This window comes from Buteo buteo, unplaced genomic scaffold (genome assembly GCF_964188355.1).
Source record: "Buteo buteo unplaced genomic scaffold, bButBut1.hap1.1 HAP1_SCAFFOLD_58, whole genome shotgun sequence".
Lineage (NCBI taxonomy): Eukaryota > Metazoa > Chordata > Aves > Accipitriformes > Accipitridae > Buteo > Buteo buteo.
In genome coordinates, this window is record NW_027439224.1 from 274,569 (window position 1) to 335,516 (window position 60,948).

Below are 60,948 nucleotides of genomic sequence, written 5' to 3' on the forward strand. Positions count from 1 at the left end.
AACCTACAAATTGTATGAGGTAAAAAAATTCATTTGGAAAGGCATTCTTCTTGGTTTACACTTCATCTGATGAAAAATGTACTCCACTGCAATGTCCCCTTCACTATCAAAAACGTGTCAGTGCCCATTTAGGTAACAGAATGTTACAAAACACATTAAAAAAAAGAACAAAGCCTTTCAGCAGAGATAGCAACGTAATGGAATGTACTTGCCCTACGCAGATGGAGTAGTGCTCACAGAAAAAAAGTACTATTTGCGAATAAAACAGGATAAGAGAAGGAGAAAAGTACACAAGCAAAGGGGTCTGGAACCAAGTAAGTTGCAGAGAACCAGCTTCTTGGGCTTTATACACTTGTGGTAGACCTACCTCTTCCTGCCACATCTTATTAAAGAGAATATATTTATTTTGCTTTTCCGTTCAGCATTTGTTGTTGATTTTCTTTTCTTGTTACAGACAAACCATTGTATATTTTGCTAATGAAATATATTTCAAGTTGTATAGTTGAATCCCAGCCTATTAATCAACAATGTAGAAAGCTATCTTTTGACTGCCAAATAGAGCACAAACTGCTTGAAGTGTTTTATTTTAATGCTCTATAAGTAGCGGCTAATACTTCAGCTATATAAAATGAGCTATTGATATTTCAGTGCATTCCTATTTGGAGTGCAGAAAGCTTCGGATTTTTTCATTTGTATGTAATTAGGCTCTAAATTTTAATTATTTGCCTACAAAGAAGGTAGAGAGTAGAGATACAAACATAAACTTTCTCCTGTATCCTTGTCATTTAATTACCATCATTTCACAGTCTAAAATACAAAGCTTTTCTCAACCACCTAATGAATGAGGTTCTTGTGTAATTGAATGCAGGGATATGACTGAAGAGCAGTAACTTCTGTGTCATTTAAAAATATTAGTGGAAAACAAAGTATGTGAGCTTTACGGAATAGGCAACACTAGTGAGCAGTATATTTAGAATATCTTTCCTCTCAGGACCAGGAAAAACAAAAAAAATGTTTTTACTCAGTAGATATGACATATGCTTATATCTGTAACACTTACTTGTTCACCCTACTGAATAAAGCTGTAAAAGTGCTTTTCTAGGTTTTCAAAGTTTTTGAAGTGCTTAATTCCAGCACCGGTAGAAGAGAGTAAAAAAGATTCCATCCTTCTTTGTGCACTATGATTTTGATTGATCACTTGCCAGTAAATTAACACTATACAAACCAGTGGACAGTAAAGGAATTGCATACATGGCGTTGAATGTACACTTTGAAAATGGTATTTTTCTTCTCCCCAACATTCTGAATGCTAATATATAGAAAATAAAATCTTAGCCTAAAGCTCCAGCCTCAGGCTGTGTCTTCAGAGACAATGATTACAATCTCTCTGTAAACTGAAAAATTTCAAATACAATTTTGAAGAAGAACAGAGAGACAGGAGAAGCTCAGTTTAAAGCTTCAAAGAATTTCTTGTTCAGTTAACTTACTTTTAACATATTTATTACTTTGGGGAGGAATTCATCTGCTGGATTTCAAATTTTCAAGCAGGATTTCCTACCTTTCTACATGATTTCCATTTTTTTCTCTCTACTAAGGGATTAAAACAAACCACTGCGGGGGTTTTTCCAATGGATTTTAGACTTAACTTTATTGCAAACAAATGTTACCAGTTATCCTCTCTATCCAGCTGGTTGGTTTTCTTCTTCTAGATTCCTAATATGCAGTCTCACAAACAAAAAAACCAAGATCCTTACTTGCTCCGCCCTAACTCTTACTATATGCTGCTGGTGCATCTGAATGAAAATATTTCACTGTATGAAAAACATATTTTTGACAAGCCAACAGCAATTTTTAAAAAAATTATAAATTCTCAGAATAGTAATTTATCCCACAGTTTGGATTTAAAAAATTGAAAAAGATCTCATCTGATGAGGTATTCATTTTAAGCTCACAACTCATGTATCAAATCAGTTTTCATAAATCTGAAAAAAAAATAAAAATCATCTCTTTGCTGAAAAAAAAATGATAGACTTCAGCTAAAAGAGTTTTTCAGAAAGTCATGTGTGTCTGTAAAGAGATGCTTACAATAAAAGTGCCTCTTAGCTACAGTGGTCTTGTGTACTTAAGCACATCTACTTTGATTTGCAGCCAATATCCTGATATCAAACCAATTGTCCTTCTATGTTTTTCTTCTACTAAACTGTTGTTTGTTTTTTTTGATGACTGTAAGTAGTAGTGCACGTGACAGAGCTGATAAGGAATCCAAATTTCTGCCAGCCTGTGTCTACATCCTGTTTAAATAACCCCCTGTTAACTCCTATGGAAGCTGACGCAGCTGCAAGGAAGATACTATATAGTTCATTATGCCTTAAAAGACCTCGTCTGACTTGATCAGCTCATCCTAGTAGTACTTCTGGTAGTACTTCTGAAAAATAGCTTTATGGATAAGGACTTCAAAGTCAAGTTCTCAGGAACGTTTTTATTTCAGGAACCTTAATGAAGCATCACAGCTACAGCAGTTGCATGTTTCTGTTCTATCATTTCATTTTCCCATACTTGATGACTGACCACTTGAACAACCACAGTGCATTTAAAATTCATAAATGTATGTTAACATAATACTAGGGATGAAGTTCTTTTGCATGACATTGAGGGCAGAAGACAGGAGCAGAAAAGGGCTTCACAGTTACAAGAAGAACAAGATTTGGATTAGAAGCAACTCAAGCAGCCTGTTAACTCTTGAAGCACAATTTTTGTGAATTTCCCTTGTCATCACTTCAGAAACACTCTCTAAATTATGAGCACGTGCATGGTTTTGCATTCCCACTTTCTATTACCCATTGATATCAGAAGCTGAATTAAGTCTGACACTTTAACACTAATGGAAGGGATTACCCCATTGCATTTTGTCTTATCTTAATTTTCTTCTGTTTAACTTCAGAGTTAGCTATTCATTTTGCTTTGGTATTATTGTTTCTGGTTTTTGTTGTCTTGTTTACCACTTCCTTTAACTTTGAATTCCCCCTAGGGGTTGATTAGCAATGTGCAATTTAATGGGGAAAATGACTACTTCCTTGCCTTGCAAGATTTAGAAATGGCAATTATAAAAAGTTCCCATTCCAGCTTTTGCTCTGAAACCAAGTCTTTGAAACAAAACTCATACTGCCTATCTTCAGCAATATTGTTTTGTGAGCTCTTCAGCAAGCCATTTCTTATAAAATTCACAGTAAGGACGACATTTTTTGCTTTGTGTCCATACAGGGACACAAATTTGCTTTTCAACTCTCAAAAATTCCACATCTTTACAGATTTTAGACTAATTTCAGGCTGCCTGACTGCCACAGTTTGTGTGCTGCCTGATTTGTTACGTTTGCTGCCAAATCCCCTGTTCAACTACGCTTATACGTCCCAGTAGCATTCTTCATGAGGACACATTGCAGGAGACGAGAAACTTTATTCCTTGCATTACCTCAATTACACATGTCCATCCTTAGGTTCTTTACAATCATATAGTATCTGCAGATATACTGATGATCTGCGTACTGGTATATGCAATGTACATTGTTTCTTTTTATAGCATTAATGATACTCAGCTTATCAGATGGAGAACATTTTCCTACTATGATGACATTTTTTAGTGCATCATAATACTTGTGTGTATCTTTCCACTCTCTTCTAAATATCTCTATGTTTTTTGTTTGAATTTCCTGGTATTTTCACATTTCCTTGAGCTTGTTTGCAGTCATGGTTTGAGACTCTCGAGTTTTAAAAAAACATGAGATCTTGTAATATCTTTCAGGCTCTTGAACAGGAGCCGGATCTCAGGGAGCAGGAATGGATGGACTCTCCAAGGAGATGTGGAAGGTTCATCTGCAATAGTTTGGGAACTCCAATAGGACCCAAAGGGATACTGTAAGGATAGTAAGGATTCTAACATTGTATGTTCACTCTCGAGATCTCCATATGACCTAAATGGACCTAAATTTCAAAACAACTTCTACTATATGAAAATGTTAATACGAGAATGCTCTCAGGGAAGGATCTCCAGTCAGTGAATGTACTGTTGAGATAAAGAACACCATCTGGACTAAAGAGCAACCTGTGAGAGATACTAGGCCACTAGATAGTCTCAACTAACTAAACGGACAAGAGTAATGTCCTGTATGTATCACACAGCTACCACACTCAAAAAGCCCCACAGATAGACTGTATCACTTCCAGATAAATCCCTGATGCTTTTGAGATTGACACTGGTCTAGAGAAGGAAAAGAGTAAATAAAATGGGCTAGGGACTAATCTCTGGTTCGCAGGTTGGCAACACAGCAGTTTCTACTCACTTGCCAGAATTTTTTTTGTCCTCAAAATAGTACAGTAACATCTAAAGTGCCTATTGGGAACAGATCCTAGCATATGCTGTTGACTCAAGCCACTCCTGAGAACTGTCTGGGAGATTACTAGGTTGGAGCAGATCAAAACTATGCCAGAGTATGCTAGCAATAAAAACGCATGGATGACTTCTCAGCAGTGCTCGAGCCCTTGCCATTCACTGTTTCACTCACTTGTAAATACACAAGCTAGGTGACCAAGACTAATGCACTGAAGTTGTCTTACTGAAAACAGCAGCACCAAAACTGTCACTGCTTTTCTAACATACAGCATGATTTCTGTATGCCTGCTATGATGCATGTGCTTATACAAGACTCAGCAGGACTCAGTTGCAGTATCGAAGTCAGACTGAGGAGTCTTTAGAAAAGTATTTCTTGGCACAAATTTCACCTCTTTTTGTATAAGCACTAGCTGGGGTCCCAATTTTCACATGTCAAGACAAGTGCTACTTTTCATATGAAGATTTAAGTCATACAGCCTTATGCAGATCTGGCAAGAAACTATAAATGTAAAGACACAAGAACTGATGAAGCTGAGGTTGACAGGGAACATCCTAGCTAGAATATTATCCAGGGAACTGCTGAAGCTGCCGATCTCTGTCATCTTTTCAAAGTCACATGTAGCACAAAAGAGGGCCTTCTTCAGAAATTAATGGCTCCATAGATAAAACAATGGATTAGATCAGTTTCTCAGGAACTCTTTAAGTTCTCTGTCCTCTGCTCTGATAGGTGTTGATTCAAGATCTCTCTGTACTCAGAAGCTCTACAGTTGGATATCCTGGCAGGAGCAGTGGGGGACAGCAGCCAGGCAGACCAACACCTACTCCTTGTTCTCTCCGTTAAGTCAATAAACCTGAAGGAGCATAAAAGTGACTCCTCTGAGAGCAAAACCAGAATGGGATGAAGGGGCCTGAGATTTTTAGAACTGGTCTCCCATATATCAGAACGATGTAGCAGGAAACACTTTCTTTTGATCCCAATTCACAGTTCCTTCATAGCCAGAAGAAATTTCATTACAGGAATTTTCAAACCACTAAACTGGCAAAAAGGCATACAAGCCTTTTTATTCCTTCTTCTCCTTTTATACTTGTTCCATAAAACCATTTCCCACTCTCCAGCTCACGATCTCTCTAAGCAGGAAAGTCCTATCTGCCACACACTTGTCATAACCTAGGTAGGATATGACAAAGTTTCAAATACATCAGTATTTATAAAATTAGAAATGTCAAACTGCAGAAAAGAAAAATAAAAAGGAAAAAAAGGGTGGTGGGGTAAAAATCAGTTTCTACCTTGACTGTTAGGCTCTTAAGCTGCCAGTATTTAACATTAATGTTTCTACTTCAGGCTCATGATTGCTACAGTTCTGCCATTTGTGGATATCAGTGTGAGATTATCTGCCTTTCACCAGCTCAGGCAATCCACTTCTTGATGGATATGATTTTATTTTACCTTTTAATGTTTAAAATGGTGAGAATCCAGCCCTCCAAGCTATCATTACGCTTCTCTTGATTTAAATACAAGAAGTTAGCTCCACTGGTACATTCATCCACAGGAACGTTAGCACTTCCAACTTCATAGACAACCATAAATTATTTCTGTCAACAGCAAATTACTAAACATAGTACAACACTCTATGAAAGACAAAAAGAATGCACACAATCAGCATTTCCCTTTATGACTATGAAAAGCTCTAACAGCAGATAAGCCTGAACTAAACATCAATCAAATCTGGACCCCAAACAGGGTACGGCTTATGATATGTCACACATCTGGACTCGACTATCGAAAGCAATCATGCACTTAGGAAATTTGAGGCTGTTATGCAGAGGTTTAACTAGAGTCTTGGCAACTCAATTTGGGACATGAAAGGTATTTGCACTACAGTACCAGGTGCAGTAAAGGAAACTGGTCTTGCAGTTCGATTCCAACACCGCGTCCGCAAACAAAACAAGGCAGCTACGTGTGAGGAACATGGATGGAAATCTCACCTGCCATCCTGAAGTTACGCTGTGGCATTTCGTCACTTCTTGTCACTTTCCTCGGGCTTGGTAAAGCCTTTGCAGAGTCTGAAGCAAAGGCCCATAGCTTCTTCCCGTTTGTAACAGTGGATGCCTGGGTTTTGGCAGGTTGGTTTGCTGTGGGGCACCACTTGTACCCTCGATTTGCCTTCACACATGCGTCCTTGTACTAAAAAAGGAAAATTGCCAGTCATGACGTTATACTATCCACAGGGCAATAGAGTGCACTGCTTGTAAGAGCATTTAATACAGCAAATAATCCTTAAATATCTTGATTTTTTTGACAGTTTAGTCACGTGCTTAGAGTCTGACCGCCAACACAATCTAACAAGAAGAACTATTAAGATAAGTAGAGATGCATTTTAAAAAGTGGGGGTTCTCTTTCCTCTCCTGAGGGTTTATCACCCAGAGCAGGCTGAAGTTCTGATCCTGCAAACTGCTCCCCAGTGCTTGAATGCTCACTCTGGGAAACAAATTCTTTGGCAGGTCCAATCTTTGTTTACTTTCTAGTTTGAATGAAATGAAAGCAGACGTTTAGCAATAAATGCAGCATGATGCTCCTTACCTCATACTCCTTTTCCTCTAATAGATCTGTACCTTAGACTAGTTGAGGATATTCTTTCCCAAAGCAGGCACTGAAAACCACTTAACCGTTTAACTGTGAAACACGTTACCACATCAGGTGTGTGCCGTTGGTGGAGCGGAGACTCCCCGGCCACCCAGCGCTGTTTTGCCTGCTTGTTACTTGCTACAATAAACCTTGATTGGATTATCCCCGGGCTGGCGTACAAATTTTCATCGTAACTTATAACAATTTGGTGCCGTGACTCGGATAAGGTTAACTTCGTTTGGAATCTAAACTCTGGGGAGGCGCACCATCCTTGGATGGCCCCGGAGTGGACGATATCCTTTCCAAGACCCTTACCTCCGAACTCTAAATTTGGCAAGCAGGCAAAAGAACACTGCAGTACCCCATAATTTTCGTGCACGAGGATCCGGACGAAGACTCCAGGTTAAGTGAGTATTGAAAGCGTTTCCCGTTCAGTCGGGGTGGGTTTCCCAAAGTGTGCATAAACGAGACGCTCCCGAGAGGAGCGAAGTGAGTGCGGACCCTCTTGTAGTGCGGTTCTCATTTCCCACGAGGGCATGAGCCACGAACGAGGGGCACGTGTGTGTGTGTGAGAGAGAGGCACTTCGGAAGATGGGGCAGAAGAAAAGCAAGCCTTCTGACTCCATGGTGGGTTCCCCGGGGTGTAGGTCGCCTGGGAAGAGGGATGACTCCATAGGGAATCCTAAGGTCAGTCTCCCTATGATACCGCCAGATAGTCCTTTAGGGTAATGATTGCCCATTGGGATGACTGGCTGCCCAGACAGGGCAAAAGCAGAGAGAAAATGATATATTAATGCATACAGGGGTGGGGTGGTAAACAAATCAGAGGAGATCAGGTATTTCGGCCTGTTTTGGGGACGTTTGACAATTGGATATGTCAAGCCTTAAACATATATGTAAATTCTAAGGAACCCTTGAGTTTAGAAGAGAGTGAATATGCTCATTTATGGATAAAATTAGATACCCAAATCCATGTATTTGCTCTAAGTGAAAAGAACCATAAAAAAAAAAAAAAAAAGAACTAAAAACCCCGAAGAACTTCCCACACCTCCTCCCCCTTATGTTCCCCCTACAGTCGCACCTGACCCAACCCCCCCCTTCCTCCTCTTCCCCGACAGCCCCAGCCCCAAACTTAGACCCTCCGAGTTCCCCTGAGGAGAACAGGGGAATAACGAGGAGTCAGACCAGAAAGAAAAGCAGTTAGAAGAAAGATTATACCCCTTGAGAGAAATAGCTATAGGGGGTCCACAGCCTGGCATGGGATTTGTGTCAGTACCTTTGAATTCCGGAGATGTAAGGGAATTCAAGAAGGAGATGGGGAACCTTTTAGAAGGCCCCTTGGGAGTATCCGAAAGGTTGGACCAGTTTTTGGGTCCTAATATATATATACCTGGGAAGAGTTACAGGCAATTTTAAGTATACTATTCACAACAGAGGAAAGGGAAATGATTCGAAGAGCAGGAATGAGAGTTTGGGATCAGCAGCACCAACACGGTCCAGGCGCAGATATTAAATGGCCACTACAGCGGCCAAACTGGGATAACCAAAATGCAGAACATAGAACTCATATGGCAGATCTGCGCATTATAATTGTTCAAGGCATTAAGGAATCTGTTCCTCGAGGACAGAATATTAATAAAGCATTTAGTGAACACCAGAAGAAAGATGAGACCCCCACTAAATGCTTAAAGAAGATTAGGGGGGTCAGGGGATCTATTTGCTGGGGACCCCTAAGAAAACAGAGCCCTTGATAAAATTAAAATTACGTCCCCAGCATCAAGAAGTAGAGTTCCTTGTGGACTCTGGGGCAGAGAGATCTAGTGTCCAGTTAGTGCCCCGAAGATGCACACTGTCCTCGGAGAAATTACAAGTAATAGGAGCAAAAAGGGAACCGTTTCAGGTACCACTAATAAAGGGAGTAAAAATAGAAGCTCCATCTCGACTTGGAATAGGATCCTTTTTGTTGGTACCTGAAGCAGAATCTAATTTACTGGGAAGAGATTTAATGATTGAATTGGAAATTAATTTGGAAATAAAAACCAAAGAAATAGCAGTAAAATTGTGTGTCTTGACAACGGAGGATGAAGCTAAAATTAACCCCGAAGTGTGGTACACTCCAGAGTCAGTAGGACGATTAAACATTGCTCCATTTGAAGTCACTATTAAGAACACGGAAATTCCAATTAGAGTCAAACAATATCCCATGGCACAAGAAGGTAGACATGGATTACAGCCTGTAATCGAAAGGTTGTTACAGCAGGGATTATTAGAACCTTGCATGTCACCACACAATACCCCCATTCTGCCCATAGAGAAGTCAGATGGCTCCTATCGCTTAGTTCAAGATTTAAGGGAAGTAAACAAAAGAACTGTTACCAGGTTTCCAGTCGTAGCTAATCCGTATACGTTGTTGAGCCAACTCTCCCTGGAATTGAAGTGGTACAGTGTTATAGACTTGAAAGATGCCTTCTGGGCTTGCCCCTTGAAGGAGGAATGTAGAAATTATTTTGCCTTTGAATGGGAAGATCCAGAAACCCACCGGAAACAACAATTAAGGTGGACTGTACTTCCACAAGGATTTACAGAATCACCAAATTTGTTTGGGCAAGCTCTGGAACAAGTACTAGAAACTTTTGAATCAACCTCAGAGGTAACTTTAGTGCAGTATGTAGATGATCTGTTGTTAGCTGGGGAAGATCAAGAGACTGTTAGAAATGAGAGCATTAGATTATTGAACTTTTTAAGCCTGAAGGGGTTCAAGGTTTCAAAGTCTAAATTACAGTTTACTGAAGAGGAAGTAAAATACTTAGGACACTGGCTGAGTAAGGGAACTAAGAAATTAGATCCTGAACGAGTGAATGGTATCTTATCCCTCCAGGCACCAACAAGCAAGAGACAGATAAGGCAGTTGTTAGGACTTTTAGGGTACTGTAGACAAGGGATTGAAAATTACAGCAACAAAGTGAAGTTTTTGTATCAGAAATTAGTAGGAGTAAGATTAATAAAACGGACTCAGAAGGATGAACAGAGTCTAGAAAGCCTCAAAGCTGACCTTGTAAATGCTCCGGTATTAAGTTTACCCGATACTAAACGACCGTTTTATTTGTTTGTGAATGCAGAAGGAGGAACAGCCTTTGGGGTATTAACCCAAGAATGGGCTGGAAGAAAGAAACCTGTAGGTTATTTTTCCAAATTATTAGATCCAGTTAGTAGGGGATGGCCTACTTGCCTACAAGCTATAGTAGAAGAAACATTTGACTAAATTAATCATTGAAACTAAAATGAACCGGATAAAATGTTTACCATTAGCACTATTAAATGTAAGGACACAACCCAGAGCAAACACTGGGATTTCTCCTTTTGAAATGTTATAGGGGATGCCCTATGACCTAGAAATGCCGATTGAACACCCAAAGATAGAAGAAAAATTCTTACAGGAGTATATCATTAAACTCATGAAGAGACGGCAAGAACTAATAAAGAAGGGACTGATAGTGCAGAGGCCACCATTAGATATTGCAATACACAAAATTATGCCTGGAGATAACGTATTGATCAAAACTTGGAAAGAATCATCTCTAACTCCCTGTTGGGAGGGACCGTTTCTTGTTCTGCTTACTACAGATCCTGCAGTCCGGACTGCCAAAAGAGCATGGACTCGTGCAAGCAGAATCAAAAGACCAATGCAGAATTCTCACTGGGAGGCGACCAGAGACCCTGACAGCTTGAAAATTAAGTTCCGAAGAAAAGCGGATGAGTGAGACTATCTTTTGTAAAGATCCTCACTGTATATGTTATCCCTTTGTATGTTACAGGTGTAAACTCTGTAGAGAAAAGTGGTGCACACATTGCTCCTATGGGTATTCCCCTCTAGTGGTATTTGCCACGAATGTTATTATTACAAACGGGAATTAACTGAGCAAGCATTACGTGTGGGAGTATCAACCGGGAAAATTACAAAGGACTCCAAAGAGTGGTGGGATATTTTTGCTAAAGGCATAAACCCTGAGAGGTGTTGTCTTTACGCCAACGAGCCGTGTTCAACGACGGCTGAAATACTGCCAATATCTTGCAGACGAACAGTGGTCAGAGTGGGGTGGGGAGCTTAGAAAGTGAAGGATAAAAACTGGGACGCATATAAGTCAAAGCGAATCAAATATAAAGGAGGTTCCCCTGAAGAATACGACTGCTGCCGAGAAGATGGTACACCTCACTGCTCTAAGCAACAGAGTAGGCAGAGAAGAAGGCAGAGACGTACTGCTGTTCGGATTAAAGTTGATGAACCACCTCCAGAGAAGGCTCACGGAGCCTCTTGACTTATTACTCCCAAACAAAACGTCCTCAGAGCTTCCCCGAAGTCTCCCATCTCTCACCAGGGGTAAAGACAAAAACCAAAATGATTATCAACAAACTCGGAATACCTGTCGCAAGGGTAAGGGTACACCACTTTTCTTGAACTTAAGATTAAGCATTTGGATGATAAGACTGTTACTAATGCTGATAGGGATAACCCAAGGTAAAGGGAACCCCCACCAACCTTATAAATGGACGCTCTATAGGTGAGGTGGGAGGATCAAATGATATTACAGCAAGTAATTGCTACCGGGGCCCCAAGTTTTAATCAATCGTTATGTCAACTCGTACCCAGAGACCCATGTCTACATAACTTAGGCTTTTAGTTTTGTCCTAGTTCTCATAATGTTAATATTAACCTTTGCACCTTGTATATTGAATAGAATTACTGGATTGATAAAAAATCGATTAGAAGCTGTACACCTAATGTTGATAAGAAGACACTATAAGCACCTAGAAGAAGACGAAATTGTTAAAGAAACTCCCCTTCTCTCCCTAGCTCGAGAAGCTCTTGCCCAGTTTGAGGAACAAAATAAGAAAAACAAAAAGGGGGAATTGTAATAAACTTTGCATAACCAATTTGTTCATCAAACCTGTTGATTGTTAAAATATATTGATCTCTACAACTTAGTAACTAAGCTGCTTTTAACTGTAATAACCACAGTAACAAGTGCAGAAACTAGATATTGAGCTAAGTAAGCAGGATGAGCCAGTCTTGATTACCTTATCATATAGCTCCTCAAGAGCAGTTTTCTGAGAAAATAAGGAACTGGTCCCAGAAACCGGCCAAGGCCGATTCCGTGGCTTGGATAGATAAACTTGAGGGAGTGTCCCCTTGGAACTAATCGTAATACCTCTCGGAACTAATTGTAATACCTCTTGGAATTAATTTTAATGCAAAGCGGGAATAGGTCATGCATATGTATAGGCGTACCTGCAACTCCCATACATATGTAACACTTAACTGTTTAACTGTCAAACACGTGACCACATCAGGTGTGTGCCGTTGGTGGAGCGGAGACTCCCCGGCCACCCAGCGCTGTTTTGCCTGCTTGTTGCTTGCTACAATAAACCTGGATTGGTTTATCCCCGGGCTGGCATACAAATTTTCGTCGTAACTTATAACAAAGACGCAGCGTGCCTTGTGGCAGGATCACCATTGCAAGTGTATCGCTTGCATTCATCTCCATCTTAATCTGCCGGCTGGCACTTGCTCCCTCCAGGCTGTAGCCGGGATAAAAGCGATGCAGTTTACAAGAAGCACAGCACCGTGTGAGCCCGCTGTGTATTTATAAAAACGGCTACAAATACTAAAGCTCTGCAGGGACCGCTGACCCACACAGAGGCTGTGTTTTCTGAAGAGGGAGTCTGTGTGAAACCCACAAACCCAGGACTGCGACCCCCCTCACCCTGCCCCTTCTCTCCTTCCCTCAGCCGGGCCCGGCTCCCACACCCCCACGCCCGCCCAAGGGCCTCGCTCGCCTCACGGGCAGCCCCAGCCCTCACCTCAGCCGGGCCGCAGCTGGAGCAGAGACTGCAGAGACCAACATGGCCGCCCGGCAGCCCCGTGCCCCAGGACTACAGCTCCCAGCATGCCCCGGGAACCACCAGGGCCCCCGGCAGCCCCGTGCCCCAGGACTACAGCTCCCAGCATGCCCCGGGGCGCTCCTTCCTGCTGCCTGACCCTGCAGGGACACCGGCCCCGGCCCGGCCCCGGCCCCCGCAGGCCTCATGGCCGCCTGCCTGGGGGAGGACGAGGGCGAGGGCGAGGACGAGGACGAGGATGAGGATGAGGACAAGGAGGAGGGGAAGGACAAAGGGGCAGGACGATGAAGCCCCGTGGGGCAGGAACCTGTGAGTCAGGTTCCCTTCTGCACTCAGCATGAAAGGCCTTGTGAGATATTGTCCTGACACAAAGAACCCCAAACATTCATGAAATGCAAATCAGACCCATACCCCCAATCCCACATGTAATGAGGTAAGAGAGATTTTACAATAGCCAATATATTTTCAGCCTGTATCTCAAGATAAGATGATAGCTTTTTCACAGACTTTGAGCAATACAAAAACCAGGACTAAAACACCCTACCAAACACCACAAGATCCAAGATAAAAATCACAATTTTTGCTGGGTAACATCAGCACCACCTTTTTTCTTTCCTTCTTGAAAGACTTCCATTCTTCTACCGATTTTAGTATTTTCCCGTGAAACAAAAGTGTTCTAGATGCTTGTCTTATAAAAAGGCTTTAGTGAATAACTCTAGTTTTAAAGACTACAACCAAATGATCTTTTTCTTCTTTCCTGCTGAGATTCCTGACTTTTGTCAGCCTCTGGATTTCATCTCTACTGCAGGAGAACAATAAAAAACGTCTTGCTTATGAGTTTTTAAAATGTGAAATGCAAGTACAAGATGAATAGAATTTTGAACACACACTATTACACTATGAGCGATTACCCACAAAAAGTAGGGAACACATACAAATGCTTAGGCGTTTAAGATGATTGCTACCCCTGTCTCACAAAGCCGTTTTTTTCCTGCTGCTTTATTCCACATTCCCTTGGTTGTAAGTTAGTTCGGTGCATCCTTCTTTTCACTGTAGCTGTTTTCTTCCTTCAGAAATGAAGGGGAAAAACCTATGTATGTTCTTTCTGTTTATCCATCGGTAACATACCTATAGCTCCTCTGCTAATTTTTTTTAAACTTTTTTTGCCTTGAATTCACTTAAAGTGTATATTCCATATAAACCCCATTTTCCCTTTATAAACTATAAATAACTGCTATATCAAATCTTGTTGACTGGGTATATGGATTTCTGATATTTTGGTTTATGAAACAAAAGCAGCCACCTGAAAACTTCACAGTGTTTCATGTCTAATTGCCTGAGTTATTTAACTGTCACCTCACTTCACTTGCTTCAGGAATGATACGTGAGGATGTACTTACTGATTAAAATGACAATTAAGGTAGGTTACCATCACATATCTGTACGAAACTTTGAACATGCTGTGTTTCTCAGCTTTTACAAATGCTGCTATATTTACATGCAACATAGCTGAAATTTGACCATGAAAAATGTATCCCTCACACATAACAATACAAAGTGTTGAGTGAGGCACATTAAAACAAAGATGTGTTCACCTAATTCTAACGTCTTTATAGTTTAAAAATCACCTACTAAAAAGCTATGAATGTTTTGCCTGTGAATACAAGAATTAGCTGCTTTTTTTTCCTCCAAAGAAAGCAACAGGCCTGCCTGCCAGTTTCCGGGCAATTGCAGTTGGTATTTGAACAAGCTTTCTCCTTCTGAATACAAAAGAACAATTAACTTGAAATCTAGAAGTGAGACTAGAGTAAGGGGGTATATACCCACTACAATCTATTGCAAAGCCATCTGCAAGGTTCCACATGAGATGATTGTTTTGTACAGAACAAAAAATAAATAAACAAAAAAGCACACGCAGCATTCACTTCACCTCCAGACTTCTAAGTGAAAAGATGTATGTAACCTGGGATGCAGTGAACTATCTAAGGGAAATCGGGCCTGATAATCAACCTCTTTCATGTTTGTCTTACAAAAGCAAGGCTTATCTTTCTATTTGTTTGACAGACCCCAATTAGAATGAGTCCCGATTTTAACATGAGTTCTGCAGAACAAAACTCCAGGTAGTTGGGTGTTTGTATTGCAATTCTCACTCCAGATCAGCCCTCTTCTATTTATTGAGGAGCAGGTGCTGAGAGAGAAAGCAAACTGTCTTGCCTTGTTTGGAACAACAACACCATCCTTAGCAATGATGTACCTTCATGAGTAAATTGACTCATGTGGGTAACTTCTAACTTGGCTGCATAATTATGCAAGCAACTTCATGGGATTAGTGGCATAAGTAAGTGCTCACTAGAGTAACAAAAAGGGCTTCATACATTAACATTGTTTTTCTTTCCCTTCAATGTAAGGCTCCTGTAACTTGTAATGCAACACAACAGCAAGCAAACATCAAGAAAAAAAACCAAAACAAACAGAAAACCCCAAATATGGGCTAACTTAACAGAGCATGCAGGCAGTAAAACTTCTTACTCAGAATCATCCTGGCAAGACGGCCATTCTGTAGGATGAGCTAGCATGAACTGTCCAAAGAGTAACCGCAGTGTGCACTGTTGCTATCCTAGCAGGAACTCTGCTGCACACAGTGAATTTTTCCTGCTGGAAAATGTCAGTTGTATCCCAAAACATGGTGTTTTCGTTTTGGTTTTTTCCTTCATGGATGTGTAAGTACTTTACCAAAAAAACCTGTACTCAGTAGTTTATCGTATTTAGTTCACATCCCACATTTCTCATGTCGTTAGAGCTTATGGGACTGTTATTTACTCACAAAAGCCTACTGAAGTGATGTTAACCTGTACACTGTAGTGCATTGCTTCTACTTCTGAAGACAAAGTCCAAATAAAAGGCAGGAATGCCCTTCATTGCAGAGGAAAAAATACAGCTGCCACAGTGATTCCTTCTGTTGCTCCTGATGCTGTATATATTAACATCAACATCTGCTGACATTGGCAAAGAGCAACATGGAACTAGACTTACCATCAAGAAATCATGTTTTTGTGTGATAAATAGGCAGCAGCAGCTGTTTTTACAGCTGGGAGATTTCATCTAACTGCGGGACCAGACACAGTCACTTCTTGGACATTCCAGATTGTCTTGAACAGTGCTAGAATGAACAGAGAACAGAAAGAAATGCTGAAATTGCAACTTTTCTTATGGTAAGTTGCAGTAGTATTGGCATTCTTCTGAGTCTTCTTCCACGTGCTGCCCAATTCTTTTTTTGTGTGCTGTACTATGAGAATGTCTTCAAGGCACCTTGATAAAGGACATGCTCAGGACTACACTTCTCTCAGATTCTGTGCTTGACTGCTTCCTCTGTGTTCCCGACCAGTTAAGTTCTCAAGGTTATACCCCAGCTTCATCCCACTGGCCCAGAATAGGAGAACCACAAATTACAGTAACTTTTCTGGGTATGACGGGAACAGGCAGCCCCACGCTCACCGTGCAGCTCATCTCCACACATTTTCTTGACACGCTTTTCTGACTGCAGCACCATGAGCGCTTGGAAAGCCTCTCCTGCTTGTTTTGCCTGCCAACAAACCACTTCAAAGACTTCAGCCCTCTGTTGTCTGCTCACATGCTACCCCACGGGATGGCCACGTGCTTGTACCTGTAATGCACTCACAGAAGAGGATCGAGAGGGCTGTGAAAGTGGTACCAGCTGCAGGTGAAATGACTTATGTAAGGGATTTTTCTATTTGGAGAAGATCATAAAACAATAATATTTTGGGCTACCAATAAAAAGACAGTTTTGTGATAAAATAGGAAGTTTTAGGCTCCCTTCCTCCCTCCAAACAGTGAGCAGCAGCCTCTAGACAGGAGCATGGAATAGTCCTGACCAGAGTCAGCATTGCATCACATGGACCTGGTCTAAAATAGCTCTAACAAAATCCCAGCCTCAGAGGAGAAAGCAGCAGCAGCAGCAAAGATAAATCCTGTGATTATAACCAGAGTGAGGTTGTAAAGTCAGTATCTCTCTTCAGGAAAGTGACCATTAAGACTATGGCTTCAGTTTCTGTCCTGGGGCCTTTTCAAGCTGGTTAGGTCATTGTTTTAGAAGTTTGAGGTTTATTCAGGAAGAGATCAATTCACGAATGGATCATATATTTTAGCTGATCAAGAGAATAAGTGGCACATGGCTATGTCTGTTAGTGTGTGAGCCCATGTCCGTAGAAGCCCCGTCGACAGCTTCACCAAGATTACCTTCTCACAAGGCCATTCTTCAATGACCTTCAGACGGTTCAAAATACACAGCCTATCTTAATGCCACTATCCAGGAGAGGATGTTTGTCCTAGTTGTTGTCCTAGCTAGTGTTGCATGGTCTGAGAGCTGTCTTTCTCAGGGACGAATCGTCTAGGGTGAAAGTGGTTTTCGTCTTAATGAGGGCAGAGCAAAAGTGTGATGCTGCACAGACTCTCCCTCTCGTGGGGAGGGAGGTCCATATTGGTGTCTGGGTCCAGACCATGACATTCCCTTTCTCTTGCAGTGTGAAGTGTTGAGGCACACAGAGCAATGCAGAAAGCACAAAACACCAAGTTACCGTTACCAAGTTGGAAACTGTATCTGCACCCTATCAGCATGGTCATCTTCTTTCTCACTGTCCCATGCCAAGAGAGAGCCTCCCCAATTTGACCACTGCTTTGGCTAGAGAAAACCCACACAATTCTAATCCTCATCGCAGTGGCACAGGGAGATGTGCATGAAGGGCGGGAATGGGAAGGGTGCTACATAGACAAGCAAGGGGAATCCAGGGATAGCCACACACTTGTGACTAAGACACAGTGGCTTAGGGAAATGCACAGTTCTGGGGCATGAAGGTCCTAGCAAGAAAGACTGCAGAAGTCCCAAGCCCTTCCCCTCCGCTCTGTCGAGCCCTGGGCTCCCCAGTGCCAGGCAGAGACGGCCACATTGGAAAGAACTCTCCCCCCAGTGCCCCTCCCACTTTCCGTTGGGCTTAGAATGTTGGTCGTTGGGCTTAGAATGTTGGTCGTTGGGCTTAGAATGTTGGTCGTTGGGCTCAGAATGTTGGTCGCTGGGCTCGGAATGTTGGTCAGTTGGAGCCCACGGCCGCCAGAGACAGCAGCACGGAGCTGTGCTGGCACGCAGGAGCGCTGGGAGGAGGCAGGATCTGACCGAGCGGCACCGAACCGGCACCGGCACCTCGCCTCCCATCCCCGCTGTCGCCGACTGGCCCGCGTCCTCGGTCCACGGCGAGGGTCCTCCTCTCCCGGGCAGGATGGGCCAGGCCAACTGCTGCTGCGGCTCCAGGTGAGCTCTCCCTGTGCCTCGGGGGCACGGCCGGGACCCGCGGTGGCAGCGGCCTTTCTCATGCCCGCCGCTCTCTGCTCTGCAGGGAGGCTCTCGCCGACGCCGAGGCGGTGCTGAGCGCGGACGTGCGGCTGACCCGGGGCCGCAAGAGGAGCGAGAGACGCCTTCTCCTCCTCCAGGAGGAACTGGTGATCGCCAAGTTGCAGTAAGACCCTCAGAGCCCAGCTGCCTTTCCCCCAGCCCTGGCCCTGGCCCCAGCCCCGGGACACCCCGGCCCCAGCCCCAGGCCCCGGCCCCTTGGTGCTGGATGCGCCCATCGATGTCTGTCCCAAGGGCAGGTGGGGGACAGGGCTCGGCCCGGGGGGACCCCGAGGAAGACACCCCCAGCTCACCGCCTGCCTCTCCTCTCTGCTCTCTGCAGACGCGGCACCAGCCTGCGCCCACAGCTCCGCCTGGCCCTGGACCAGCTGTGGGTGCTGAGCGGCAGAAAGGAGGCAGCAGGGGAGGAAAAAGAGGAGGAGGAAGGCGGCGACGAGGACATCCTCATCCTCGTCTGGCCCACCGGCTCATGCGTTGTCGCCTTTGGGTGAGTCGTGGTGCCACATCCCGTGGCTGGGTGGGAGAGGTTCCCAACCGTGCCCAGAAGAGAAGGGCAAAAGTCCTGCTCTGGCAGGACACAGGGAGCCAGGGCTTGGGCAGAGTCCCTGTCCTGCCCCACGGGGCTTCTTCGTCCTGCCCCTCTGTCCTTCCCCACGGCGCAGGGCTACACAGAAACACGCCTCTGCCCACGGGCTTTGAAGCAGCGGGGCCTGACGCTGGTTCTCCTCTCTTTCTGCAGCTCCCAGGCGCTGAAGGAGCTGTGGGTGGGCACGCTGCTGGGGTAAGCCAAAGGGGGATGCTCCAGGCGCAGCCTGATGGGAGAACACAGCTCCCCAGCTGGGGAGAGGTGCCCTCGCAGCTGCCAGGAGCTCTCGGGGAGAGCTGCCTGACAGGAGAGAAGGGGCAGCTCGGGGCTCAGCCAGCTCTCTCCCTGTCCCTTCCCGGTCCACAGGACACCAGAAGGAGCAAAGCAAGCCCGGGTGACCCATCTCCCCTCCCTCAAACCCCTGGAGAAGCAGCTGAGCCGCCGCCACGCCGTGAGTGTCTCCCCAATCTGGGCTCTGTCCCCGAGCCCTGGTCCTCCAGCCGAGCAAGCGGCAGAGGCATCGCTGCTCACCTTCCTCCGCTCCTTCTCTCTTGCCCAGTGGAGGACATTCAGCGCCGGGAGCCTGGAGAGGCTGATCGAGGGCCAGGCAGAGGTGAGAACAGCTGCCTTTCGCCCACCTCTGGCTGTGCCGGCATGTGCGGCAAGTGGGGAGAGGTTGTGGGGAGGGTCTCATGGTGCCACTCGGGGAGTGGAGAGGGTTGGGGAGCCACCAGGAATGCCAGCACATCCTCACTGGTGGCACTGGGGGGAATCCTGCCATGCAGGGCAGAGAGCCCCACAGGGCACAGGGTCCCAGCTCTGCTGCGCTCAGGCTGCTGGTGCCGGGCGGCAGCTCGCCGGCGGCCCTTTCTGCTGCGGGGATGCTCTCTAAGCGCAATCTCATTTTTGCAGGATCATCCCAAGCAAGGGCCACCGACAGCCCCATCTGGGAACAAGGGAGGCGGACTTTGCCGCTCACCAGGTGAGTTTTGGAAAGGAAGGCAACCTCCTGCGAATGGTTGAGCTGTGCTCACTTGTCCCTTGAGTGTCGCCATGCAGGTGCGGCACCCCAAGGCAGGACATCACCTGGACGAGCACAGACACCCGCTGGGCAGCGGCCGCTGGACGTGGTTCTGCGGGGACACGGAGCCTCTGCTGCTGCCCACGGCTTGGAGGAGGGCAGGGCGAGGGCTGGGACAGGCTGTCCCGGTGGCACGCCGGCTCTCAGGAGCCTGCGAGATGGAGCCGCTGAGCTGGAGCCGCGGTTCCAGCTGCTGGCTCCCTGCTCGTCCTCACTGCTCAGCACCGCGCTGCAGGCAGGGCAGGCTCCGGGAGCAGCGGCCTGGCAGTCTCCATTGACGGGATCTTGCTCTGTTTTCCTTTGCAGCAGGAGGAAACAGCAGGAGGAGCAGGAGGAGGATGGGGCTGCCCTGGCCCTTTGCTCTGCGGAGGACCCCGGCCGCTGCCCAGGCGCCAGGGCAGGCGGGCTCCGGCTGTGGCAGGGCGCTTTTTGGACAGCCCCTGGCAGCCCTCTGCGGGGAGGACGGCTCCCTGCCCCGGCCCATCCAGGTAAGCCAGCCTGGGCAGGGGGTCCCCAGCCCTCCCTCCCGCTGCTCCAGAGGGGACGTGGCTGTCCCCAGGAGCTCTGGGGATGGGGGATTGGGCTCTTCACCCCCAGACCATGCTTTGGGGGGCAAGGAGCAGGATGTGGGGCAGCGCTTTGGTCACTGCTGTTGGAAGGCAGCTTCTCAGCCAAGCAACTGTCCTCCTGCCCCTCCTGCAGGAGCTGCTGGCTGTCCTGCGCCGGGAAGGACCATCGACGGAAGGGATATTCCGAAGAGCTGCCAGCGGAACGGAATTTCGGGAGCTGCGAGAGGCCATGGACCACGGCGCCGACGTCGACCTGGGCAGCCAGCCTGCGCTGCTGCTGGCCGTCATCTTGAAGGTGAGCGCTTCTGACCTGCAGCTGGAAGAGCTCCTGCCTGGCCTGGAGTGTTCAGAGGCTCACCTGGAGCCCCTGGCATTGCAGGACTTCCTCCGAAGCATCCCCGCCAAGCTCCTCGTGACAGACCTCTACGACGACTGGATGGCGGCGATGCAGAAGAGCGGCAAGGAGGAGAAGATTGAAGAGCTGAAAGCGTAAGTGTGGGCAGCAGCCTGCCTGTTGAGGAGGGACTGGTAGAGGCCTGGGACTTGCCTGGAAAGGGACGGTCTCCTTAAAAAGCTGTGTCTTCTGACAGCTTGCTTTTGCTGGGGTGGGCTTAGATTTCGGGGGAAAGGGCATGGACAGGGAGCCTTCCCTGGCCTGGGCTTGGGGGAAATCAGGATCTAGGAAGGAACGCCGTGCTTCCTTCCTGAGGCACAGGAGCACTGACCGCTGGCTGAGAGCACCTGGAAATCTGTGCAACTCACCCACTGGCTCCCACCTGCCTTGGGCAAGCTTCGGGGATGGCTGTGGGCAACATCTGCTCTGTTAACGTTGAGTTCCTGTTCCCTCAGGGTGGCCGAGAAGTTGCCTGGAGCCAACCTCCTCCTCCTCAAGCAGCTGCTGGCCCTCCTCCAGCACATCGGCCACAACGCCTCCACCAGCAGAATGACCGCCAGCAACCTGGCCATCTGCCTTGGGCCAAACCTCCTGAGCCCACCTAATGAGGACCTGCTCCCGCTCCAGGCCATGCTGGCGGTGACTGAGAAGGTACGCTGTACTGAGCAGCCGGCTGCAGCCTTGCCGGCCCATCAGAATTTGGCTGCTCAGAGGTCCCTGGTTTCCTCCTCTCCCCAACAAATGCTGGTGGGGTGGCTGCCTGCAAGAGCAGCCCCACAGCAACAGCCGTCTGCGCAGAGGCAAGGGTCAGCAGTGGGAAAGGCTGTGTGATACGTTTTTAGGCACCTGGGTTGAGACCAAGGCTTTGATGTGTGCAGGTGAACGTGCTGCTGCTGTTTATGATTGAAAACTTCAGTGACATCTTTGGGGAGGAGATGGATGGCCGCTCCTGTCCGTCAGCCAGGGAGTCACCAGCACCCACGGACGGAGCCACAGGTATGAGGAGGAACTGAGGGCTGTCACATGGTGGGGACTTGTGTTCCTGTTCCATACTGTGCTCCTGGTGGACACCTGTGCAAATGGAGGGAGCTGCGAGCACTCAAGACTTGACAGCAGTGCTTTCCTATTGTTAGGCTTCCCACGTGACCAGAGTGATGGTATTCATACAGTAAACATCACTGCTGACGTTCAGCATCTGCCCTTCTACGTGCACTTGCATCAGGGAGATGCTTTGCGAATGCTGCTCCTACCTCAGCATCATTTCTAGCAGGGCTGGGCATTGAGTTCTGTCTTTTAAGCCCTGCTTCTCCCATCACCTCTGTTTGGACACTGTCTATCGGGGCAGGAACACTTTGCTCTGCAAGATGAGCTGAAGCTCTGAGTTCAGAAACCTGCTGACAGAGATGTCCTTTTGCAAATCGTTTCCATTCAATGGAGGAGACGTGACAGAAAACAGGGCATCAGAGGGCCAAGAAGACAGCTGGTGTAAGGCTTTGGCTGGGTTTTGCTTTACCTGTTGTCCACTTCCAAGAAGTTACATTGCTGCACGTGCTTTTGCTTTCCAGAGCTGCCTTTGGAAGACCAAAGTGGCCCTGCAGGTGAAGCAGACGCAGAGGACCAGTCAAAAGCCTTCCTGGACACACCACCGTCTCTGCTTGTCCTCCCCAAAGAAGCAGGTGTAGATATGGCAGTGGAATTGGAAACAGGAGAGGTATGTCAGGTCGACAAACGCTGTGACGTTTCTCATGTATGAGAGTAGTTTCTGACAGGTCCAAGTAGCTGCTGTGCCTCTTCCAGGCATTAGATCCCTTGGGGGGTGGTGGGCGTTTTTTTCACTCTAGAACGATACATAAGAAAAACCAGAAAGGTTGTTTCAAATCTGCATTAGGCATGTACTTAATCAAACTAAATACCTACTAGAAGACAAATACAAAAAGGCAGATTTCAAAAGAAAAGGCTCCCACCTCAGAAGTTGGTATTGCTGCCAAATGAATAGCAGCAGAACTACGTCTCGGGAGGGCAGAAGAAACCCCAGCAGAAAGAAATTGGCAAGCCTTTTCTTGCTCTCCTTTCCCAGCATTTCTCTGAGCTCTATCCTACCCTCAGAGGCCCCTCAGTCTGTGGTGCCCCAACCTGCAAGGAGCAGCCCGTCAGCTCCTTCTGCACATCAGGATGCCAGGGCTCGAATGTGCGGTGGCTGCTGCAGCCCCTGTGAGCCCCGAGCGGGATTGCAGGCTCCCAGCTGAATGGCCCTCACAAATTAACTGTGTCATACACCCGTGTGAAAACTGTGTTTGAAAGCAAGCTTTGAAGAAAGGACGTCATTCTTGCTACAGTCTAAAATACTCTGAAAGGGACAGCAAGGTCGTCAGTCTGCAGCTCTGTGAAAATTAAGGCTAAGTGCCGTGCAGGTTTGCCATCGCACTTTGTGAGACAATCCTGTTTGTTAGAATTTGCTCAGCTGAGCAGCCATGGGTGTAGTTGTCAACTTCAGAGGAGTTTGGCTAAGATCCTACTTCATCAGAGCTTCATGAAGTCTATTTTGGGACAGGGGACTGTGCAACATGTGGATAATGCAAACCAACCAAAGGGATCTTATTTTAAGAGCTAAGTTAGCAATTTGGAAAAAAGTACCTTACTACTCCAGGCGTCTTGCTACCTGTTAAGTTCAACATTTCTGGTTCAGGTGCCTGTACCTTTGCCTGCAATAACCCCAGAGAGCACAGCAGAATTCCTGGTATGTCCAGAAGAACTGAAAAGTGTTTCAGAGGAAGAAAGGTAAAATGAGCTTTCTTTGGTTAAAGTAAGAACTGACTCCAGTGGATCGTGGCTTTACCTATCTAATTGCACTGTGGAATATAAAGGCTTGCAGGGTCTTCCAAGGAAAATGAAAACCGAAGAAACAGAAAGAGAAAACAGGCCTGTGGAGAGGAGAGTGAAAGCATACCAGAAGAGAAAAGGAGGAGGAGAGAAAAAGAGCTTTTGGTTATCAACAACTGAAAAAATCCAGGAAGGTCAAGAATCCTAGGTGTTTGTTTGACCCTTCTGTCCATCTTTCAAAACTCTGAAGACTGGTCTAAGTATATGAACTATTTCTATGATACACAAAGATGGCCCCAGAAAGGAAGCATGCACCTGCCTTCTGGAAAAAAAGTATGTCAGGAGGAGAATGCCGTTCCCAATTTTGCAGTTTTTGTTTTGTATTTATTGAAGTTCTGTTTGCTCAAGGGTAAGCGCACACCCTGGCAAGGTCATGAAAGTCCCAATTCTGAGCTATTTAACCTGCTACCTAAATAAAGACGCAAATGAAGTCTCACTTTTTTGTCTGTGTCAGTTGGCAATCCTCACACTGCCTTGTATTATCTGAATCCCAAATACACAGCAAGGATTTGTTCCAAGTCACTTTAGACTCTAAGATATTGGCACTTTTTTAAAAGGCCAAATTTCACCTGAGGTAAGTTAGAAGGGAAAAAAAATTCAAAAAAGAGAAGACAAATACATCTGGTCACTATACAGAAGGGCTCTAGTCTGGTGCCTTCACATTTTTTTCCATGCACAGCCCACTAGATAGCAAAGCCGTCTGGGATGTCTTAGGTGCAAACTGGTAAAACCAGACAGCTCAGCATGGTGTTTTGCAGAAAGAGTGACTGAAGTCCTGGAAGCAACACAATACCAGGCAGCTATGTTGCTCTGCCCAAGGGAGCGTGTTTTGCCTGCAAACTTGGGTTGCTTGGAAGGGACAAGGAGGGATGATGCTGTGCAGAGTTTGGAAATAACTATATCGTAGCTATCCAGGGGCTCCCTGTCGAGCCCTGTTGCGTAGCAAAGGGGCTCTGTAAACCTCTGTAAACTTACAGGTCTCTAAACAGGCTATTACCCACGTTGGTAAGGTGCCAAAGCAATCTCATAGTCAATGCCAGTGCTAGTTCTCTCCTCTGGGCTATAAACAATTCCTTCACAACTGTATTTCCTGAAGAAAGGGGAGCAAAATCATGCCTATTCTTGCCTTTATGGTTTTGTCAGTGCTTTCTGACTCTATCATTGTAGGTGCTGATATTCTGTTACTGATTGGATTTCCTGGCTGAGCCACTGGGCCTCCTGGGATCCTGCAGTTGATGTCCACAACAAAATTATATTTTTTATTCTTATGACTGTGTCTGCCGTATGATATTCTGGAATAGGTAGATTTTGTTTTGTGATGAATCCTAGTGGAGGAGTTTGGGATCATCCATCGTCCCAGAATCCTTCCTGGCAGGCATCAGGGATGTGTTCAGAGGCTTTATGAGTAAAACTAAAGCACTGAATCACAGAGAATAGTTGAGGTTGGAAGGCACCTCTGGAGCTCACCTAGTCCAAACCCCCTGCTCAAGCAGGACCACCTAGAGCTGCTTGCCCAGGACCATGTCCAGATGTTTTCTGAATAACTCCAGGGAGGGAGACTCCACAACCTCTCTGGGCACCCTGTAAAAAAAAGTGTTTCCTAATGGTCAGAGGGAACCTCCTGTGTTTCAGTTTGTGCATCTTGCCCCATCACTGGGCACCAACAGAAAGAGTTTGGCTCTGTCTTCTTTACACCCTCCTTTCAGGTATTTACACACATGGATAAGCTCCACCCTGAGCCTTCTCTTCTCCGGGCTAAACAGTCCCAGCCCTCTCAGCCTTTCTTCACACGAGAGATGCTCCAGTCTCTTCATCATCTCAGTGGCCCTTAGGAGGTGATCCTTTCATACTAAGAAGCTTTCTCGGCCTCCTCTACCCTCCAGGGCTTTCACCCTTTAAATCCTCAAAATATTTGAATATTCAAAAGAGGCTTTTAAATCGCCTGGAAATTATCTCTAACTAAAGGAGAGTGTCAACAACAAATCAAAAAGCTAGACAAGCAGATGACTCAAATGGGTACAAAATGTTCTCTCTGGTCTATCTTTTTACTGCATTAAGAACAAACTTGCAAATTTAAACCCCTCATGACTGAGGCAATATTCCTGTTTCAGATTTTTTTTTACTCAAAGCATTTACAAATTCCTCAAGGATATTACATGTAAGTCTAGAAAGGTAGGCATCATGCTACTATTTCACTACTTGATGGTAATAAATATAAGACATCATATTTTCCAGGGATGTAAGCTTATTTGTATTAGTAAGAAAAGGGAGAAATTCAATGTATTTTCTCCCTGGTACCTCCACTAACATTCCTGCATCTTTCCAAATAACTCCATACCAGTATGCTATATAGGAGAATCACTGATGGGGACTTTGTCATGTCAAGGTACAGGGGTTGGTTTTTTTCTGCTGACTGTATCTCAGCACCCTCAGGAGACAAAGGACTGCATCACGTAAGCCTGAACCAAACACGATACTGAAACATCTATCTTGTGACTCAAATGGGAACACAGTGGCATATTTTGACTATTCTTAATTTACAAGAGGGTATCATTTTTACACACTAAAGACATCAAAGAGAGAATACAGAATGCAATAACAGGAAAGAAATAACAGGAAGAAACTAATAATGATAGTAATAATAATAACAATAATAGGATTGGAATATACAAAACAAGTGATGCACAATGCCATCGCTCACCACTTGCTGACTGATGCCCAGTTAGTTCCTGAGCTGTGATCCACCCCCAGCCAATTCCCCCCAGTTTATATACTGGGCATGACGTCACGTGGTAGGGAATACCCCCTCGGCCAGTTGGGGTCAGCAGTCCCAGCTGTGTCCCCTCCCAACTTCTTGTCCCCCTCCAGCCTTCTTGCTGGCTGGCCAGGAGAAAGAGAAAAATCTTTGACTCAGTCTAAACACTACTTAGCAACAACTAACAACATAAGTGTGTTATCAACATTATTCTCATACTAAATCCAAAACGTAACACTATACACCGGGGGGTATACGCTGGGGGGGTGCCCTGGGCTTTCCGGGGGGGAAGTGGCAGAGTGTCGGGTTCTGAGTGGTGAGCAGTTGCACTGTGCGTCACTCCTTTTGTATATTTTTTTATCAGTACTGTTGTTGTTGTTGTAACTTTTCTTTTTGTGTTGTCCCAGTAAATTGTCCTTATCTCAACCCACAAGGTTCCATTTTGGGGGGGCCACCACCCCAGCCCACTCCCCATTTGTATACTGGGCATGATATCACATAGTATGGAATAGCTCCTTGGTTAGTTCAGGTTAGCTGTCCTGGCTGTGCCCCATCCAGGTTCCTGTGAAAATTAACTCTATCCCAGCTGAACCCAGGACAAAGATCATATGCGCCTGTATTTTTTTATGATTCAGCACTCCTCAGAGCTGAAATTAATCTCCTACTGCACAGCATTAAACCACCCAAAACAGCAGAAGGTGCGGTATTGCACGTCAGAATACTGCTAAAACTACGATTCAGAGGACGGCCTTAAGCAAGTCTGACTTGGAGAGATTCTACGTACTCCAACATGCTACTGTGAAAAAATTTAACACATATGAATACTTTGGGGTTTGTTTGGGTTTGCGGTTGTTTTGTTTTGTTTTAAATAAAAACAACAAGCAGCATCATGTTGGCAAAATCAACTCCTCATGGACTGTTCTGGATGGTTTGCTATTTACGCTGCATCAGTCCTTTGCCGTAACTCACATGTTATTATTCACATACTAAGGCTACAGTGCAATAAAACATGCGAAAAATACTATGAACAACTTTAAAATAATTTCAAGCTACAGCTAAAGGAATCTGCACGAGATGATGACAATTACCCAAACCCCTCCAAATATTATGGGACAATAGAGAAAATACATTTCTTCTGGGAAACTAACATAACATGCAAGGAAGAAATACAGCAACAAATATGGATAATATAAATACTTTAAAAGAAAAGCTATTAACCCTCCCCTGTAATTATTACTTAGAAGAAGAAAATGCTAATTTAAAACTGAAGAAAAAAACATGTTTCTGTAGCATTTACAGTGAACACACATTTCCAGTATAGATATAATTTGAGAAATTTATTTCATGGTATTAAGATTAAAGTAGGTTTATATTATCATATATTATTATTCTTTTCAGAATATTTTCAGCAAACTTCTCGTACTCTAGCAATAAGCAGGGATTTCTTAAAATTAACAGCAAAATTTAAAATATTCATGATTTCAACTTTGATTCTGGGCACAGGCTTATAGAACGTTTTAATAACTACCATAAAACAACTATTGTTTGGTTTATACAGTGTAATCCATTACTTAGCAACATTTATCACATCTTCATCTAACAACTTTCTTTCCTACATAGAAAAACTAGTGAACTGTGGCCACTTCAATTTTATAAATTGGAACACAGCCAGAGTGCCGCAGTTCTGAAAGTGACATTATGGAAAGTGATAATCACTGAATGGTAAAGCTTCTGGTAAGAAAATTGTATTAAAAATACATAATCCACTGGATTATGAAATTTTCATATGGTTATCACATTTAGGGCTCCAAATTTTCAGGAAAGAGGAGGAAGAGAAAAAAAGAAAAAGCATACTTTTATTTGGAAATGACAACTTTTTCTTTGGGTCAGATTTGAGTAAGAATTTTTTCTTATGACAGAATCATATTATGAAAATAGGTATAAATACGTAATTTTTTGCCTTGGATTAGAAAATGTCTAAGAGATAAAACTTTTTTTCTTTTTTTTTTTTTTTAATTATAAAAATGAGGATCTGGATAGTGATATGAAGCTGGAGCCTGAAGTTTAAGTGCATTCCTGCAGCCCACAAAGGAGAAGAGAGAAAATGCTGAATCTTGGATTAGGCAATGGTTTGTCCAAAAGGCAATGGATCAGGGAAATAATAGTAATAATTTTGGTGACCATCATAACATGACAATTAACCTGCATGATTTTTTTATGATGGAGGTTGAGTTTATGCACTATTAGAGGACATAAAACCATACACCATATTTTTACAGTTGGGTAAACAAAAGAAGTTTAATCCTCCAAAAACTTAGAAGGACGTAGAAGAGGACAGAGACTGAGCCTGACTCTCTTCAACTGAGCCAACAGTTGCTATTAGGGCACTCATTAAAAATATGGAAGATTCATTCTGGCACCACATCAAATGTTACAAAGATGTAAATCTGTCTCTCAAACACTGTGCTGTTTTTCCATGAAAACATTTGAATGTTATCAGATCTGAAGTGGACTCAGATGTCCAAACCTCCCTATTTCTTGCAAAATGGAATTTCTGGGTTTTGGCTATTACTACTGATTGCACGAATTCCATTGACAATTTTGACAGAACTGACAGTCTTGAGAAACATTTCTATTGTGTACAAAGAGCATCTTCGAAGGGAAAATTACTCCACCAGACACGATTAATTTGCTTTAACATTATTCTCATACACTCTACTTTGTTTTTAACAAGAAAGCACAAGATACTTGATTCTGTTGTTAGAAGTAGCAGTAATTTCATTTCAAAACAAAGATCAATGTATTTAAATTTCTGCACAATTCATTCTAAACTAAGAATATTTATCTTGGCAAAATTGCCTCATAAAGAAAGGCACACTGTAATTTAACTGCCTCGGATCAAATGAAGCTAGTGACAACACCATTCTTATTATAGTATGTTCCCATTTTATCTTAATCTGTTTCTAAGTAGGGACGAATTTATTAACCTCATCCAAATATTTCTCACTTCCAAGACATGACCATGCCTTAGTGTCAATTGAGAATGAAGCCAAATTTCCGTACTTTTACCAAAGCTTTTAAAGCATCATGCCATAGCATATGTGCAGGTGCAGATTTGATACAGAATCCCATTTGCCACAGTTTTCTTAAACATAATCCTTAGTATTCAAGAGCTGCAAAAGTTGGATCATTCTCTAGTAGATTGTTTTTAATTCCTTGGCACAGCAGTGCAAAATATTGTGAATGTAAATACATTTCTATAGAGACATTCAGGTCATGTCAATTTTAATCACCACAGTTTCTAGTTACTATTAAAATCTCTATTATATCTGTATTTTTCTTCTTATTGGTATTTCAAGCTAAAAGCAATTTATACTTCATTATTCTTAGACTCCTCAGGGCATATTTGGAAGATGTAGCATTCCATAGAAATGTTTTATATGCATCATACAAAAATTTAAGTAAAGCATCTAATTTCACACTGAGTCACTGAATATAGGGTACAGGCATTTGACAACAGGGTCTTTACTTCCAGGTTATGAGTTTGAATTCAACGTGGGGCAGAAAAGATAAAGATATCACCAGGTGCTAAATTGTCCATGACTTGTATTAAATGAAGTTCACAGCTTTTAGAGTCAGTGGGGACTATTACGATTCTCAGGTCTGGCTCCAGATCCAGCACCGGCCACAAAGCTTTACAGAGCAATTTCTGCATAAAACCTACAAATTGTATGAGGTAAAAAAATTCATTTGGAAAGGCATTCTTCTTGGTTTACACTTCATCTGATGAAAAATGTACTCCACTGCAATGTCCCCTTCACTATCAAAAACGTGTCAGTGCCCATTTAGGTAACAGAATGTTACAAAACACATTAAAAAAAAAGAACAAAGCCTTTCAGCAGAGATAGCAACGTAATGGAATGTACTTGCCCTACGCAGATGGAGTAGTGCTCACAGAAAAAAAGTACTATTTGCGAATAAAACAGGATAAGAGAAGGAGAAAAGTACACAAGCAAAGGGGTCTGGAACCAAGTAAGTTGCAGAGAACCAGCTTCTTGGGCTTTATACACTTGTGTTAGACCTACCTCTTCCTGCCACATCTTATTAAAGAGAATATATTTATTTTGCTTTTCCGTTCAGCATTTGTTGTTGATTTTCTTTTCTTGTTACAGACAAACCATTGTATATTTTGCTAATGAAATATATTTCAAGTTGTATAGTTGAATCCCAGCCTATTAATCAACAATGTAGAAAGCTATCTTTTGACTGCCAAATAGAGCACAAACTGCTTGAAGTGTTTTATTTTAATGCTCTATAAGTAGAGGCTAATACTTCAGCTATATAAAATGAGCTATTGATATTTCAGTGCATTCCTATTTGGAGTGCAGAAAGCTTCGGATTTTTTCATTTGTATGTAATTAGGCTCTAATTTTTAATTATTTGCTCTACAAAGAAGGTAGAGAGTAGAGATACAAACATAAACTTTCTCCTGTATCCTTGTCATTTAATTACCATCATTTCACAGTCTAAAATACAAAGCTTTTCTCAACCACCTAATGAATGAGGTTCTTGTGTAATTGAATGCAGGGATATGACTGAAGAGCAGTAACTTCTGTGTCATTTAAAAATATTAGTGGAAAACAAAGTATGTGAGCTTTACGGAATAGGCAACACTAGTGAGCAGTATATTTAGAATATCTTTCCTCTCAGGACCAGGAAAAACAAAAAAAATGTTTTTACTCAGTAGATATGACATATGCTTATATCTGTAACACTTACTTGTTCACCCTACTGAATAAAGCTGTAAAAGTGCTTTTCTAGGTTTTCAAAGTTTTTGAAGTGCTTAATTCCAGCACCGGTAGAAGAGAGTAAAAAAGATTCCATCCTTCTTTGTGCACTATGATTTTGATTGATCACTTGCCAGTAAATTAACACTATACAAACCAGTGGACAGTAAAGGAATTGCATACATGGCGTTGAATGTACACTTTGAAAATGGTATTTTTCTTCTCCCCAACATTCTGAATGCTAATATATAGAAAATAAAATCTTAGCCTAAAGCTCCAGCCTCAGGCTGTGTCTTCAGAGACAATGATTACAATCTCTCTGTAAACTGAAAAATTTCAAATACAATTTTGAAGAAGAACAGAGAGACAGGAGAAGCTCAGTTTAAAGCTTCAAAGAATTTCTTGTTCAGTTAACTTACTTTTAACATATTTATTACTTTGGGGAGGAATTCATCTGCTGGATTTCAAATTTTCAAGCAGGATTTCCTACCTTTCTACATGATTTCCATTTTTTTCTCTCTACTAAGGGATTAAAACAAACCACTGCGGGGGTTTTTCCAATGGATTTTAGACTTAACTTTATTGCAAACAAATGTTACCAGTTATCCTCTCTATCCAGCTGGTTGGTTTTCTTCTTCTAGATTCCTAATATGCAGTCTCACAAACAAAAAAACCAAGATCCTTACTTGCTCCGCCCTAACTCTTACTATATGCTGCTGGTGCATCTGAATGAAAATATTTCACTGTATGAAAAACATATTTTTGACAAGCCAACAGCAATTTTTAAAAAAATTATAAATTCTCAGAATAGTAATTTATCCCACAGTTTGGATTTAAAAAATTGAGGCAGCCTGCAGTCTTTGGGGGAAGCCTTTCTGTGTAGAACAGCCCCTTAGTGTAACCTGGGCAGGGCTTGCCAGTGCTACTGTAACACAGATCAAAGCGAAGCCTGTCTCTCTCTCTGATTAGGTCTCAAATATGTTGTGTGACTTCTTGTTGCAAGCTTGTTAATGCATACAAGTTATCTTTCTGCTCGTTCAGTCTAAATGACTCTCAGTGAAATCTTTGCTGTTCCTTCCTGGTGCAGATGAACGTGGAGTGCCTTTTTCACAAATATTTGATATTCTTCCTCTCTGTGTGCTTCTGCAACTTATTCTCAGCAAGCCAAGCCCTGGGTTCAAGGCTTCCAACTGAACAACACTGCTTTTTGCTTTTCTGTTTAAGTCTAGTCCAGCTTTTGTTTTGAGAAGCTGCTTATCAAGGTCTTGTTGCTGTGCACAGTAAACCTCCCAGTGAACAGCTCTTGATGCTGTTCTCCGGATACCTGTTTGGTCTCAGTGCTGCCTCTTTTCTCACTGTCTCTTGCAGCAGTATCAGTGTGTCGTGATGTAAACCTCACTGTTCTGTCTCCTTGAAAATTCAGGTCTGTTTCTTTGTTGTTGTTGTTGTTGTTGTTTTTTTAATGTGCAGAGTATATTGGAAGCCTTTGGTTAGTTTAGTCTCTGCTCCTGAGTGCTGTACATGCCTGTTTTGTGGCAATTGATGTAGGTGCCAGACATTTGACTTAGCTGGCTGCTTTTAAATTTTAATTTTTAAGCTGCACCGGTAGTGGACACTACACTCGTTAGCATTGCCCATAGCAAGGGCTGCATTAGCTTCATTGGTGTAGAAGCAAACACAAAATACTAAGTATTGGATGTATTTTTTCTGAAATTCTGGAAAGTAACTTGTTCTATTCTCCAACCTGGGTGAAAATGCAGAAAGAATGAAAGACAATAAAATCTGGATTTGGGGAAAACTTTTGTAATGTGTTGGTAGATTATAAAGGTAATAAAAGCTGCTTTGCCTGTACTGTGGAGGACTGATTCTCTTTAGTCTTCTATGAAAAATGCTTTTAAAAGAGTTGAATCTGGACTGGTAAGTGTGTCAAGGAGGAAAGAAAGAATCGCAACAACTGGTGTCTTAGCCTCTTGGCTGTAAAAGCAGTGTTCATTCCCCAGTCAGGGATACCTGTGCACAGAGTGGGTTAGTCTGAATCAGAGGACTTTCTCTGCAGTTTGGAGCTGGGTGATAATAGAAAGGTTGTGTGGCCTCTGGCTTATGCGCTAAACTCTCCTGGCTTGCTCGAAGAAGCAGAACATTTGGTCTGGCTCTGTTTCTGGAGCAGACTCCAAAACTGGAAAAAAAACCACCCCCAAAAAACAAAACAACAAACCAACCCTCCACCGTATCTTGAGGAATAGCCACGAAAGGTAAAGGTGGTATTGGTAAAGTGGTACAGAAGCAGTTTCTGAAATTTGCTCCTGTACCTGAAATACCTTTCTGGCAAAGCGGCGAAGAATTGATCTTGCCTTCCTCTGTAATGGTGTCTCTCCCTGTGAATCCTCTAGCTTGGTTGAGGAAACTATAAATAATGAAACGATGGGAGCAGGAAGGTAATAAGATATAAAGTACAGTAAGGAGCTTGATAATCTGATAGGGTTAATGTTAGTTACAAAGTGTAACCTGTGACTTATGGCATAGCAGGAGTGATCAGCCCAGGGCCTTGCGTTAATCCTTTAGGCAGTGCAGGTGCTGAGGGTTGCTGGTGGTTGGTGTTTGTATATATATGAGCTTCTTGGTGATTTCCAAAACACCTGTAAAAAAAACCCCTACAGTTTGGCTAGGTTGATACTTTTATTGTAAACCCATGCTTTCCAGTGTAAATAGAAACTCTTTTGAGTCCTGCTTTGGCCCAGAAGTGGTACTGCTGGAGCTGTGCTGGGCCACTGTTTGGCCGTGACTGTAAAATGAAATACGAACAAAGCCTGGGCCATCAGTGTAGCAGCTTCAGCTGCAAAGGAGGGGACTGAGCTGTTGTGGGAACACCAGTGAAGCTGATTACACTGAAAGGAGATTTTATCTTGGAGATAAAAGACAGTCCGGTGTTGGTGGCGTTTCTTGTTCCAGAGCTCTTGTTTTGCTCTACAGCAACCAGCTTTTTCAGCCTTTTACTGATGTTGTAATTAATCCGGCTGCAAATAGGACTGTTGGTTCTCAAATATTTTAAGGTTGTGGAGAGACTTTATTAGTAGTTTTCTGAATTCAGAGGAGCCTGTTTCTGGAGCTCTGTAGCCCATGTTAACTGGGCTGGGAAAAGGCGGTATTGCTTAAGGGGTATCTCTTGCTGCTGTTGTCTTTCAGTGCTGCTGGCTGCTGTTGGAAGCAGAAATTGCTGCAGAGCACTTTAATTACTTAAGTATAGAGAAACTTACCTGTTCACTTCTTTTTAAAATAAGCGCCATCCGGTTTGAGATCTTGCTTGCCTGGCTCCTACCTGTCTTTGGAGGTTTGTAGCCACTGAGTCATGTTTTGCCAGCTCTCACCTCTGCGTGATGGTGGTTTTGATGGTGGTACACCAGGCTGGCCTGGGAAAAGAGTGCGGGAAAGGCTGCAAAGTCTTGTGGCCGACTGACACCCTGGTGATCAGGAGTGCGTGATGCAAGGGCTTGCAGCCCCGTGACATGGCAGGCCACTGTGACTTCACAGATGTGTCCCTTGAGGTCAGCCTCTGATGCAAACCTGAGTGGGTAGGAGTTGTCTTTGCTCTCCAGTTTGAACCTCACTCTGGAGAGGCTCTCTCTCCAGAGAGGAAGCAGCAGGTGGTCCCTCTGTGGCTGACTGTCTGCCTCCTTTATCTTTGTACGAAAAAGCAAAGAAGCTGTGGTTTAGATACTGCAGTACCCTATGCCAGTTGGACTTTCAATGGAAAAAGAAAAGCCTTACGCCAAATGTAGATCAAGTAAGTCTATGTCTGTTTCTCTGCAGTAATTTCTCTTATTTTAATCTTAACGGTAGGGCCTCCAGTTCTTTAGGTTTTTGTCAACTCCTTATGTCTCCTATAAGGCAGAGCATGTGCTACTGGTTATTTTTAGCATGGAAAATTTTAAGAGCCCACGTGGTCCCATTTAGTTTTAACTGTGCCAACCTTGTCCAGTTCTCTTTCACCCAGATAGTATTTATTTCCTGAGTGCTGTATCACTAACTATAGGGTTTGTAGGGAGGCATCCCGGCCTTGCTGTTGAAGCTACATTTCCAATTTAGCTGCCTGCTCGTTTGCTCTGTGGTCCTTCAGGACAGCCTTTAATTCCAGCCTGGATTGCCACTGCTTTTGGGGTTTGGAAGTGTAACCTCTCCAGCGCTGGGGCGGAAGGGGAGCGGAGGAGGCAGGGACTGGCAGCAGTGTAGGGTATGTCCCTGCAGAGCACCGGGGCTCAGTCGCTTGGGACTTGTCTCTCTTCTTGTAGAGACTTGAAGCAGCTTGCCCCCAGAACAGACCTCCTTGTGTGTAGAAAGCCCTGAAAATCCGGAGCAAGTGCTTGCTGAAGTCTCCTCTCGAACCTTGAGAGTGAATTATCTGGCTTTTCTCTGAACCTCATGCTGCAAACATTTCTAACCTAATAAGGATGTGTATACTGAAGGGTTGTTTGTCCTGGCTAGGGAAACAAGGTGGCTTAAAACTGCTCTGGGACCCTAATGTGAACAAGTAGAATAAGTTGACTGTCCTTGGCGCTTTTTTTTTTTTTTTTTAAGGTAGGCAAGGGTGTGCGTTCATTCTTGTTCTCATCTCCCTGGTCTTTACCAGGAGCTTTCCATAAATCAAGTCAGGATAGAGATTTGGAGAGCTGACTGACCCCTACTCTCCCCTTGCTGTCTTAATCCCATCCTGACCTACCGTGGGGATTATTTAGCAAGTTGGAAAAGTCTCATGTCCTAGCTGCAGCTCTCTGGCCCTGCCTTGACAGAAGGTGTGACATTTAAACCGGATTCCTGACATGCTAGAAAGAAGTGGAAGTGGCTGGCGGTGCGGGGTGAGCGCATACAGTGTGCGAGCTCCGCGCTATTTTTGGTGCGGGACTGCATGGGGCCCTGCGTGTTGGGAAACGGCACTGGGGCATCCAGCCCTTCGCACTGGTTCTGGCTCTTACGAGCCGATCGTCTCCGGTCCAAAGCCTCCAGAGCTGCTGCGTTTCTCCAGCTGGCTCCTCCTGCCTGGAGAGTGCGAGGACTGTCGGGCCAGGCTCCCTCCAGTTTGGCAGTGTTTAAAGCCATGTGATTTGACAAGTTGCCACGTTCTGTTCTGCTGCCGGCAGGAGAATCGCAGGCTTTCTTCCCCCCATGTGTTTAAATGATCCTATTGCCCCTGCAGTCCTGAACTGGCTGTCAAATTGGCAGCGGAGAGCGGGTTTTGTCGCTCTTAAACGTGTTGGAAAAGGCACGTGGGCTTTAGGAGCTCTCCTGTGGAGGCAATGGAAGAGAAGTATGTGCTGCATCTTACAACCGTTTGGTTGAGCAGGTTAAAAATCAGTCATCTTCTAGGCATCACGTAAAAAGTGACATTGTGACCAGCGTATCGAAATCAGGCCAATGAAGTCTTCCCATCACGTTTACGTTAGGAGATGTTTGTTGGTGTTAGCTGTCCCCTAGCCGACCCGGTGCTTTAGGGTGTCTGCTGGCATCTTGTACAGACCCACCGCCTTTCATCCCTTTCTAGCTGATGGAAGGATGTGGAATTCCCATTTAACACGATCACTGATAGTATAATGCAGCTCTTGCTAAAATTAGTCAAATTAAAAACATGAAATTAAATGAGCTTCACAAGGAGCAGTCAGCTAATCCACCAGTCCCCACTGATCTAAATATCACAGAAGAGTGAAGATCTTTATCTTAAATTATATTAATGTTGAAAATGACTCTTAGAACTGTTTTGTCTGCCAGGCTTTGGGATAGGCCTGGCCCTCTGTGGGGCATCCTGCTACTGCCTTCCTGCGCTGCGGAATTGTGTGGGACTATTGTTTGTACAGTTGGTGCAACTTAATAGGGAATCGGATAATAATAGGGCTGTCTGTTTAATCAGGAAAGCTTGCTCGGAATGGACTTATGTGAGCTACTTTAATTTGAGTTTGTGGTACGCCTGCGAGACAGCTTGTAGGGTGGTTCTGCATTAATTATAACAACTTAAGCAGACAGCAGACGAGCACTCGCAGTGGCTCACAATGTGCCATTGTGCTGGAGAGCATAAATGTGAACCTTTTGTCTTGGGAATGTACAGACTTCACCCTTTCCATTTACCAAGTTCCAAAAACCAAACATCCAAATTATTGCATAGGTTTGTTGGTTTTGGTTTTGGTTTTGGTTTTTTTTTTAAATTCCAAATCTCAGATGTTGCCGTTAACTGAAAGTTCATCCTCAGCAGTGAGCCCTGCTACCTGACTGTGTAAAGCCAGCTGGAAGTAACTTGGATTTAGAAGAAAGCAGCTATGAATGTCCAATTAACACACACTCAAGTTTTCTTTGTAGAACAACGTAAATACCTCTTTTGTGATATACTGGAGATATTACTGGATTTCTTAAGTCATGTCTGCAGCTGACCTTTGATTTGGGATTAAGCAAGAAATTTTCTAGTCCCTGTTTTTGCCAGTCATGTATTTACTTGCCTCGGTCGTTAGGACTCCGTGGTAAACAGTACAGAAGCAAGGCTGGCGTCTGAGCTAGCTTGGATAAAGTTGTGTATTTGCTCTTGTGGCATGGGAGGGTGTGGCTGGAGGAGGTGAGAAATCTGGAGAGAATATTAATTTTTCTGAGGCTTGGATGCTCGGTTTGAGCCTGAGGGAGGCATGTTTTTGTCCCTCGGCTAGAATGTAATCAGCTTGTCGTGAAAATCAAGGCCCTAAAGGAGAGTTGTATTTGGAAGCTGTGGTCAGGAGGCTTGCTCTGATAACAAGTTTTTTTCCGGTTGAGACAGACTAAGCATAGTTGACAGAATGACTTGATTGCCTTGTCTTGTCTCGGAAATATTATGCTTCTAAAGAGGAGCTAGATAATGCTCTTTTCCAGTGCGTGGTTCCCATTTCTAGGACTTTGCTATCTCCTGAAAACAATCTTTATTTTTGTTGCTCATTGGCAAAAACAGGCTCTTGAGGCCTGTTTGGAGAAAAATCTGTCATGTGTAAGCATCACCAGACATGTGATGTTTTGCTTTAATTCCTGCTCAGTGAAAATATAAACTGTAAGTGCTTTGCAGCAAGGCTGTTTTGGGGATGTGGGTAACTGTTTAGCTTTGTGTTCCAGCTGTAGACTTTCCTTAAGGAAAAGGAAAGGCATGTCAGCCCTGCCTCGGATAACCCAGGTGAGGCTTGTAAATGGAGGAGCATGACTGGGACATGAGTCTCGGCGGTGTGCAGGTGGGGAAGGGTGCACACACTTTCTAAGTCAGAGAGACAGCTTTCGACTCTGGAAAGTCAGAGAAGCAGCAGCTGTCAACATAGTAATGTAGAACAAACTTTGGAGCTGGGTTCCTAGGTAGTAGTGTCCCTATCCGGGCTGCTTTTGCTAGATAAATACTGCGGTTGTAAGGGCGCTATAGCAGATTTCCCATCTTCACTGCTGCAAAATCTTGTAGAGGCACTTCTGGTTATTGGGAGGCACTTGCTTGATCAGGCTGTAGCTGTTCTTTGTTTAGGAATTCCTACACTGTGTGTATAAAAGTAAATGGAGTAGCTGCGTGTTGCTGTTTAGCGTCTACTTAACTGCAGACTTCTGTCGTGTGCCCGCTCACCAGCCTCTCGCAGTTGCTGTGGATGAGAACATTTGCAAAGCACTTCACCTTCACTGAGCTATTATGTTTTAGAGAAGTGCGTGTTGTCAACCTATGAAACTCTCAGGAATGTGGTGCTGCCTTTCAAGCAGAGAAGTGGGGAGACCTGCAGCGTGTCAAGTCTGTGTCTCGGAGTGCTGGTGGTACCGCTGTGCTGTGAACCCAGCCTGATGCTGGAGAGACTTGCAGTGCCGGATGCTGTCCTTGTGTGTAGTACTGACCTGCGAAGGTGAGGCAGGAGAAAGAAGGTGAAATTGTTTTACATGTAAAGGTGGGATAAGGTGAAATTGGTGAGCGTAATGGTGAGAAATGTCCAGATATTCCTAGTCTTAGGTCAGGATCTTGTTCTGTGGTCTGTTGGTGGAGCAGAGATGTGAATTTAAGGAGTGGCTAGAAAACGAGTCTGTTCATGCTAATAGAAATACCTCAAGGCATTTATGAAACTTTAGCCTTGCTGTTACCTTTCCTGTGACTATTGTAACATGGCTTTTGTTTCTTCTTCTAGACATAATTGCTAAGGATCTGTAAAATGGCTTCACGTTTCCGCAATATTATCCCATATGCCATACCTGGAGTGCTGGCACTTGTTGGCTGCTGGTGGATCTATTCCCGTAGAAAAAAGCATGCAAGCTATCACGATAAACAAGCAATAGCCACTGAAGAAGAGCAGCAGGAAGAAGCGCCAGAGAATGATTCACCACCCAAAACAGAAGCATGTGTTCCTCGAAGACTGCCTCTCTCGTCAGAAGAGGAATGCCGAGAGAACGAAACCTCGACCTCCCTGCTCTCAGCAGGGTCGACGACGCCCTCTCTTCTGTCTCAAACTCACGAGAGGCTAGATCTCTCACAGGACCTTCCAGACCTGTCAGTAGTGACAACGCAGCCCAGCACCCTTGAGGACGACAGTGAAAAACTAGAAACGACAGGATCTCAAGATGAAAGCGGTGTCCCTGCTTGTGTTTCTCTCCCTCTGATCTCAAAGAGCACAGAGTGTCACGGCAGTGCTGCGCTGAGCCTTGTACAGGATTCAAGCTCTAGTGCAAACCAAGATCAGTGGCCATCAGCATCAGCGACACTGACACGAGAGTCTTTGGGAATCGTGGAGGATGGTCCAGGCTTGAATCATGAGCGTCGCAGGGCAGCAGAGGTGGATGGAGATCGCTCAGGAGGTAAGGGATTTGAAAATGCTCCCATGAAAATGTGGTGAACAAATATTTTATGTGCTGTAACCCTTCTGCTTCAGAACATGTTCAGATAAGTCCTCTTCATCTTTACCTTTGCCAGTAGATGAATATTTAGGCCTCGTGTGCAGGTGGGTATGCATTTGCTCTCAGAATTCCCGTCCCTGTAGGATCCCGTGTTAGCTGGGTGATCTTCAGGGTATACGACGAAAGGTTGAACAGACTGGTCTGCATTCAGCACAAAGCTTATTGTCTAAAGCGAAGCATGTGCTTGAGTAGCCCAGTGAAATGGGCTGTGTCTGGATGTAGGCCAGGCTGTTGAACACCTTGCTGGTTTGAGACCTGCTAATGCAAATGGTTTCTGCTTCAGTTCGGGCAGCCTCTAGTAAGGACTGGGTTCTTATCTGTGTTTGTGGGCTGCTGCCGAAAGGAGGCTGTAAGGCAGGTTTCTGAGGTGCTGTTGGATGAACCAGGGAAGTGCTCTGACGAGCTGTGATAAAATCAGTTGGTTGCAGACCAATTACCCTGAAGCCTTTTTGCTTGGAAGGGTAGGTGCATGCCAAGAAATCCCAACAGGGAGCAATGTTCGTGGAGTTCCCCCATCTGTCTCTGCGTTGCTTTTGCCTTCTAGATCCTGGATGATGTGTGCCTGGCAGAATACAAAGCTGTCTGAGCAAATGTTAACCCGTGTGACCTTGGGGATGGATGTTAAAATCCTTTATAGGACCCTGTGGCGCCAACAGCCCTTAATGACAGGATGTCTTTTGTAATTGCTACAAAGTAGTTGGAACGCTGCTTGTTGTGAGACATGGGGAGTGAGTTTGCCAACAATTAAGGATTAAACCCACAAAACATTTTCACTAGTGAGAGTAACCACAGGAGGAAAATGGTTTTGCCTTGTTGTGAATGCTGGTGCGATGAGAAGGTACAACGGTGTGTTGTGGAGCCTGGTGATGACAAGGGCTGAAAGCTCTGCAGGGAGACAGGTAGGGAGACGGCGTATAGCAGGTAAAGTTGATAATGTGGCTCTGTTGGATAAGAGGTCCTACAGCTGACCTTCGCACCCAGGCTGTGAGACTTAAATCCTCATCCTTGTCTAGCAAGTCTATTGCAAACAGCTGCACTGCTTGCCTTTGACTTTCGAGGCATCTGTGCTGTGTTACTTATTAAGATGTGGCAAATGTGAGGCAGCTGTTGGGCTTATTTTTCTCTTCGGTCTTGTACTGGGTGATCTGAATTCTTGCAAGCAAGTGAGGATCTTCATGTTTCTGCTTGTTAATCTGGAGGAAGGATCAGCCTTGTTCTTGTTCTTGATCTTGTTACACTGACTGTATCTGGGATCTGACCAGGAGGAAGCTGTTTGAGTTTGTCCCCTTCCCAAGTACGAATGTTCCTGGTATCGGCTGATGGTTTGGGAACAAAACGTAGCTCAGCTCTGGCACCTTGTTTCTTCAAGCATATGACAAATCTGGGCAAGAGACAATCCTCTACCACAGCTAGTAGTGGGCACAGCTGGTGCTCAGGTCACCGTGCAACCCTCGTTGGGGCAGGAATGTAATGTCAATGCAAAGAGCAGACGAATAGGTTGCACATCCCTCCCTGCATGCTGAACTCCCTGTGAAAAGCCCTGTTTAAACCATGTGGGGAAAATGCAAAATACCTTGCTGCAGCAGCAGCTCAGTGTTGGTGTTAGCATAGCTCTCGTTCAGCTGGTAACTTTTGACTTAAAGTGTCTTGTCTCTGCTGCTGCATAAGGTGTCACCATGTTTGAAGGACTCCTGCTGAACTCGGGCCTCCTTCTGTTGCATTCCCAGAGGTGTGCAGGTTTTTCTCCAGCAATAAAAGGAAACTTGTAGCAGGCCGCGTGTGATGGGACTTTACCCTTTCTGAAATACCAGAGAACCTGATACAGGATCATCCCAACTGAATGCATAGGAAGAGCTCAATGTCACCTCTCTATGAAATTATATATTTTCATGGCCTTGTGTCTGGTAGCTGGATTGTGTGGGTTGTCTGAATACTGACATGTCTGTATGTCTTGTAGGTTTGGATGTAAATAGCGTGGACTTTGTGGACAGTGGCTGTGCCATGAGGAAGACAGTGAGTCGGCAGAACTCTAAGCTAAGAGGAGAATCCAGCAAGTCCGGCGTCGTTATCTGGGAGATAGAGGTTCCAAAGGTAACCAGCCGTTGGCCTGCTCGCGCATCCTGCCTTGCCCTACATAGCCATCTTCTGGTTCTTCCAGCCTGGTACTGGCTCAGTGCCATCCCAGAGAGATCAACAACAAATCAACGAGGATTTAAGCATTTAGCTCCCGTTAGGACTCAACAGGAACAAAGAGCCAGTACACACCTGTAAACAAGAGGCATGTCAGGGTTATGCCCAGGGTAATGTTGGTTGCTGGACTCATTATTCCCCATTATCTTCCACCCCAATCTGTTAGTCCGATGCTCTGAAAGCATTCAGAAGGCTTTGAGGGTACACAGTTATTAAGGGCAGGTGATTTTTTTTTTTTTTTTTTCCCCTGCTATGTAGGAGGGTTATGTTTCAACTGCCTGTCCAAACCCTTCCTCACAAGCTGAATGCTCGTATGAGCTATTCTGTAGAGCTGCTGTGTCTCTGTCTTTATAGTGAGCTTTCTTTTGCGTTGAGAGAGAGACTGTGTTTTTAGGACTACGTTCATACCTTCTTCCCTGCTTTGTGTATGCAAAATCATCTGTGGCTGTCCTGCACAGCATCGCTCTTGCAGTTCTGCTGCTCAGCAGACCCGAATAATGACAGCCAGTAATGTGAGACAGCAGCTCCCGGCAGGATAAGCATGCTGCCTCGAGTGCTTGGATGCTGTGAGCCCAGGGAAGACGTGTAACGTGCATTTTAATGGACCAGTAAAACACAGGCTAAAGAAGCAGTTCTACAGCAGAAAAATATGTTTCAGTGTTTCATGAAGACAGGCTGTCACTTTTCTTGAAGTAGCCAACTCTACATTGTATAGGATTATCCATACTGACTTGGGCCCAACACTTCTGCTCTGGTACCTGGTCTCTGACAGTAGGTGGTGGCAGGTGCCAGTGAAAGAGTAGAAGTAATAGGGCATGCAAAGACATCTCTTCATCATCCCGCACAGCTGTCCTGGGACTCTGCAGTCTAATGGGCATGATAGCCTGGTTTACTCTCCCATGAATTTGTCTACTCCCTATCTAATCTAATTAGCTTGTTTAAAAATTGCTAAAACTTAGTATTTCATATTTGAATGAAAAAGGCATGTAGCATGCTTTTTTAAAACAAGAAATGGTAGGAGATTGGGAGAGGACGTGACTTCACTTGACTGTAGGAAGACAGTAGCTTTTACCAGGCCTGGTAAAAACCATCGTGTCTTTGTGTCATTCTACAAGATACGAAGACGGATCTATCAAAACAAGCTGTGCTTACTGATCTGTATCTACCTTGACTTGTCATAGACCTGCTGAACTCTGCGCTGGTCCAGCATTCCCTTATACTTATTCTGCCTGGCCCTGTGCTACAGGAACTGGGAATGTGGGTGAAATAAGCCACAGAGAACGGTGTTGTTTGATCTATGTTTCTCTTCCTGACTGTTGCTTTCTTGTTACTTTCATAAAGGAATTAGTTGGCCGCTTGATCGGCAAACAAGGAAAATTTATGAGCTTCTTGAGGCAATCGTCTGGTGCCAAAATTTATGTCTCAACACTACCTTATTTCCGTGACTCCCAAGTCTGTCACATTGAAGGTAAGCGGAATGTCTCTTTATTCATGGTCTAATATGTAGCTTGGGGGCCTTAATTAGATGGGCAAGGAATTTAAACAGATTTAGTGGCTTTGTGAGCCTAGTGCTTTACAAAACTTTTCTAATCGGTGCTGTTACAGTAGAGGTGTATGCCAAGTTGCCTGTGCCTTGGCATTTGAACCCTCTTATTCTAGAGGTGAGAATGCATTTTAACATCTTCGGCTGCTGTAGTTTAACCAACACGTTTTGAAGGATCCCTTCAGGCTTGAAGGAGGAGCTATGGGATGTGTATCAGCAAGTGCGGTCTTGACTGTGAAGGATGTTAGATTAATTGTGGCTGAAAAATATCTGCCAGTGAATTGGGTTCATACTGGAGGCTAACGCTGTTGAAACTGGGGCCTGAGTTGCTCATGTTGGTCTGATATCAGGTTACATGGCCAATCTATTAAAAATTAAATCGTTGATGTAGCGCAGAAGGCACTTCACGGGGTGGGGGTGTCCTCAGCATATCTGTACTACAGACTTTCTGTGGGATTTTTGTCTTCCAGGCTCTTCGCAACAAGTCGAAAAAGTACTGAGCCTGATTGGCAAGAAGTTCAAAGAGCTGTGTCTCACCAACATCTACGCTCTACCTCCACCAACACCACTGACGCTTCATTCCCTCCTTATGACTGCCTGGGTAAGTCCCAGCTTGCTGGCTATGCTGATGTCAGGGTGGAAGGCTGTTGTTGGTCGCTGCTGTCATAGTATGCTACGTCAACGTGGCTGGTTCACAGATGCCCTCAAAACCAGTTGGATTTTGTGTGGCTCTCTGCTGTCCAGCTTATGTAACTGTTACAGATCAGATTTGCCTACCTGCTCTTCCACTGCAGTTTCCATTCTGCCTGAGCTGAGAAATGTAGAATCATAGAATCATTTAGGTTGGAAAAGACCTTTAAGATCATCAAGTCCAACCATTAACCTAACACTGCCAAGTCCACCACTAAACCATGTCCCTAAGCAGCACGTCTACACGTCTTTTAAATACCCCCAGGGATGGTGACTCAACCACTTTCCTGGGCAGCCTGTTCCAATGCTTGACAACCCTTTCAGTGGAGAAATTTTTCCTAATATCCAATCTAAACCTCCCGTGGCACAACTTGGGGCTGTTTCCTCTCATCCTGTCACTTCTTACTTGGGAAAAGAGACCAAGACCCACCTCGGTACAACCTCCTTTGAGGTAGCTGTAGAGAGTGATAAGGTCTCCCCTCAGCCTCCTTTTCTCCAGACTGAAGAACCCCAGTTCCCTCAGCTGCTCCTCATAGGACTTGTGCTCCAGACCCTTCACCAGCTTCGTTGCCCTTCTCTGGACACGCTCCAGCACCTCAGCGTCTTTCTTCTAGTGAGGGGCCCAAAACTGAACACAGTATTCGAGGTGCAGCCTCACCAGTGCTGATCCCTGGGTGGGCGATCCCTGCCCTGCTCCTGCTGGCCACACTATTTCTGATACAGGCCAGGATGCCGTTGGCCACCTTGGCCACCTGGGCACACTGCTGGCTCATATTCAGCCGGCTGTTGACCAACACCCCCGGGTCCTTTTCCACCAGGCAGTTTTCCAGCCACTCTTCCCCAGGCCTGTAGCGCCGCGTGGGGTTGTTGTGACCCAGGTGCAGGACGCGGCACTTGGCCTTGTTGAATTGCATACAACTGGCCTCAGGTCATCCATCCAGCCTGTCCAGATCCCTCTGGAGACCCTTCCTACCCTCGAGCAGATCAACACTCCTGCCCAACTTGGTGTCATCCACAAACTTACTGAGGGTGCACTCGATCCCCTTGTCCAGATCATTGATAAAGATATTAAAGAGAACTGGCCCCAAAACTGAGCTCTGGGGACCACCACTTGTGACTGGCTGCCAACTGGATTTAACTCCATTCACCACCACTCTTTGGGCCTGGCCATCTAGCCAGTTTTTTACCTAGTAAGAGTACGCCCATGCAAGCCATGAGCAGCCAGTTTCTCCAGGAGAATGCTGTGGGAAATGCTGTCAAAGGCTTTACTAAAGTCTAGGTAGACAACATCCACAGCCTTTCTCTCATCTACTAAGTGGGTCACCTTGCTACAGAGGGAGATCAGGTTAGTCAAGCAAGACCTGCGTTTCATAAACCCACGCTGACTGGGCCTGATCACCTGGTTGTCTTGTACCTGCTGTGTGATGGCACTCAAGATGATCTGCTCTGTAACCTTCCCTGGCACCGAGGTCAGACCGACAGGCCTGTAGTTCCCCGGATCCCTTGGGTAAATAAGTCTTCCGACTGCTTCATGCCGATAGTCTTTTTGTATGCAAGGCGGGCCCCGCCTCAAGTCTGATTTCTGTTAGAGCAGCAGGGAGTAACAGTGAGTAGCTTTTGGAAGTGAAATACCGGAGTGCCAGGGCTTTTCCACCCATGGCTGTAAGCCTCAGGAGTTGCTGGTGGAACATGGAGTTGCTGTGAATGAAGCTTGTGTTGCAGTGAACGCTAATGAGAATTTCTTTTCTCCACATGACAGCTCTTCCTCCCAGACGGAGTCTCTGTAGAGGTCGTCGTGGCAAACCAAGTCGATGCAGGGCACATGTTTCTACAGCAGCATACGCACCCCACTTTCCATGGTCTGCGTAGCCTCGACCAGCAGATGTACGCCTGCTATTCTCAACTGGAAATTCCAACCCTGCCAACTCCAGTAGAAGGCATGTAATGTGATTGCTCACAAATTGTTCAGCTGAGAAACTTCTAGGGTCACACGAAAGCCTGATGCCACTGAGTTAGGCTTGGGAAGTTTCCCAGTGGATGAGAATGTGATAGTTCACTTGTCATTTCATATTTTTTTAAGCCGCTGGCAGACTACAGATGCTGCTCTACTCTTCCTTACCCCACTCATCCCTAGAGTACCTCCCCAGCCACTTAGTTGCATGTTGAAATTCAGAATGAGATAAAGTCCATCTCAGGCTATTTCTAATCAACTTGGCATCTGGTGTATTTTTGCTGACAAAGTATGGAACTACTCCCAAATCTTCATAGTGTCACAGTCTGCACGTGGTGTAAAGTGGAGGGTGCATCACATGGAAGGGGGTTACTAGCGCTAACTTTCCTTTTTGGGGACAGACCTCACTGTTAGTGACCGAAGGCTGGAAGGGAACTGTACACCTGGGTAGAACAGCATGGAAGTGGCAGACAGAGACTTGAGAGTAAAACCCACTTCTCCTGCGTCCCAGCTGCAGGCCTTGTCTGGTGGGGGTGTGGGTGGTGGTGAAAGAAGATGTTGGCAGCGTAAGAAATGCTGTTGATTCTCAGTAGATAAGTACTGATGCCTGAAGTGCTAATTTCTGGAAATCCACTTACGCTGAGCCTTTCTCCTCTGTACTCCTGTGTTTTGCAGTTGGCATTATCTGCGCGGCTCCAGGCCTGGATGGGGCATGGTTCCGGGCTCAAGTTATTAGCTACTTCGAAGAGACCGGTGAAGTGGAGCTCAGATACGTGGACTATGGAGGATACGACAAAGTGAAGATTGACACACTCAGACAAATCAGGTCTTTAGCTCCTCTTCTGTGGCCTAAGGCAATATCTGGCTTGAATCTTCATATACCGTTTGAATTGCTTATAGGTTTTTCCACAGCTGAAGCGGAAAACGGTGGAAAGGTTTGGCTCAGCAGCAGCTGTGAATTCCTTGGGAGCACAGCAAGCTCTTGCAAGGCTTTTTCGAAGGGGAGGGGAGAGGAAATTGCAACTTCTGCCACTTCAGCGTGGAAGCTGAGTGAAAGGATGCCTTCAGGAGGCCCTAAATTGTAGTTAATTGATGAGCTAGAAAGAAGATTCAGATTCTCTGTGCCCCAGCCCCATTGGCTGGGAGAGCTGTATTGGATGGGGGTTTTCTTAGACAAGCCCATTAAATACTTGATTGTGCCCCAGAGGTGGGAGAAAAGCAGTACAGCTTCCATTATGGAGGTGGTTTTTGCTTGGAGCCCAATCCAACTTGGCGTGCTAATCAGACTATTTATTGCTGTTGCTTAGATTGCTGGGAGAACAATCTGATTTTTTTTTTTTACTGTCATCAATTTCAAACTGAATTCCTGTAAGGTGACATTGATTAATCAATTGCTCTAAAAGAATACAGGAGAAACTTAAAGCCGTGTTCTTACTCTGATTGATTCTCTTTTCTTTAAGGTCTGATTTTTTATCACTACCTTTCCAAGGAGCAGAAGTTTTACTAGACAACGTGGTGCCACTCCCAGGTAATGGAGCTCTCAAGACATACCGTTGGTGCTCCCCCTGCAGGTTTAAATGGATACCAACTGTGTACAAGCGATGATTCTGTCTAAACCTTTTCCCTCCTATTGCAAGCGCAGCCTCTGATGTGACTAGAGCAAGATTGGAAAAATTGTATTTTATTCTTCTAAATGTGCTAGCATGGCATAACCTGTCAGGCTCCAGGGGAAAGATGATAAATGTTCAGGCTTTTTCCTGGGTGGAGGAGAGAATGAATTACTCTCCTAAACAGCAAGTTGGCAGGACTGGCAGGGTACAGGTGAAGCAGCTGTAACTACTCTGCCTTCTTCTGTCATAGAGTAGCTGTAAACGCAAACTTAGTTTTTAATCTGCTAGATGAATATCTGACATTTTCCTACTAAAATGACTGATGTGTATAATTCTGTGTTCAAAAGACTACCCTCCAAGCACTGGAAGAATGTCAGTCACTACCTAGAAATGCTTTGGTTTGCCCCCCCCCCCCCCTTTTTTTTTTTTCCTTTTTTCTAGTGGTGTTAGAGATGCGTGCTCTAACCAGGAGGTACAGGAGGCTCTGCCAAGACTGTAGATGGATGGCGAGGTTTAAGCTGCTTCTTGCAGAAGTCAGTGTTTTCCATGTTCCCTGAGGTAATCGACCTCCTTCGGGATTTGTAAGGAGTTCACTTGCTGCTGGAGGCGGTCTCAGGGTGGGGAGCACAAAGGAGAAACTTCATTTTGCAGTGATTTGGTAGGAAATAAGCAACTTTCCTCCAAAATGAAAATACTTCTGAAATGTCTGGTCTGCAGTGTAGATTGTAACTGTATTGCCTGGGACACAAGAGTTTCCTGCTGCATTACAGGTGTGGAGTTAGCAACAGTGCCCACGTAAGCTGTGCAGGCTGAGAGACCTGAGCTGCCAAGAGTGCATTTGGCACTGTTCAGGTGCCAGCCGGCCTGTGATACAAATGCTTCGGAGTTCCCGTTCACAGTATTGCACTCTGTGCAGGGTCAGTAATGTCCTGAGGCCCCTGAGCTTAGTTTATTAAGGATCAAAATACTAATGGCAGCTCAAACGTACTGCAGAAGTAGACTTTTCTGTCTTTAAAGCCTCCTAATTCATCAGCCACTTATGTTCACATTAACTGAGCTAGTGGCTTTAGAAAGCACTTCATCCTTTCCCTTCAGCAACACAGCAGGCACAATACTTGTGTGATCTCCAGCTTAATAGACTGGTTTCAGCAAATGCGTACAGCAACAGTAGGTGAGGATTCTCTGGCCTAACTTATGTAGGAGGTCAGGCAAGATTAGCTTAATAGTCCCTTCTGGCCTTTAAAGCCTGTGAAGAATATATCTCATTTGTTTTCTCCTGCTCTTTTCTTTCCCAAGACGAGGATCACTTTTCACCTGAAGCCGACGCCGCTGTTAGTGAGATGACCAAAGGCGCAGTCCTAGTGGCACAGGTACACGAGAGCTGCCTGGAAGTCTGGTTGCCAATTTGACTGCTGCTGTTGTCCTCTCTGCCCCCTCGCATACCGTGCGTGTTAAAATCGAAAACAAAGCCACAGCCTGTAAGCCTGGCTGCTGGGCAGGATTCTCGTCGAGCAATCTCGGGCGCCGAAAACTTCCTTGTGTGGCACCAGGACCACTCAGGACTGCCTGGCTGGGAAGGGATGAGTATTCCCTCTTGTTACTGATGCGGGCAGAGAGGAAGGGCACCTGGATGGATTTACAGAGCACAAAGTGGCCTGTTGTCCAGCGGATCAAATATTCACCTGGGTCTGCGCTGCTTTGCCAGTCTCAACAGTCTTTGCAAGACTGACATCCAGGACTTGGCCTCTGGCTGGCCGGAGGGAGAAGTAAGGGCATCCCAAAGGCTTCTGCATGCAGTGCCTGGTCTCAGCGAAGAGGCACTTGCCTCTTCCGAAGTGCCTCTGACAGTGGCTGTAGCTGTCCACGTAAGGCAGTTGGGACGAGTGGGAAGCCGATAGCGCTTGTGACGCTCAATCTCGCAGCTTCCTTGGGTTTTAGTGCAGTGCTCAAATGCATCACTAATTCTAGCAAGGGCACGGATTTGAGCGACCAGAGCGCACTTGCCAGCAGGGTGTCCCAGCTGCCTGGTGGCAGGAGCTACATTTCCACGAGCCTACGCTGAGTCTGAGGATCTGATATGCAGTGAATGATGCTAGCCTTGCACCCTGCACGGCTCAGACCAGAATTGCTGCACGCTAATGTTCTTCTGTGTTTCCAGGTCACAAATTATGACAGCGCAACAGGTCTGCCACTGATACAGCTGTGGAACTTGACGGGAGATGAGGTGGGTATGTTAACATGCCTATTTTTTCAACACTGATAAGGTATATGATTATGCAGACTTTTTATTGCTGGTTAGGAACTTGCTGATGCTTCTTGCTAGTAGTTTGTTCACCTTTCTACTTTTTTTTTTACCTCCTTTTAGGTGGTGTCGGTAAACAGAAGTCTGGTGGAAAGAGGGTTTGCTCAGTGGCTTAACTACTAGCGACGTCCTAGATGCCTCGACAACGCTTTCTACAGAGAAAAATAAAAGAAGAAATCTTGTTTTGCGCTGTTACAATTTGGTTTGGCAACCTTTCATAAGACAACCTGTTTACACCTATGTGTGGATTTTTGTGGTCCATTGAAACTCATCCTGCTCAACTGTTACCATTTCACTAGAAACATGTACCTCATCTGGGTGAAAGCTGGGGTGTTAAAAGCCATAATGACAGATACTGTAGCTTTAAAGCAAAAAATCCTCCCCGGCCTCTACTTAAAAGTTGAATGGAAAAAACCTTAATACCTGGGGGCTTGCTTGAAGCTAGCAAATGCCCCGAAATGTTAACTGTGGTTGCATTTTTGTTCAAGATGTATAAAGCCCCGTGAACTTAGCGTCTGCTTTTCTTAAAAGCTACAACGGTTGTCCTTTTTTTAACAGGCTCTGCCTATGAAATTAATGAATGTTATTAAGGAATTTAATGTTTAGTTACGGATTTTTCTATATTGTGCCACTAACCTGCACAAATAACATTCATCTTGTGTCTTCCTTATGCCAGGAGGTAGATGAATTGCATTCGTTGCACTTACTGTGGCACATGTCTCACTGCAGTCATGGTTTTTAGGCTTGATACGCTTAAGGAAGAAAGCTTTTCTGTGCAGATGCTTGAAGTGCAGGGTATGTTACCACTACAATTTTTGCTCTGAAATGTCATGTATTTAAAGAAAAGAACTGATTGCCAAGCCCAATTGTAGTTTATATTTTTCTAGCTGTGCAAGTCTGTAAACATATATATAAAAAACCATTGTAATATTTTGTACAAGAAAAACACTGGAAACAAAGGGAACTTTACAGAAACTTTTTCACACCAAAATGTCCTATGTAGGTAGAACTGGTTTGGAGTGCATTAGGGTAGCCAACATACTTGGAGCATCTGAATGTTGGGAGTGTTTCAGCTCTGCTGTATACAGGATTAGTATTCCCTTAGATTGCTGTCTGGCTTGAATTGTGATCACTGCATTCTTTGCTATGTTGCTGTACAGATCTGTTTAAAAAAAAAAAAGTAACAGCTTGGCATTAATATTGCAGTGGTGTTCTCAATTTTTTTGTGTTCCTTTTTAGATTTCTATTACATATTTAAAATTTTGCTCAAGTAATTTAAGCCAACTTAATACTCTTAAACACACGCCCTCTAATGTATATCATTTTAGATATGTATTGAGCTGGGATTTATTGCTGGCAGAGAAGATACTTGCCAGGAAAATGTTGATGTAGTCAGTCCTCAGAAGTTTTTTCTGGTGGGTTCAGGGATGTCCTTACATCCTTTGAGCTAATGTGTTGGTGCATCACATTTGGATAGTTGCCTACAAAAGCATTTGGTCCGATCCCTTCTGATATGGTATGGTTATATCTTTTTTTTTTTGAGTTCTCTACTATTCGGTGCTTATGATTTAATGTTCATGTTTGCAATAACATCCAATGAAACCTAAATTTGGTAACTCAGTTGAGTCTATGAAACATATATCCTTTTGGAATGTTTCTTTCCCTTTCAATTAAAGCTCGAATTTTAAGCCATCTTAATCAAACTGTGATGACTGAGAGCCTTCATTTCCTGACCTCTTGCGATGTAGGGTTGGGAAGGGAGCTCCATGGGCTAAACAGGTCCGATAAGATCCTGATGGCTTTTCAACAGATGTAGAAAGGTCAAGCTTCAAATCTCCTGGGTTTCCTTTTACTTCCAGCTGAAAACTGGGTTTATTTTTATGATGAATTACTTATTAGAAAGCCTTAGTCTGAGCACCGGTACTCAAGGCTGTTGAAACTGTTATATATTTGTGGAATTCATTTACTCTAGACTGGGGTTGTCCCTTTTGCCACACTTGTGTGTTGAAAAGTGAAACTTGGGAGTCTGTTGTGCGGGCTATAAAATCCCCTCTTTAAAATGTTGACCGGTTTCTTGTCCAAGCCAAGCAGTGCAATTTGGTGTCCTAGTGAACAGTTTGTCCTCACCCTGGTGTTGGAGCACCTTGCAACTGGGAAAGTCTACTCTTGCAGTAGAATGTATTCCACTGTGTGGAAAAGAAGCAAAGGCCTGGGCTGGACCGACTATGCTTGGGCTGCACAGAGCAAAGTGTGTTAAACTCAAAAGTACTGCTTTGGTGGTCTGTAGATGTGTACACATGCGCACACAGTTGTTCAGAGTTCCACATACTGGTCTTCCAGATCTCAAGGATTAAAACAAATCCGTTGGGTTCACTGCAGAGTATACGTACAACCCATAGATGCTCTGGCTACAACTTGGTGCTGCTTAGGCAAGTGATATGTGAAGAATAAAACATCGGGGGTTTTGGTGGGGGAGTAGTGGGTCTGGACGTTAGCGCAGTTCGAGAATGTCCATCCTTACTGCTTCTCACCCCAGGAAGAAGGTTTCACTTCACAGGGTTTCTCAGTCCTTGCTAGGCTCCAGTATCCGCTGAGGGATGCCTTTCACCCTCAGGCGTGATCTCCCAGGTAGAAATTTGGTAGCTGGCTTCTTGCACTGTGGGTGGTTAACGTTACTGATAGCCTGAGCACCTGAGTGGGGTGTGTGTGTGGCATGCTGAGCTCTCTGCCACGGTTGCAGGCAGCCTGTCTGGATTTGCTGTTTCAAATTGCCTGCCAGTCGTCTTTCCTCGGACAGAGTTTCTGGCCGAGGGGAGGAAAAAAGCTGCCATGTATCTGTGAAGGAGGTTGTCTGTCCTTCAGCTCTGTAACTTGGGTTCAGCAGCTCCAACAGTGCCTTACTGAGTACCTTCCCTGCTAGGTGAGGTCTCCCCCAATTAAACCAGTTCTCTTGGGCAGGAGCCAACCTCCTGAGGAGGGTTTGCGTTTCAGCCTTAGGGCGGTGTGACCTTGTAGCTCTCTCCTGCCAGTGCCTGGCGTGGTGGACAGGCTGGAGATGAAAGGTCAAGAGAAAATGAAGAGCCCTGCGCTCCGGTGTCAGTCTGATGCAGGTGCAGTGCCCAGAGGAGTTCGCTTGCATGTCTTCTGAATTTGTCTCCCCAGCTTTTTCTTTACTGAGGGAAGCTTTGTCCCCTGGGGCTAGATTCATGCTGGGCCGGAGAACTACAAACTGTCAGTGGTTGTGTGAGGAGGAGAGAACTGTTGCAGCTTTCTCTAGCTGCGACCTGGCCAGAACATGGGAGTATAAAATAATAAAAGCGTGGAAGTGGCTGGGCTGGGGCTTCGCTGGGGTGAGCCGCTTGCAGGGAAGGTGCAGCTCTGCACGGGGTGGGTAACGCCGCAGCCCCCTCCCTCCTGGGAAGATGCTGGTCCCTCACGAGCATGGTACTGTGCAGGTACTGTCTTATCCTTCTCCACCTCACACCAGTGCTCTTCTGACTCATTGTGAACAGACTTTTTTTCTGCTCTGAAGCCTGTCCCGATGCTGGAGTCTCGCTGAACAGGTGAAATGGAGCTGTTGTCATCCCGGTGGGATGTAGGAGCAGGGTGGCTGCAGTCCAGGAGGCTTGCTTACTGAATGTCAAAGTAGAAGAGGAAGAACAAAATTCAGAACGACAGTCCTGAGGTGGTAGCACCATCCCAAGGGAATGCAGATGCTGCAGTTTTAGGGTTTGGAAGCAAATGGGTCTCCCTCAGCTGTATTCCCATATCCCAGAGAGCTTTCCAAGATACAGTCCATAGTCATCAGATTCAAACAAACGCATGTTAGTTTGGAAGTGGTGGGGTTTTTTTCCTCAAGAGCTTAGAGCAGCCCTGGACTATTTAGTCTGCGCGCATGGGGGTGAATGTGTTACTTTATATTGTTCACGACAAAGTTTAACTCATCTCGAAGCTGGTGTTTTCCCTCGCTTTGAGGGGTGTGTCGAAGTCAGGAATCGGCAGTAACTGCTGGCAGCTGGTGTGGGGAGCGCTCCTGTTGTCTGCTCTGTGTCCCTCGCTTTCCTCTGGCTCTGCAGCATGGAAAAACATCCTGTTCCCTATTTGTGTTGTAAGCTGCCTATTTTTTTTTTAAGCTGTAGCAAATAGAACATTGTAGGGTAAGATTAACCAAAATAAGGAGGTGTTGGCAAGTAACAAATAGGCAACCCTTCTTTCTTTAAAATCAAAAGTCTCAGCCTGAACTGATGCATTAATAGCTTCAGGTGTGTGGGGGTTTTTTGTTTGGGTTTTGTTTTTTTGTTTTGGGGTTTTGGTTTTGTTGTTTTTTTCATTATGGACAAGGGTGAATGGCATTGCTGAGGTGGGGGAGTTGGATATGGACTGCTTGGAAAAGAGCAGGGGGAAAAGTACAGGTCAGAAAAGGAACAGGGGAGGTTGAAACAAGGTAGCTGTATTTGCATCTTCCTTTCCGAGATGCAGTGGTGGTGCTTTGTGCCCCATCAGACCTCAGGAACGTAGCTGGGGTGGGCTTTGAAGGGGTCACACTGCTTGTAATATCAGCCACGTCCCCAAAGCAGCTCTATAATTCTTGCCCGCAAACCTGAGATTGAGCATACGTGCATCTGAGCTAAGCCGTCCCGTGGGGTTAGTTTGACTGAAGCCATTCAAAGGGGTTTTCCCCTTTGAAAAGTGGTAATTTTATTACGGGTAAAATGAATGAGGTCTCTGGAGATGCCTAATTTATAACTTCCGCAGGGAAAGCTTCCCGCCGGCCGCGAGGCACGCTCCGGCATTCCCCCGCCGAGCAGCCCCTGGAAGCCCAGACCTCCCCTCTTCGGGCTCTTTCCGAGGATGAGGGGTGCTTCCTACGAGCCTTCCTCGCTTCCCAGCCTCTGCCCCCTCATCGTCCTGCCCTGGGCAGCCCAGCAGGAGCTTCTCCCCGGGGCAAGCGGCACCTTCCTGGCAGACCCTCTCGAGCAGCGGGGCCAGTCCTTAGGCAAAGCCCGGAGATGATTTTCCTTCGGCACGTGGACTCAAAGGCTCCTTAGTGAGGGAGGAGGGGAGGAGCAAAGAGAGTGTTTTTGGAGCAGATGGAGAATAATGGTGCCCCTGTCCGATACTGGCACTTGGAGCACCGGCACGAGGAGCGGTTCGGCCCCTTCCCTCTCACGGCCACATATGCAGCCTGCTCGCCGCGCGGCAGGGAACCTGGCGCTGCAGTTCCATCGTGGAAACTTCATTGGCAGTGGGTTTTCCCGAAAAAAAACAAACAAAAAGAATCCAATGGAAACTTTATTTTTACTTCCCTTCTACTGTGTGACACAAATCTATCGGGTCCTGTCTCGGTGCTGTCCCTAGGAAGCCCGTGTGTCGGAGGCTGCTGAGCTAGAATTAAAGAACATGTGTCTTGCATTTAGTTTATTGCCTCGGGGCTGTGTTTTGGCTCCAGTCACCTCTGTTTCCTCTCCTCTTCCTTCCCTACCCCCTTCAAAAGAAAAACCAGCCACAATGCAAAGCAAGAGGAAAAAATTCCGGCTGCACTGGGCAACAGCGGGGATGATGGCAGCCGCGGTGAGTGTCAGGGCTTGGGCTTTTTGCCAGGGGAAACGTGAACGGTTCTTGTAGGACAGACGTGCTGGGGCTCTGCTATGTGAGACCGGTCACCGCAGCGATCAGACTGGAGGTCTGCCTGGCCCATACCCACTCTGGCAGTCCAGGTAATTTGGGCAAAAGGTACAAAAGAGGGATCTCCTACAGAGCGGTTTTGCCCCGACACGCTCCTGGTTTCCATCTGTGAGCAGTGCAGGGACTTCTGAGCCAAATGCTGCACGCAGTGTTGCGCTTAATAGACACATATAAACTACCTCTGGTGAATTTGTGTAATGGTGTTTTGAGTCCATTTGTCCTTCTGACCTTCACGACATCCTGTGGCAATATGTCCCACGACTTAATTACGTGTGGGCGAAAAACGTGCTTCCTGTTGCTTTCTAAATTGCCTGAAAGCATCCCTGGCTAATCCATCGTCCTGATACCACGGAAAGGTGAGTAATTCAGAAAGAGATAGCCAGAATGATGGTTTTGGATGAATGAAGGGGACTGGAGGGGAACCCAGCTGAGCCTCTGGTTGTAATTAAGCTGGGAGAAAAAGAAGTTAAATTTCTAGTGGATACAGGAGCAACATTTTTGGTGTTAAATACTTGTAAAGGAGAAATTGGAACAAAACCAGCAAACATAGTAAGAGCCACAGGGAGGGAAGAAAACAGACCATTCCTGCAGCCCCTGGGTTTGAAATTTGGAAATAAAATAATTACACATGAATTCTTGTATGTACCAGAATGCCCGATACCCTTGTTAGGAAGGGATTTGTTATCCAAATTAAATGCACAAATTGTTTTTGAGGATGGAGAACTCTTTTTTAAAAAAATACCTGAGTCAAAACCGGGAGAAATCCTGATGATACAAGAAAAGGTGGAGGAGCAGGAAATTCCACCAGAGGTGGATGCTGCAGTGATCCCTACAGTATGGGAAACAAATATTCTTGGTAAATCAAAATTAGCAGCACCTGTGAAAATAGATTTAAAAGAAGGTAAAAAAGAAGGCAGCGATTGCCCCGGTGGCAAGGACACCGACGCGAAGGGACCAAGCCGGTGGCAAGGACACCAACGCAAAGGGACCGAGCCGGTGGCAAGGACACCGACGCAAAGGGACCGAGCCGGTGGCAAGGACACCGACGCAAAGGGACCGAGCCGGTGGCAAGGACACCGACGTGAAGGGACCGAGTCAGTTCCATGGACACCGACGCAAAGGGACCGAGCCGGTGGCAAGGACACCGATGCGAAGGGACCGAGCCGGTGGCAAGGACACCGACGCGAAGGCACCGAGCCGGTGGCAAGGACACCGACGCAAAGGGACCGAGCCGGTTCCATGGACACCGACGCAAAGGGACCGAGCCGGTGGCAAGGACACCGACGCAAAGGGACCGAGTCAGTTCCATGGACACCGACGCAAAGGGACCGAGCCGGTTCTCGTGGCTCCGGCGCTCTGCAGAGGCGCCGAGGGCCAGCCAGGACTCCGGCCGTGCCAGCCCTCGGCTGCACCCACGGCAGACTTTGCCTCGGGCTCGGCGCTGCTGGCCAGCCTGTCCCCGCCGCCCCTGGGCTAGCCCCGCTCTCGGGGCGGCACGTCCCACGCGCGAAGCGGTGCCTGGGCTTGCCCTGGGAGCGGCACGATACAATTATGCATGCAGTACACCAGCGTTCTCCGGCTGCTGCGGCTCCCGTCTGCGCGATGGACGGAGGCGGCGGTTTCCCTGGCGGCTCTCCGCTGGTCTCGGCCCATGGGCCGTGACCCCTCGGGCTCCGTTTGGGAGAAGGGGTGGGTGCCGCAGAGGGGAGGACGGCGGGGCTGGGTGGGCTCTGGGCAGCACCGCCCGGGGCTGTCCCTGGCGGGGGTCTTCCCGGCCGGGCCCCCGGGATGGCTGAGGAGGCCGGTGCCCGCTTTTCCAGGGAGGAGCTGGCCGGGAGCGTGAGGAAGGGCAGCTGCCCGGCTTTGCGCTCCCCAGGGGCCCTCGGGGTTCCCAAGGGGCCGGGCCGGGCTTTCCCCCCTGCCCCCCCGGTTTTGTCCAGCTTTGCGCTCTGGCTTCACGCGGCGCTCCGGCGTCGATCGGATAAGCCTTGTTTCCCGCCGCGCAAGGGTGACGCTGGCTTCCCTCTTACGGATGAACAGGAATCTTTCCTGGAGCTGAGAGCAGAAACTCCGTGGGCTTTGGCACTCGGATTTTCCTAGCTTGCTGCCGCCAGCGTCCGAGGGGACTCCAGATTTCGTGGAGCACCGTCGGGACGTTAGTCTCGGGGAGAGGCTTCGTTCCTGTTTCTGGACAAAGATGGTGGCGGCGGGGGAGTGAGCGAGCAGCCTTGTGGTGCTTGGTCGCCGGCTGGGCTGAAACCACAACAGTCCTTTTTGGTGCCCAACGTGGGGCACGAAGGGTTGAGATAACGACAGATCTGGCCGGAGCGTGTTAAAACGAATTTGTTGTACGCATTTCTTAGATTAGTTGAATAGTCGCTGGTCCCAGTGTTGGCTCCTTTGTTCCCGTGGCGGTGTTGTGCAAGTTCTTACATGCACTCTGTTTATCACCTCTGGGCGCGGGCTCAGGACTATCATTTTGCTGTCCTGGGTGACGTCGACTCGCAAAATGATTACGTCACGGGTCCTGAGGTTAAGCTGGTAGTTGCGTGCGGCGTCGACGTCACTCCCGTGCCTCGGGCGCCCTCTCTCGGAACTTGTTGGTAATCGCACCCAATCTGTGGGGAAGTTGGGGGGGGTACTTTCTCCCCGCTCGTTCACCTCCCCTTCCTCCTTCAGGCTAATTACAGCAGCTTTTGAGAAGTTTGAAGATCCCTGGGGTGTTCAAGCCAGCATGCTCGTCTTGCTATGTCTCCCGAATGTGTTTCAGGTCTTGTTTAGGGCTCCAAAAAAGTTTTTTAAGAATACCACGCAGAGATCTGCCCCAAGGCTGAATAGTCATGGGTGGCGTGGCATGTGGGAGAAAACGGGCAGGTATCTAGAGGACTTCTCACCTCCAATGGTTTGGAACTTCACTCCCAAACAGCTACAGGACCCTGGTGAAGCGATAGACCGTTGGAAAGGAAAATGCGGTGCCTGTTCCAAAGCGGCACAACTTACCGCACTGTGCTGGGCCCTGGCCAGTATCTACCAACCACTGCTCGATATTATGCAGCACCCTCAGGAGGAAGGGAGGGAAAACAGACCGACAGGCACTGCAGCTATTCCAGCCCTTGTGACAAGCACTGCAGCTACCCCAACCAACCCCGGCGACAGGCGCTGCAGCTGAACCAGAGAACCAACCTCTGCCGGTGTCAGTCGCCCCTATGCAGAAAAAGAAATACACGGAGAAATCGGTTCAACTTAGCGAGGGATGGAGGTGAGCCAGGGCCATCACGAGAACAGGAGAAAGAGGCAGAACCCGAGATAATCACCCGATCCCTATCCCTGAGTGAGCTGCAAGATACGCGAAAGGATTTCGGCCGCCATCCGGGTGAGCACATTTTTACCCGGCTGCTCCGCTGCTGGGGTAACGGGCCGGTAGCTTGGAATTAGAGGGTAGGGAAGGCAAGCAGGTGAGATCCCTGTCTAGGGAAGGGGCCACTGACAAGGCGTTTGGGAAAAAGACACGAGCCCTCAGCCTCTGGAGGGGACTTCCGTCAGGCGTGAAGGAAAAATACCCCTTCAAGGAAGACGTTACGTGTCAGCCAGGCAAGTGGACCACCATGCAGAGAGGTATCCAGTACCTGAGGGAATTAGCCGTGCTGGAGGTGATTTATAATGATCCGGATAACGAGCAGTCACCCACAGATCCAGATGAAGTCCAATGCACACAACCCCTGGGGCGGAAGTTTCTACAACACGTACCAGCGTTGTATGCCAACTCATTGGCAGTGATGTCCTGGAAAAAAGGCGAGGGACAAACGGTGGATGAAGTGGCTGGCCGACTCCGGCAATACAAAGGAAGTCTCTCTTCCTCCCGACGGGCCCGTGTCTCGGCTGAACTCCCGTGTCGCGGGAGTTTTTCCTACAAACGTCGCTGTTAGGCTTTTGTGGGGTAAAAAGGGGCATTTTTGATCATCGCTCGGCTAGGTCACTGACCATCGGAGCTTTTCGGTTGTGTCTGTTTGAGAGGTAAAAGGTGGCTGCCAGAAAGGCTCCAGACAGCTATCTATGAGGGTGTTTCCTCCCCCAAACCCCAGAAGAGCCTAACGCTGCTGCTGTTGCATTTCTGTGGCCCTCCAGGAATCCCACTGTGTGTGTAGGGGAGGGATGAAAAAATCTCTGGGAATCTTTGCGTGAAGGGTGCCTGGACCAAGAAAAGGCAAACCTGCTGACATCATTGCAACTGGGGAGAGAAAGGGCTGAGCTACCAGGGCCACTGCCAGCATACCGTCATTAGGCACCAGAGTCAACGTTGACTCGAGAGGCCTGGGCAGAGCCCAGACCCCCCTGAAAGCAGCTGCAAGACCTGCCACGAGGTACAGGCCAACTCCTCTGATGCTTGGGGCTCACGCGGGAACCCAAAGCGCTCCAAGCCCCAAAATGCAGCTGCCTCTGCAGCGCAGCAGCAGCAGCAGCAGCCAGTGCAGAGCAGCGTGGGGAGCTGGAGCAGAGGGAGGGGGCGCCCGGGCCGGGCTCGGCTCATCTCGGCTGGGCTCGGCTCCCTTCGGCTGGGCTGGGCTCGGCTCCCCTCGGCTGGGCTGGGCTCGGCTCCCTTCGGCTGGGCTGGGCTCGGCTCCCTTCGGCTGGGCTGGGCTCGGCTCCCTTCGGCTGGGCTCGGCTCCCTTCGGCTGGGCTGGGCTCGG

At 46.0% G+C, this 60,948-nt stretch overlaps 1 protein-coding gene across 1 annotated transcript; it reads left to right on the forward strand.

Moving 5' to 3' along the window:
* Window positions 1-38,818: 38,818 nt before the first annotated feature.
* On the forward strand, window positions 38,819-51,580 carry LOC142027808 (A-kinase anchor protein 1, mitochondrial-like). Its single transcript, XM_075022015.1, has 10 exons — window positions 38,819-40,190; window positions 42,247-42,380; window positions 43,821-43,947; window positions 44,493-44,623; window positions 46,472-46,649; window positions 47,339-47,489; window positions 48,124-48,191; window positions 49,570-49,643; window positions 50,432-50,497; window positions 50,639-51,580. Exons 1-10 carry the CDS (start codon window positions 39,551-39,553, stop codon window positions 50,696-50,698), a joined length of 1,629 nt encoding a protein of 542 aa, XP_074878116.1. The 5' UTR covers window positions 38,819-39,550; the 3' UTR covers window positions 50,699-51,580.
* Window positions 51,581-60,948: the final 9,368 nt, after the last annotated feature.

Bases quoted from the DNA above. Each gene is read 5' to 3' on its own strand.
- LOC142027808 (XM_075022015.1), top strand. From the start codon at position 39,551: ATGGCTTCACGTTTCCGCAATATTATCCCATATGCCATACCTGGAGTG. The intron at 43,948-44,492 runs GTAAGCGGAATG...TTTGTCTTCCAG, and splicing joins CCAAGTCTGTCACATTGAAG to GCTCTTCGCAACAAGTCGAA. The intron at 49,644-50,431 runs GTACACGAGAGC...CTGTGTTTCCAG, and splicing joins GCGCAGTCCTAGTGGCACAG to GTCACAAATTATGACAGCGC.